Source organism: Aegilops tauschii, chromosome 1 (genome assembly GCF_002575655.3).
Source record: "Aegilops tauschii subsp. strangulata cultivar AL8/78 chromosome 1, Aet v6.0, whole genome shotgun sequence".
NCBI classification, from domain to species: Eukaryota; Viridiplantae; Streptophyta; class Magnoliopsida; order Poales; family Poaceae; genus Aegilops; species Aegilops tauschii.
In genome coordinates this window covers 404,626,633-404,698,721 of record NC_053035.3, presented here as the reverse complement: position 1 = coordinate 404,698,721, position 72,089 = coordinate 404,626,633, and the positions used below count along the sequence as shown (strand labels likewise).

Sequence of the window (72,089 nt, the reverse complement as noted above, 5' to 3'; positions counted from 1 at the left end):
TCTCTGTCATGTGCTCGTCGTAGGCATAACGAGATAGCTGGGTAAACTGACCGTTGTATTCTGTCACTGACATGCCTCTTTGCTTGAGGTCGTCAAATTCCCTCTTCTTGATTTTTATGATGCTCCTAGGGATGTGTGCCCCACGAAAGCCTTCCTTGAATTCTTCCCAGGTGATGTTGTGTTCACTGGGATGCATGTGTAGGAAGTTTTCCCACCATGCTGCAGCTGCTCCAGTAAGGTAGTGTGGTGCATAAAGCACCTTCTCATGGTCTGAGCACTGAGCAATAATCAGCTTTCTCTCGATGTCACGAAGCCAATCATCGGCTTCCAGCGGCCTATCGGTGTGAGCAAACGTTGAAGGGCGAGTCTTCTGTAATTCAGACAACTTGGAATGTGGTTGATAGGGTTCACGGTGGTTTCCCATATTGATGACGTGATTCATCATCTCTTGGTGCTGTTGCTGGCTTTGTTCGAAGAGACGGCATACTTGAGACAAGGCTGCTTCGCTGTCCTGCTGACTGGACTGTCCCTGAGTGAAGTTGTTGCTAGTCTGTGTCCCATAAACTTCTTCTGGCTGATTGGGCATGGAACGAGTCCACGGACGAGACATTTTTCCAGTCTGGGGTATTATTTTGCAAACTCATATGAGAAGGACTGTGTGGCACAAGGAAAATCTTGCAAAGGCAAAAATTTAAAAGACCTCAAGATTTTTTTCAAGAAAGCATGAACGATTTTGCACGGAGAAGAGCTGCTTAACACCAATCTTACACGCGAAAAGCAACCACACGATACAGCACTCAGGATGTGCGTACACAATCCTGACATGTTATTTAGACTAGCATACTCCTCCGGAAAGCAGCGAACACACTAATACAAACTAGCGTACAGATAAAACACATCATACAAGCAGACATAACGCGCGGCTACTCGGCGCTCTCTGTCGGAGATGGTGACGATGTCCTTTCCCTTGCCGAGGGCAAGACTCAGCGGTGCAGGAGATTCAACCTCCACCTCCTCTCTAGCTGGCTCCTGGCGCGTAACACTGCGCTGCGGTGATGGCGCGGGAGCGACAGGCGGTAGTGCGGGTGTGGCAGGCGGTGCAGCTCTGACTGGAGTAGGAGCGATGACTCGGTCGAACTCCTCAGTGGTAGGCAGACGGTGAGCAGTGGCCAAAATGGCCGGTGCATAAGAGGCTGAAGACGAGACGAATGTCAGAGGCGGTGCCGTGTGGAGAAGCTCCTTCCTGCAGGCAGGACCGCCCCGGACTAAGTCCATGCGGGCAGCCACAAGATCATCCACGAGGTTGTCGAAGGATTCCTCCAGAGCCTTGAGGTACTCCACGACCATCTCGATGGCTTCATCTCGCTCTCCCCGACGGCAGGCGAATGCATAGTGACAAGTGTATGGCACATGGCAGGGGAGGTAGCGGTAGCGACGAGTCTTCATCATCGGAAGGATGTCCCGAAGACGAGCTATCGCCTCACGGGCAGCCATCTGCATGGCATGCCTCTCCGTAGGCATGGCCCTTCCCACAAAATGGAAGTGGCGGGATGCAGAACGTCCTCCCTTGAATTGCACCACGGCTTGGTGCATAGACACGTCGTCGCTGAGCTTGTGCTGGTAAAGCGTGAACTCCGGACGAGTCGCTGGCCCGATCGCGAGCTTGGTGATGGAGACGAGGAGTTTGACAAACCCCTCGGGCACGTTCGTGAACACTCGAGTCTCGCAGTTGCTGCCAGCCATCTACAAAAGTAGGCAAAAATTCTGAGTAGTCAAGTCATAAATTTATGATGACCAACAGAAAATAGCTACAATTGCAAAATGCTGAAAAAGCACAAAAGACGCTAATAACCGATTAGCGATCGCACCTAGTGGCTTCCTACAGTCAGCCTGGCTCTGATACCAAGCTTGTCACGACCGGTTTTTCAATAAAATATTTATTGAGAGACCAATCCCTTTTACGGACCAGTAAAGAAGAATTCCTTCTTGCTGGTAGACAATATCTTGGTCACAGAAGAAAAATACCAGGAGCACTGAGTATAATACAAGGTTGAGCGGAGACTGCTCAACAATTTATTACATGTACGCCGATAAAACATAACGACGGATAGGGTGGCATAACTACTAACTCACGATAACAACGGTGGGGGAAATATCACCGCGAAGTGGGTGATATGACTCCTGAAAACTACAGCTCTTCAAGCGTCGGAGTGAGGCTCGAGGAGACTTATTGCGGGTGGCGGAAGCGTATATAATACAAGTGACCAATATCCAGGATCGCACGGGACTGACTGGGACTCCTCTAGGCGTCGGACGCACTATCAAACTCTTCATCCAAGAGATCGCCTTCGTCAACATCTGGCCAAATCAACAAGCCAGGTGAGTACTATGAAAGTACTCGCAAGACAGTTCGGACATAAGATATAACAAATGTAAGCATGGAGCATAGGAACAGGTTAACAAGCGCATTTAGGCATCGAGACAATAATGCGTGGGAAATAAAAGAGAAGTCGGGCGGTAGTCCTCCCGAAATCCCAAAATAAATGCTGGGTGCCAAACGAGGGTCTGAATGACTCCTCGAGAGGAAAATGCAAGAATAACAATGCCGTAGTCGGGCGTCAGGGCGACACCACATAAAGGGCTTATAATTGAAAATAAAAGATAGTGCGTGCCACAGTCGGACGTCTGAGCGACATCGCAGAAAGGGCTTATATCAAAAGTAAATAACATAAGTGCCACAGTCGGACGTCTGAGCGACATCACATAAAGGGCTTATATCGAAAGTAAATAACCAACATGCCACAGTCGGACGTCTGAGCGACATCACATAAAGGGCTTATACAAAAGTAAATAACAAACATGCCACAGTCGGACGTCTGAGCGACATCACATAAAGGGCTTCATAACTTAACATCTTCGTAGCTCAAGAATTTAAATCATATCCAGAGAATAATCAGGCATGAGATAAACAACAGGGTTAGTCCATCCACAGGAGTAACGTTCAGCCCAGTTTACTACTCATGCTCGCTTACCAGAAAGAAGAATAAACCACGAGGGCTTGACATAGATATGGATACACTGATCACGATACTTGACCATGGATACGATGACTCGGAAGGATTTGACTATGCAGAGTTTGTACTTTAACCACAGCCAACGGATTTCAGTAGTCACGGGGACTAGTTCCGTTTACGGTGTTTTGGAAGAAACACGTCTAACCAGTACACACCCATTCAACATTCCGAAGCCAGGAATCACCCTCGGCAACGTTCAAGAAAACCTTGAGACGGGGAGGCTACAACCTCGCGTAGCATGGGATCAAAATTTCTATACGCGCGCTCTAAGGGGTGCCCCCCTCTCGGTCCCAACTGGAAACACCCATGCCCCCTGACCGGATGACTGGCTTTAATCCAGGGCCATGGAACCATCATCCCGGCCCCTCTGTTTGGTGTGTACACGGAAAGAGGTTACCAACTTACTAAACCGCATTCTGGCAGAAAACAAGTGGTAGCACGGAAGGGGAAGAACGATAACGTGACTCCGTCCACGTTAACGTCGGAATTTATCGGATGACGTAAGGCTGGCATGCTCCAAAAGTACCACCTTACTGGCCTTCATGTCACCACATGACTAGGCCATCTCTCATCAGAAATCACAGTAACTTTGGAACACACGGGTAGTTGCCTCACATGCAACTAGATACTCACCGATACTCATATGCCATGCACAACCTTTCATGCAATCATGCAAAACACCTATCATATCAAAGGTTCAAACATGCTTGCCTGGTTCGGAGAAGTCGGAGTCTAGCTCGGCGAAGTTCGCGGTTCCGTCACCTCTCCCGGAACCTACGGTATAGCGAAAAATGCATACTAACGTGAAAACCAACGCGTGCATAAAATTTGTTCCAAATTTTTTTCAAATAAATCCCATAAAAAACTAGACAAAATTATAAGACTGTCAGAAAAAGAATCACTCAAAAATCACTTTTTATTAAAAAGTTATAAGGGTTTCTGTCTAGGGACTCATCTGTAATGAAACACAAAAGTTCCAGGGGTTTAACTGAGAAAACAGAAAACGGTTCGAATAGAAATGCGCTAGCCCACAGAGAAAACGTACTCTGCCCGAAGGCGCCAACAAAAAATGCTTCGGGGGTGAAAGAAGAGAGGCTGACGTGGGGGGTCCACATGTCAGGTTTGAATAACCTCGCCGGCGCCCGAAGGCTGCGGTGGTCGCCGGCGTCGAACCACGACGAGTCAGGGAGATCGGAGCGTACCAAGAGTATCAGCGTGTCCTTCCGCGTCGGTGGGTGGTGGACTCGGGCGTCGGGGAGCACCACGTCGACGATGACACTTTCTCCGGCGGACGGCGGCTCGGGCAGTGGTGGGGAACTCCGGTGGTGTGCTGCAAACTTCGAATTGAAGCACGGGTCAGAAGGAGGGATGCACTAGAGAGCTACTGGCAAGAGATGGGAGGCAGAGGTGCACGCACGGGAGCGAATCGAGCTGGATCCCGTGGCGGGTCGCAGCGGCCGGAGTTGAGGAAGGAGACTTCCTCGGGGCTCTTCCAGTGGCTAGTCGGGGTCTTGGTGGAGTGCAGAGGTGGTGTGGGTACTAGCTGGAGCTCGGGGCCTCTATTTATAGGCGGCTCGAGGGGGTGGCCGTGAACGGAGAATCTCCGGCGAGCAATTACGGCGAGGCAGTGGATTGGCAGGGGGTTTAGGTGGCCAGGCAGCATCAGTGGGAGTTACTGGTCCCGTTCCACTGCTAAACTCGGTCGGGCATGGCGTAATGGCTCCGGTCTTCGTCGGGGTCGCCGTACTGGCACGGCGGCGGCAGAGAGCGCGCTCCGCGCCCAGCGGTTCGCGACGAGGGTGGCAGCGCGCACTGGGGAGTGGAAGACCACGCGGCGACCTCCGGTGGATTGGGCGGCGCCGGACGGCGCCGTCTGCGCTGCGCCACTCTTCTGACGGCCGCAAAGCCGCCGCTGGCGTCGGTCACGGGGCGGCGCACCTCCTGCCGCTCGTCGCCGACGTCCGCAAGCTTCCAGGCGCTCGTGTGGTGTAGAGGACAACGGGGAGGGGACAGGGAACACGGCGACGCCGGGGCACTGGTGGGATTGGCAACGGACACTGAAGAAACGACAATGGTTCAGACACTGTTAACTGAATTTGACTGAACATGATATTGACAGTGCTCTGAAGGTGTTCGATGAAATGATAAGGTGTGAAGAAAATTTTTCCTGGAGCTGGGACTTGGTGAGGTGACCTCTCAATGTACCCAGAGGCTGCCTGATTTTTCTCAGAATTTTTGGAGAAGGATTTGAATGAATTTCATCAAATTTGGCAAATCTGGTCCAAACTTGCAGCAAGTCTAGTTTGAAAAATTTGAACTGAAGACCAGTGGATCATCATGGATCTTGGTTGAGGGTTCAAAGGACTAGGAAGGGAAATTGGTTTGGGGGCAAAAATCAAAGCAGAAGGAATAGTTCCTTTGTAAACCTCCAAGGATCAAGATATAAGGCAGAAATTGTTTTTGATAAGAAATAAATGAAAAATAAATATATGGAGAGGTTCAACTTGCTGTAGTTGAGGTACATCATGATCCAAAGGTGGGGAAAGGTTTATGGAAGAGGATTTGTACATAGGTCATGGCAAGGGAGATTTGTTGAAAGTGGGAAAAGATCATTCCAAAACTATAGGGCTTTTCAAGAAATTGTCAAAAGACATTTTTCCAAGAGAGAAGTATTTTGGTTTGAGTCCAAATAAAAAGAAAGAATCTCCAAGACCAAAATCAAGTCTTCGGTGAAACCAAATAAAACTCTTGCCATAAAAATATTTTGAAAGGGAGGGTTCTTTTGAAGGAAAAATTTAAATCACCTCCCTCAAGACAAATAATTTTTTTGAAAAATCCAAATGAAATTTTGGGTGTCACAAAGTCTGCGTTGCCAGGTTCTTTCTTACCTGCCCAGAGGAGTGCATTGAGGATGTGTATGGCTATGCCCTTGAGAAAACAGAGAATTTTGCTGTTCTCGAGGGCGTTAAATTGTTAAAGGCTGGGAGGGCTCATCTCCGGATGGTTAAGCACAAGTCGGAGCGTTACGTCTTCGGCCGTGACCTTGTCATACCGCTTTGATATTTTGTAGTACTTCATCTATGCCAAGTGAGCTCTCTTAGATCAACCGGTGTAGTCTAGTCCGGCGCGGCTGGCTTTATGGCATCGATGGAATCAATGCATGGAAAACGAAACAACGAAACGAGGCAGTCTGCACGTACACCTCATACGTACGTACGTGCGTGCTTACCCTCTTTTATTCTTCCTGTTTTTCTTTTTTATAACGCATCGTAGCTACTTCAAACCTTCAACCGCATCACGTCAAAAAAAAACCTTCAACCGCATCACGTAAAAAAAAAACCTTCAACCGCATGCACATGCATGCATGCATGCCGGACTAGGCACGTACACGCACACACAACTTTTACACGTGCACATTTGCAAAAATAAAAGACAGGACTTTTACACGTACACGTATGTACGTGCTTTTTTCTTTTGCAATTCACCTAGCTAGACGCGACTGCGCGCACAACACTTTTGCACATCGTTCCTGTTAAAAAAAACTTTTGCACGTCCTTCCTGTTAAAAAAAAGAACTTTTGCACGTCGTTCGTGCTCCTATCCATCTATCTCCCTCGTACTACCTCCGGTCCTTTTTAGTATGCATACAAGTTTTGTCCGAAGTTGAAGTATCTCTGCTTTGACAAAACTTATAGAAAAAAAATTCAACATTCACAATGCCAAATCAATATTGGAAATGTACCTTTATATTATATATATATATTTTTTTTTTTCGTATTGTAGATGCTGATATTTTTTAACATAAATTTGGTAAAACTTTGCAATGTTTCACTCAACACAAATCTAATACGCGTAGCAAAAAGGACCGGAGGGAGTACCAGTGACACACGCACATGCGTCACTAGCTAGCTACGCACATGCGAATCAACTTATTGTATCCCAAGCTCACATAATTCAACTCCTAGACTTAACATTCACTAGTACAAAACAGGGCTTTCGTCACAAGGCAATATTCACATTAGTCCCGGTTCAGTCACGAACCGGGACTAATGTGAGCATTGGTCCCGGCTCGTGCGGCTAAGGCATTAGTCCCGGTTCACCTGGGCCCTTTAGACCCGGTTGGTGCCACGAACCGGGACTAAAGGGTGCGATGCCCATTAGTACCGGTTGGTGGCACCAACCGGGACTAAAGGTTAGTCCTTTAGTCCCGGTTGGTGCCACAAACCGGTACTAATGGGCTTTGAGGCATTAGTACCGGTTCATGGCACGAACCGGTACTAAAAGGCCCATCAAACTCTACCCCCCCACAGTGGACCGCCTTTTCCGTTTTAGAGAAAACAAAAGAAAATGATGGAGATGTCAAAAAAATAAAATAAAATAAGTTTCCCATGTGATATGTGGTCTAGATGTTGGGAAAATTAACAAATATGAATTTCGACTTTATTTGCAAAATCTCTCTGGAATTTCTTAAAATGGGCATAACTTTTGCGTACGAACTCGGATGAAAAAGTTTTTATATGAAAAATCATCTACTCGAAAAGTTACATACGAATTTAACCCACGGTAGAAGGCGTTAGGGTAGGAATCGCACCGGATCTCCTCCCTCTTCAGTCTTCCTTGCGCCGCCACCAGTATAAAATAGCGCTCCTCCCCAAGCATCCCCAATTCTTCGACAACAAAATATCGATCTTGTTCTTGGCTGCGTGGTTGAGAGCTGATAGTCTCCATTCCAGAAATTGTCGGGTTCAATTGGATCCCAACCCCACTCCTTAGGTACTCGGCGAATCTCTGATGATAATCTCCGTGTCTGTACTGTACATGGTTCTTTGATATTACCAAGAGAAGAAACGAGAATCATCATCACAAACATTCAACGAGTTCCTTGTTCTTTCTTCTGATTATCAGGAGGTTCGCCCGCCATCGCCATGGGCAGCCGGTTTGTGAATAAGTTGGCCATGAGCTGCAACGGTGGCCCCAGACACTTCAGCCTTCACTGCTTGAACCCGGCAAACTTATTTCGCCCAGCCCGGTCACGGCCAGCTGTTCGAGCAGTTCATCGACGGCCAGCGGACGCCCCGCTGCCTCCGCCGTCCCTGTCATTCGACTGGCCCTGCAGGAAGGGCGAACAGGCGTGGATGAATTTCATGGCTTTCGGCCCCGGCCGGGAAAACCTCCTCGCCGTCGACCAAATGGGCAGGAGCTTCTTGTACAACCACGACTCGCGCTTGCTCCGCACTGGGATGCCCAATATGCGCAAGCCCATTATCGACCCCATCTCCGTTGCCGTGGGCGACAGCCTATACGTCATGAGCGGCAACCCTGGCCGGCTGCCCGATCGGGACTACTTCCAGGCTCTTCTCCACACCCGCCTGCCTGCTAGCTACGCCCAAGACTGGTGCTGGTATTCCCTCCAGCCACCGCCTTTCTTTGCCGACGACGACGGGGTGGATCGATCCAGCTGCCGCGATGCCCCAATGCCCTTTGAAATCAGTGCCTACGCCGTGGTTGACGATTCACAGATCTGGATATCCACATCTGGCGCCGGCACATAATCGTATGACATCGCGAGTGGTGCGTGGAGCAAACTAGGCAACTGGGCACTGCCGTTCAGTGGTCGCGCCGAGTACATCCCTGAGCACAACCTCTGGTTTGGCTTCACACCCGACGATTTGCAGCTCTGCACATCGGACCTCACTGCCTCGTGTGAGTTGAGGCTGCCCGTGCTACAGGATGTGTGGACAGACGTGAACAGGCCAGAAGATTGGACCCTGACTGACGCCAGCATTGTGCCGCTCGGCTCCGGTCAAGTCTGTGTTGCCAGGTTCTTTCTTACCTGCCCAGAGGAGAGCATTGAGGATGTGTATGGCTATGCCCTTGAGAAAACAGAGAATTTTGCTGTTCTCGAGGGCGTCAAATTGTTAAAGGCTGGGTGGCCTCAGCTCCGGATGGTTAAGCACAAGTCAGAGCGTTACGTCTTCGGCCGTGACCTTGTCATACCGCTTTGATATTTTGTATTACTTCATCTATGCCAAGTGAGCTCTCTTAGATCAACCGGTGTAGTATAGTCCCGCGCGGCTGACTTTATGGCGTCGATGGAATCAATGCATGGAAAACGGAACAACGAAACGAGGGCAGTCTGCACGTACTACCAGCGCCTCAAATCCAATCCAGCCAAAACAATCAAAAGAAGCGATCGAAAGAAACCCTCTCCAACTACAGGCGCGTCCAAGCCAAGCGAATCAAAACAAGTCCGGCCGGGTCTTCCCTCTTCCGCCCAGCCGCACGTGCACCTTTTTCTTTTTCTTCGATTGATTTGATTTGAGGGAGTGCACGTACACCTCATACGTACGTACGTGCATGCTTACCCTCTTTTATTCTTCCTGTTTTTCTTTTTTATAACGCATGGTAGCTGCTTCATACCTTCAACCACATCACGTCAAAAAAAAAACGTTCAACGGCATCACGTCAAAAAAAAACCTTCAACCGCATGCACATGCATGCATGCATGCCGGACTAGGCACGTACACGCACACACAACTTTTACACGTGCACATTCGCAAAAATAAAAGACAGGACTTTTACGCGTACACGTATGTACGTGCTTTTTTTCTTTTGCAATTCACCTAGCTGGACGCGACTGCGCGCACAACACTTTTGCACATCGTTCCTGTTAAAAAAAACTTTTGCACGTCCTTCCTGTTAAAAAAAAGAACTTTTGTACGTCGTTCGTGCTCCTATCCGTCTATCTCCCTCGTACTACCTCCGGTACTTTTTAGTATGCATACAAGTTTTGTCCGAAGTTGAAATATCTCTGCTTTGACCAAACTTATAGAAAAAAATTCAATATTCACAATGCCAAATCAATATTGGAAATGTACCTTTATATTATATATATTTGTTTTTTTCGTATTGTAGATGCTGATATTTTTTAACATAAATTTGGTCAAACTTGGCAATGTTTGACTCAACACAAATCTAATACGCGAAGCAAAATGGACCGGAGGGAGTACCAGTGACACACGCACATGCGTCACTAGCTAGCTACGCACATGCGAATCAACTTATTGTATCCCCGGCTCACATAGTTCAACTCCTAGATTTAACATTCACTAGTACAAAACAGGGCTTTCGTCACAGGGCAATATTCACATTAGTCCCGGTTCAGTCAAGAACCGGGACTAATGTGAGCATTGGTCCCGGTTCGTGCGGCTAAGGCATTAGTCCCGGTTCACCTGGGCCCTTCAGTCCCGGTTGGTGCCACGAACCGGGACTAAAGGGTGCGATGCCCATTAGTACCGGTTGGTGGCACCAACCGGGACTAAAGGTTAGTCCTTTAGTTCCGGTTGGTGCCACCAACTGGTACTAATGGCTTTGAGGCATTAGTACCGGTTCATGGCACGAACCGGTACTAAAGGGCCCATCAAACTCTACCGCCCCTCCCCCCGTGGACCGCCTTTTCAGTTTTAGAAAAAACAAAAGAAAATGATGGAAATGTCAAAAAAATAAAATAAAATAAGTTTCCCATGTGATATGTGGTCTAGTTGTTGGGAAAATTAACAAGTATGAATTTCGACTTTATTTTTAAAATCTCTCTGGAATTTCTTAAAATGGGCATAACTTTTGCATACGAACTCGGATGAAAAAGTTTTTTATATGAAAAATATTCTGCTCGAAAAGTTACATATGAATTTAACCCACGGTAGAAGGCGTTAGGGTAGGAATCGCACCGGATCTCCTCCCTCTTCAGTCTTCCTTGCGCCGCCACCAGTATAAAACAGCGCTCCTCCCCAAGCATCCCCAATTCTTCGCCAACAAAATATCGATCTTGTTCTTGGCTGCGTGGTTGAGAGCTGATAGTCTCCATTCCAGAAATTGTCGGGTTCAATTGGATCCCAACCCCAATCCTCAGGTACTCGGTGAATCTCTGATGATAATCTCCGTGTCTGTACTTTACCTGGTTCTTTGATATTACCAAGAGAAGAAACGAGAATCATCATCACAAACATTCAATGAGTTCCTTGTTCTTTCTTCTGATTATCAGGAGGTCCACCCGCCATCGCCATGGGCAGCCGGTTTGTGAATCTGTTGGCCATGAGCTGCAACAGAGGCCCCAGACACTTCAGCCTTCACTGCTTGAACCCGGCAAACTTATTTCGCCCAGCCCGGCCACGGCCAGCGGTTCGAGCAGTTCATCGACGGCCAGCGGATGCCCCGCTGCCTCCGCCGTCCCTGTCATTCGACTAGCCCTGCAGGAAGGGCGAACAGGCGTCGATGAATTTCATGGCTTTCGGCCCCGGCCGGGAAAACCTCCTCGCCGTGGACCAAATCGGCACGAGCTTCTTGTACAACCACGACTCGCGCTTGCTCCGCACTGGGATGCCCAAGATGCACAAGCCCATTATCGACCCCATCTCCGTTGCCGTGGGCGACAGCCTATACGTCATGAGCGGCAACCCTGGCCGGCTGCCCGATCGGGACTGCTTCCAGGCTCTCCTCCACACCCGCCTGCCTGCTAGCTACGCCCAAGACTGGTGCTGGTATTCCCTCCAGCCACCGCCTTTCTTTGCCGACGACGACGACGGGGTGGATCGATCCAGCTGCCACGATGCCCCAATGCCCTTTGAAATCAGTGCCTACGCCGTGGCTGACGATTCACAGACCTGGATATCCACATCTGGCACCGGCACATACTCGTATGACATCGCGAGTGGCGCGTGGAGCAAACTAGGCAACTGGGCACTGCCGTTCAGAGGTCGCGCCGAGTACATCCCTGAGCACAACCTCTGGTTTGGCTTCACACCCGACGATTTGCAGCTCTGCACATCGGACCTCACTGCCTCGTGTGAGTTGAGGCCGCCCGTGCTGCAGGATGTGTGGACAGACGTGAACAGGCCAGAAGATTGGACCCTGACAGACGCCAGCATTGTGCCGCTCGCCTCCGGTCAAGTCTGCGTTGCCAGGTTCTTTCTTACCTGCCCAGAGGAGAGCATTGAGGATGTGTATGGCTATGCCCTTGAGAAAACAGAGAATTTTGCTGTTCTCGAGGGCGTCAAATTGTTAAAGGCTGGGTGGGCTCAGCTCCGGATGGTTAAGCACAAGTCGGAGCGTTACGTCTTCGGCCGTGACCTTGTCATACCGCTTTGATATTTTGTAGTACTTCATCTATGCCAAGTGAGCTCTCTTAGATCAACCGGTGTAGTCTAGTCCCGCGCGGCTGGCTTTATGGCGTCGATGGAATCAATGCATGGAAAACGAAACAACGAAACGAGGGCAGTCTGCACGTACTACCAGCGCCTCAAATCCAATCCAACTGAAACAATCAAAAGAAGCGATCGAAAGAAACCCTCTCAACTACAGGCGCGTCCAAGCCAAGCGAATCAAAACAAGTCCGGCCGGGTCTTCCCTCTTCCGCCCAGCCGCACGTGCACCTTTTTCTTTTTCTTCGATTGATTTGATTTGAGGGAGTGCACGTACACCTCATACGTACGTACGTGCGTGCTTACCCTCTTTTATTCTTCCTGTTTTTCTTTTTTATAACGCATCGTAGCTGCTTCAAACCTTCAACCGCATCACGTCAAAAAAAACATTCAACCACATCACGTCAAAAAAAAAACTTCAACCGCATGCACATGCATGCATGCATGCCGGACTAGGCACGTACACGCACACACAACTTTTACACGTGCACATTCGCAAAAATAAAAGACAGGACTTTTACACGTACACGTATGTACGTGCTTTTTTTCTTTTGCAATTCACCTAGCTAGACGCGACTGCGCGCACAACACTTTTGCACATCGGTCCTGTTCAAAAAAAAACTTTTGCACGTCCTTCCTGTTAAAAAAAAAGAACTTTTGCACGTCGTTCGTGCTCCTATCCGTCTATCTCCCTCGTACTACCTCCGGTCCTTTTTAGTATGCATACAAGTTTTGTCCCAAGTTGAAGTATCTCTGCTTTGACCAAACTTATAGAAAAAAATACAATATTCACAATGCCAAATCAATATTGGAAATGTACCTTTATATTATATATATATATATATATATATATATTTTCGTATTGTAGATGCTGATATTTTTTAACATAAATTTGGTAAAACTTTGCAATGTTTGACTCAACACAAATCTAATACGCGTAGCAAAAAGGACCAGAGGGAGTACCAGTGACACACGCACATGCGTCACTAGCTAGCTACGCACATGCGAATCAACTTCCCAGCTCACATAGTTCAACTCCTAGACTTAACATTCACTAGTACAAAACAGGGCTTTCGTCACAGGGCAATATTCACATTAGTCCCGGTTCAGTCACGAACCGGGACTAATGTGAGCATTGGTCCCGGTTCGTGCGGCTAAGGCATTAGGCCCGGTTCACCTGGGCCCTTTAGTCCCGGTTGGTGCCACGAACCGGGACTAAAGGGTGCGATGCCCATTAGTACTGGTTGGTGGAACCAACCGGGACTAAAGGTTAGTCCTTTAGTCCCGGTTGGTGCCACCAACCGGTACTAATGGGCTTTGAGGCATTAGTACCGGTTCATGGCACGAACCGGTACTAAAGGGCCCATCAAACTCTAGCCCCCCCCCCTCTGTGGACCGCCTTTTCAGGTTTTAGAAAAAACAAAAGAAAATGATGGAAATGTCAAAAAAATAAAATAAAATAAGTTTCCCATGTGATATGTGGTCTATTTGTTGGGAAAATTAACAAATATGAATTTCGACTTTATTTGCAAAATCTCTCTGGAATTTCTTAAAATGGGCATAACTTTTGCATACGAACTCGGATGAAAAAGTTTTTTATATGAAAAATCATCTACTCGAAAAGTTACATACGAATTTAACCCACGGTAGAAGGCGTTAGGGTAGGAATCGCACCGGATCTCCTCCCTCTCCAGTCTTCCTTGCGTCGCCACCAGTATAAAACAGCGCTCCTCCCCAAGCATCCCCAATTCTTCGCCAACAAAATATCGATCTTGTTCATGGCTGCGTGGTTGAGAGCTGATAGTCTCCATTCCAGAAATTGTCGGGTTCAATTGGATCCCAACCCCACTCCTCAGGTACTCGGTGAATCTCTGATGATAATCTCCGTGTCTGTACTGTACATGGTTCTTCGATATTACCAAGAGAAGAAATGAGAATCATCATCACAAACATTCAACGAGTTCCTTGTTCTTTCTTCTGATTATCAGGAGGTCCGCCCGCCATCGCCATGGGCAGCCGGTTTGTGAATCTGTTGGCCATGAGCTGCAACGGCGGCCCCAGACACTTCAGCCTTCACTGCTTGAACCCGGCAAACTTATTTCCCCCAACCCGTTCACGGCCAGCGGTTCGAGCAGTTCATCGACGGCCAGCGGACGCCCCGCTGCCTCCGCCGTGTCTGTCATTCGACTGGCCCTGCAGGAAGGGCAAACAGGCGTGGATTAATTTCATGGCTTTCGGCCCCAGCCGGGAAAACCTCCTCGTCGTGGACCAAATCGGCAGGAGCTTCTTGTACAACCACGACTCGCGCTTGCTCCGCACTGGATGCCCAAGATGCGCAAGCCCATGACCCCATCTCCGTTGCCGTGGGCGACAGCCTATACGTCATGAGCGGCAACCCTGGCCGGCTGCCCGATCGGGACTGCTTCCAGGCTCTCCTCCACACCCGCCTGCCTGCTAGCTACGCCCAAGACTGGTGCTGGTATTCCCTCCAGCCACCGCCTTTCTTTGCCGACGACGACGACGGGGTGGATCGATCCAGCTGCCGCGATGCCCCAATGCCCTTTGAAATCAGTGCCTACACCATGGTTGACGATTCACAGATCTGGATATCCACATCTGGCACCGGCACATACTCGTATGACATCGCGAGTGGCGCGTGGAGCAAACTAGGCAACTGGGCACTGCCGTTCACAGGTCGCGCCGAGTACATCCCTGAGCACAACCTCTGGTTTGGCTTCACACCCGAAGATTTGCAGCTCTGCACATCGGACCTCACTGCCTCGTGTGAGTTGAGGCCGCCCGTGCTGCAGGATGTGTGGACAGACGTGAACAGGCCAGAAGATTGGACCCTGACAGACGCCAGCATTGTGCCGCTCGCCTCCGGTCAAGTCTGCGTTGCCAGGTTCTTTCTTACCTGTCCAGAGGAGAGCATTGAGGATGTGTATGGCTATGCCCTTGAGAAAACAGAGAATTTTGCTGTTCTCGAGGGCGTCAAATTGTTAAAGGCTAGGTGGGCTCAGCTCCGGATGGTTAAGCACAAGTCGGAGCGTTACGTCTTCGGCCGTGACCTTGTCATACCGCTTTGATATTTTGTAGTACTTCATCTATGCCAAGTGAGCTCTCTTAGATCAACCGGTGTAGTCTAGTCCCGCGCGGCTGGCTTTATGGCGTCGATGGAATCAATGCATGGAAAACGAAACAACGAAACGAGGGCAGTCTGCACGTACTACCAGCGCCTCAAATCCAATCCAACTGAAACAATCAAAAGAAGCGATCGAAAGAAACCCTCTCAACTACAGGCGCGTCCAAGCCAAGCGAATCAAAACAAGTCCGGCCGGGTCTTCCCTCTTCCGCCCAGCCGCACGTGCACCTTTTTCTTTTTCTTCGATTGATTTGATTTGAGGGAGTGCACGTACACCTCATACGTACGTACGTGCGTGCTTACCCTCTTTTATTCTTCCTGTTTTTCTTTTTTATAACGCATCGTAGCTGCTTCAAACCTTCAACCGCATCACGTCAAAAAAAACATTCAACCACATCACGTCAAAAAAAAAACTTCAACCGCATGCACATGCATGCATGCATGCCGGACTAGGCACGTACACGCACACACAACTTTTACACGTGCACATTCGCAAAAATAAAAGACAGGACTTTTACACGTACACGTATGTACGTGCTTTTTTTCTTTTGCAATTCACCTAGCTAGACGCGACTGCGCGCACAACACTTTTGCACATCGGTCCTGTTCAAAAAAAAACTTTTGCACGTCCTTCCTGTTAAAAAAAAAGAACTTTTGCACGTCGTTCGTGCTCCTATCCGTCTATCTCCCTCGTACTACCTCCGGTCCTTTTTAGTATGCATACAAGTTTTGTCCCAAGTTGAAGTATCTCTGCTTTGACCAAACTTATAGAAAAAAATACAATATTCACAATGCCAAATCAATATTGGAAATGTACCTTTATATTATATATATATATATATATATATATATTTTCGTATTGTAGATGCTGATATTTTTTAACATAAATTTGGTAAAACTTTGCAATGTTTGACTCAACACAAATCTAATACGCGTAGCAAAAAGGACCAGAGGGAGTACCAGTGACACACGCACATGCGTCACTAGCTAGCTACGCACATGCGAATCAACTTCCCAGCTCACATAGTTCAACTCCTAGACTTAACATTCACTAGTACAAAACAGGGCTTTCGTCACAGGGCAATATTCACATTAGTCCCGGTTCAGTCACGAACCGGGACTAATGTGAGCATTGGTCCCGGTTCGTGCGGCTAAGGCATTAGGCCCGGTTCACCTGGGCCCTTTAGTCCCGGTTGGTGCCACGAACCGGGACTAAAGGGTGCGATGCCCATTAGTACTGGTTGGTGGAACCAACCGGGACTAAAGGTTAGTCCTTTAGTCCCGGTTGGTGCCACCAACCGGTACTAATGGGCTTTGAGGCATTAGTACCGGTTCATGGCACGAACCGGTACTAAAGGGCCCATCAAACTCTAGCCCCCCCCCCTCTGTGGACCGCCTTTTCAGGTTTTAGAAAAAACAAAAGAAAATGATGGAAATGTCAAAAAAATAAAATAAAATAAGTTTCCCATGTGATATGTGGTCTATTTGTTGGGAAAATTAACAAATATGAATTTCGACTTTATTTGCAAAATCTCTCTGGAATTTCTTAAAATGGGCATAACTTTTGCATACGAACTCGGATGAAAAAGTTTTTTATATGAAAAATCATCTACTCGAAAAGTTACATACGAATTTAACCCACGGTAGAAGGCGTTAGGGTAGGAATCGCACCGGATCTCCTCCCTCTCCAGTCTTCCTTGCGTCGCCACCAGTATAAAACAGCGCTCCTCCCCAAGCATCCCCAATTCTTCGCCAACAAAATATCGATCTTGTTCATGGCTGCGTGGTTGAGAGCTGATAGTCTCCATTCCAGAAATTGTCGGGTTCAATTGGATCCCAACCCCACTCCTCAGGTACTCGGTGAATCTCTGATGATAATCTCCGTGTCTGTACTGTACATGGTTCTTCGATATTACCAAGAGAAGAAATGAGAATCATCATCACAAACATTCAACGAGTTCCTTGTTCTTTCTTCTGATTATCAGGAGGTCCGCCCGCCATCGCCATGGGCAGCCGGTTTGTGAATCTGTTGGCCATGAGCTGCAACGGCGGCCCCAGACACTTCAGCCTTCACTGCTTGAACCCGGCAAACTTATTTCCCCCAACCCGTTCACGGCCAGCGGTTCGAGCAGTTCATCGACGGCCAGCGGACGCCCCGCTGCCTCCGCCGTGTCTGTCATTCGACTGGCCCTGCAGGAAGGGCAAACAGGCGTGGATTAATTTCATGGCTTTCGGCCCCAGCCGGGAAAACCTCCTCGTCGTGGACCAAATCGGCAGGAGCTTCTTGTACAACCACGACTCGCGCTTGCTCCGCACTGGATGCCCAAGATGCGCAAGCCCATGACCCCATCTCCGTTGCCGTGGGCGACAGCCTATACGTCATGAGCGGCAACCCTGGCCGGCTGCCCGATCGGGACTGCTTCCAGGCTCTCCTCCACACCCGCCTGCCTGCTAGCTACGCCCAAGACTGGTGCTGGTATTCCCTCCAGCCACCGCCTTTCTTTGCCGACGACGACGACGGGGTGGATCGATCCAGCTGCCGCGATGCCCCAATGCCCTTTGAAATCAGTGCCTACACCATGGTTGACGATTCACAGATCTGGATATCCACATCTGGCACCGGCACATACTCGTATGACATCGCGAGTGGCGCGTGGAGCAAACTAGGCAACTGGGCACTGCCGTTCACAGGTCGCGCCGAGTACATCCCTGAGCACAACCTCTGGTTTGGCTTCACACCCGAAGATTTGCAGCTCTGCACATCGGACCTCACTGCCTCGTGTGAGTTGAGGCCGCCCGTGCTGCAGGATGTGTGGACAGACGTGAACAGGCCAGAAGATTGGACCCTGACAGACGCCAGCATTGTGCCGCTCGCCTCCGGTCAAGTCTGCGTTGCCAGGTTCTTTCTTACCTGTCCAGAGGAGAGCATTGAGGATGTGTATGGCTATGCCCTTGAGAAAACAGAGAATTTTGCTGTTCTCGAGGGCGTCAAATTGTTAAAGGCTAGGTGGGCTCAGCTCCGGATGGTTAAGCACAAGTCGGAGCGTTACGTCTTCGGCCGTGACCTTGTCATACCGCTTTGATATTTTGTAGTACTTCATCTATGCCAAGTGAGCTCTCTTAGATCAACCGGTGTAGTCTAGTCCCGCGCGGCTGGCTTTATGGCGTCGATGGAATCAATGCATGGAAAACGAAACAACGAAACGAGGGCAGTCTGCACGTACTACCAGCGCCTCAAATCCAATCCAACCAAAACAATCAAAAGAAGCGATCGAAAGAAACCCTCTCAACTACAGGCGCGTCCAAGCCAAGCGAATCAAAACAAGTCCGGCCGGGTCTTCCCTCTTCCGCCCAGCCGCACGTGCACCTTTTTCTTTTTCTTCGATTGATTTGATTTGAGGAAGTGCATGTACACCTCATACGTACGTACGTGCGTGCTTACCCTCTTTTATTCTTCCTGTTTTTCTTTTTTATAACGCATCGTAGCTGCTTCAAACCTTCAACCGCATCACGTCAAAAAAAATATTCAACCACATCACGTCAAAAAAAAAACCTTCAACCGCATGCACATGCATGCATGCATGCCGGACTAGGCACGTACACGCACACACAACTTTTACACGTGCACATTCGCAAAAATAAAAGACAGGACTTTTACACGTACACGTATGTACGTGCTTTTTTTCTTTTGCAATTCACCTAGCTAGACGCGACTGCGCGCACAACACTTTTGCACATCGTTCCTGTTCAAAAAAAACTTTTGCACGTCCTTCCTGTTAAAAAAAAGAACTTTTGCACGTCGTTCGTGCTCCTATCCGTCTATCTCCCTCGTACTACCTCCGGTCCTTTTTATTATGCATACAAGTTTTGTCCGAAGTTGAAGTATCTCTGCTTCGACCAAACTTATAGAAAAATATTCAATATTCACAATGCCAAATCAATATTGGAAATGTACCTTTATATTATATATATATATATTTTTTTCGTATTGTAGATGCTGATATTTTTTAACATAAATTTGGTCAAACTTTGCAATGTTTGACTCAACATAAATCTAATACGCGTAGCAAAAAGGACCGGAGGGAGTACCAGTGACACACGCACATGCGTCACTAGCTAGCTACGCACATGCGAATCAACTTATTGTATCCCCAGCTCACATAGTTCAACTCCTAGACTTAACATTCACTAGTACAAAACAGGGCTTTCGTCACAGGGCAATATTCACATTAGTCCCGGTTCAGTCACGAACCGGGACTAATGTGAGCATTGGTCCCGGTTCGTGCGGCTAAGGCATTAGTCCCGGTTCACCTGGGCCCTTTAGTCCCGGTTGGTGCCACGAACCGGGACTAAAGGGTGCGATGCCCATTAGTACCGGTTGGTGGAACCAACCGGGACTAAAGGTTAGTCCTTTAGTCCCGGTTGGTGCCACCAACCGGTACTAATGGGCTTTGAGGCATTAGTACCGGTTCATGGCACGAACCGGTACTAAAGGGCCCATCAAACTCTAGCCCCCCCCCTGTGGACCGCCTTTTCAGTTTTAGAAAAAACAAAAGAAAATGATGGAAATGTCAAAAAAATAAAATAAAATAAGTTTCCCATGTGATATGTGGTCTATTTGTTGGGAAAATTAACAAATATGAATTTCGACTTTATTTGCAAAATCTCTCTGGAATTTCTTAAAATGGGCATAACTTTTGCATACGAACTCGGATGAAAAAGTTTTTTATATGAAAAATCATCTACTCGAAAAGTTACATACGAATTTAACCCACGGTAGAAGGCGTTAGGGTAGGAATCGCACCGGATCTCCTCCCTCTTAATTCTTCCTTGCGTCGCCACCAGTATAAAACAACGCTCCTCCCCAAGCATCCCCAATTCTTCGCCAACAAAATATCGATCTTGTTCTTGGCTGCGTGGTTGAGAGCTGATAGTCTCCATTCCAGAAATTGTCGGGTTCAATTGGATCCCAACCCCACTCCTCAGGTACTCGGTGAATCTCTGACGATAATCTCCGTGTCTGTACTATACATGGTTCTTTGATATTACCAAGAGAAGAAACGAGAATCATCATCACAAACATTCAACGAGTTCCTTGTTCTTTCTTCTGATTATCAGGAGGTCCGCCCGCCATCGCCATGGGCAGCCGGTTTGTGAATCTGTTGGCCATGAGCTACAACGGCGGCCCCAGACACTTCAGCCTTCACTGCTTGAACCCGGCAAACTTATTTCGCCCAACCCGTTCACGGCCAGCGGTTCGAGCAGTTCATCGACGGCCAGCGGACGCCCCTCTGCCTCCGTCCTGTCTGTCATTCGACTGGCCCTGCAGGAAGGGTAAACAGGCGTGGATTAATTTCATGGCTTTCGGCCCCAGCCGCGAAAACCTCCTCGTCGTGGACCAAATCGGCAGGAGCTTCTTGTACAACCACGACTCGCGCTTGCTCCGCACTGGATGCCCAAGATGCGCAAGCCCATGACCCCATCTCCGTTGCCGTGGGCGACAGCCTATACGTCATGAGCGGCAACCCTGGCTGGTTGCCCGATCGGGACTGCTTCCAGGCTCTCCTCCACACCCGCCTGCCTGGTAGCTACGCCCAAGACTGGTGCTGGTATTCCCTCCAGCCACCGCCTTTCTTTGCCGACGACGACGATGGGGTGGATCGATCCAGCTGCCGCGATGCCCCAATGCCCTTTGAAATCAGTGCCTACGCCGTGGTTGACGATTCACAGATCTGGATATCCACATCTGGCACCGGCACATACTCGTATGACATCGCGAGTGGCGCGTGGAGCAAACTAGGCAACTGGGCACTGCCGTTCAGAGGTCGCGCCGAGTACATCCCTGAGCACAACCTCTGGTTTGGCTTCACACCCGACGATTTGCAGCTCTGCACATCGGACCTCACTTCCTCGTGTGAGTTGAGGCCGCCCGTGCTGCAGGATGTGTGGACAGACGTGAACAGGCCAGAAGATTGGACCCTGACAGACGCCAGCATTGTGCCGCTCGCCTCCGGTCAAGTCTGCGTTGCCAGGTTCTTTCTTACCTGTCCAGAGGAGAGCATTGAGGATGTGTATGGCTATGCCCTTGAGAAAACAGAGAATTTTGCTGTTCTCGAGGGCGTCAAATTGTTAAAGGCTAGGCGGGCTCAGCTCCGGATGGTTAAGCACAAGTCGGAGCGTTACGTCTTCGGCCGTGACCTTGTCATACCGCTTTGATATTTTGTAGTACTTCATCTATGCCAAGTGAGCTCTCTTAGATCAACCGGTGTAGTCTAGTCCCGCGCGGCTGGCTTTATGGCGTCGATGGAATCAATGCATGGAAAACGAAACAACGAAACGAGGGCAGTCTGCACGTACTACCAGCGCCTCAAATCCAATCCAATCGAAACAATCAAAAGTAGCGATCGAAAGAAACCCTCTCCAACTACAGGCGCGTCCAAGCCAAGCGAATCAAAACAAGTCCGGCCGGGTCTTCCCTCTTCCGCCCAGCCGCACGTGCACCTTTTTCTTTTTCTTCGATTGATTTGATTTGAGGGAGTGCACGTAAACCTCATACGTACGTACGTGCGTGCTTACCCTTTTTTATTCTTCCTGTTTTTCTTTTTTATAACGCGTCGTAGCTGCTTCAAACCTTCAACCGCATCACGTCAAAAAAAAACATTCAACCGCATCACGTCAAAAAAAAACCTTCAACCGCATGCACATGCATGCATGCATGCCGGATTAGGCACGTACACGCACACACAACTTTTACACGTGCACATTCGCAAAAATAAAAGACAAGACTTTTACACATACACGTATGTACGTGCTTTTTTCTTTTGCAATTCACCTAGCTAGACGCGACTGCGCGCACAACACTTTTGCACATCGTTCCTGTTAAAAAAACTTTTGCACGTCCTTCCTGTTAAAAAAAAGAACTTTTGCACGTCGTTCGTGCTCCTATCCGTCTATCTCCCTCGTACTACCTCCGGTCCTTTTTAGTATGCATACAAGTTTTGTCCGAAGTTGAAGTATCTCTGCTTTGACCAAACTTATAGAAAAAAATTCAATATTCACAATGCCAAATCAATATTGGAAATGTACCTTTATATTATATATATATATATTTTTCGTATTGTAGATGCTGATATTTTTTAACATAAATTTGGTCAAACTTTGCAATGTTTGACTCATCACAAATCTAATACGCGTAGCAAAAAGGACCGGAGGGAGTACCAGTGACACACGCACATGCGTCACTAGCTAGCTACGCACATGCGAATCAACTTATTGTATCTCCAGCTCACATAGTTCAACTCCTAGACTTAACATTCACTAGTACAAAACAGGGCTTTCGTCACAGGGCAATATTCACATTAGTCCCGGTTCAATCATGAACCGGGACTAATGTGAGCATTGGTCCCGGTTCGTGCGGCTAAGGCATTAGTCCCGGTTCACCTGGGCCCTTTAGTCCCGGTTGATGCCACAAACCGGGACTAAAGGGTGCGATGCCCATTAGTACCGATTGGTGGCACCAACCGGGACTAAAGGTTAGTCCTTTAGTCCCGGTTGGTGCCACCAACCGGTACTATTGGGCTTCGAGGCATTAGTACTGGTTCATGGCATGAAGCGGTACTAAAGGGTCCATCAAACTCTACCCCCCCCCCTGTGGACCGCCTTTTAAGTTTCAGAAAAAACAAAAGAAAATGATGGAAATGTCAAAAAAATAAAATAAAATAAGTTTCCCATGTGATATGTGGTCTAGTTGTTGGGAAAATTAACAAATATGAATTTCGACTTTATTTGCAAAATCTCTGTGGAATTTCTTAATATGGGCATAACTTTTGCATACGAACTCGGATGAAAAAGTTTTTTATATGAAAAATCATCTACTCGAAAAGTTACATACGAATTTAACCCACGGTAGAAGGCGTTAGGGTAGGAATCGCACCGGATCTCCTCCCTCTTCAGTCTTCCTTGCGCCGCCACCAGTATAAACCAACGCTCCTCCCCAAGCATCCCCAATTCTTCGCCAACAAAATATCGATCTTGTTCTTGGCTGCGTGGTTGAGAGCTCATAGTGTCCATTCCAGAAATTGTCGGGTTCAATTGGATCCCAACCCCACTCCTCAGGTACTCGGCGAATCTCTCATGATAATCTCCGTGTCTGTATTGTACATAGTTCTTTGATATTACCAAGAGAAGAAACGAGAATCATCATCACAAACAGTCAATGAGTTCCTTGTTCTTTCTTCTGATTATCAGGAGGTCCGCCCGCCATCGCCATGGGCAGCCGGTTTGTGAATCTGTTGGCCATGAGCTGCAACGGCGGCCCCAGACACTTCAGCCTTCACTGCTAGAACCCGGTAAACTTATTTCGCCCAGCCCGGTCACGGCCAGCGGTTCGAGCAGTTCATCGACGGCCAGCGGGCGCCCCGCTGCCTCCGCCGTCCTGTCATTCGACTGGCCCTGTAGGAAGGGCGAACTGGCGTGGATGAATTTCATGGCTTTCGGCCCCGGCCGGGAAAACCTCCTCGCCGTGGACCAAATCGGCAGGAGCTTCTTGTACAACCACGACTCGCGCTTGCTCCGCACTGGGATGCCCAAGATGCGCAGGCCCATTATCGACCCCATCTCCGTTGCCGTGGGCGACAGCCTATACGTCATGAGCTGCAACCCTGGCCGTCTGTCCGATCGGGACTGCTTCCAGGCTCTCCTCCACACCCGCCTGCCTGTTAGCTACGCCCAAGACTGGTGCGGGTATTCCCTCAAGTCACCGCCTTTCTTTGCCGCCGACGACGACGGGGTGGATCGATCCAGCTGGCGCGATGCCCCAATGCCCTTTGAAATCAGTGCCTACGTCGTGGTTGACGATTCACAGATCAGGATATCCACATCTGGCGCCGGCACATACTCGTATGACATCGCGAGTGGCGCGTGGAGCAAACTAGGCAACTGGGCACTGCCGTTCAGAGGTCGCGCCGAGTACATCCCTGAGCACAACCTCTGGTTTGGCTTCACACCCGACGATTTGCAGCTCTGCACATCGGACCTCACTGCCTCGTGTGAGTTGAGGCCGCCCGTGCTGCAGCATGTGTGGACAGACGTGAACAGGCCAGAAGATTGGACCCTGACAGACGCCAGCATTGTGCCGCTCGGCTCCGGTCAAGTCTGCGTTGCCAGGTTCTTTCTTACCTGCCCAGAGGAGAGCATTGAGGATGTCTATGGCTATGCCCTTAAGAAAACGGAGAATTTTGCTGTTCTCGAGGGCGTCAAATTGTTAAAGGCTGGGTGAGCTCAGCTCCGGATGGTTAAGCACAAGTCGGAGCGTTACGTCTTCGGCCGTGACCTTGTCATACCGCTTTGATATTTTGTAGTATTTCATCTATGCCAAGTGAGCTCTCTTAGATCAAACGGTGTAGTCTAGTCCCGCGCGGCTGGCTTTATGGCATCAATGGAATCAATGCATGGAAAACGAAACAACGAAACGAGGGCAGTCTGCACGTACTACCAGCGCCTCAAATCCAATCCAACCGAAACAATCAAAAGAAGCGATCGAAAGAAACCGTCTCCAACTACAGGCGCGTCCAAGCCAAGCGAATCAAAACAAGTCCGGCCGAGTCTTCCCTCTTCCGCCCAGCCGCACGTGCACCTTTTTCTGTTTCTTCGATTGATTTGATTTGAGGGAGTGCACGTACACCTCATACGTACGTACATGCGTGCTTACCCTCTTTTATTCTTCCTGTTTTTCTTTTTTATAACGCATCGTAGCTGCTTCAAACCTTCAACCGCATCACGTCAAATAAAAACCTTCAACCGCATCACGTCAAAAAAAAACCTTCAACCGCATGCACATGCATGCATGCATGCCGGACTAGGCACGTACACGCACACACAACTGCACATTCGCAAAAATAAAAGACAGGACTTTTACACGTACACGTATGTACGTGCTTTTTTCTTTTGCAATTCACCTAGATAGACGCGACTGCGCGCACAACACTTTTCCACATCGTTCCTGTTAAAAAAAACTTTTGCACGTCCTTCCTGTTAAAAAAAAGAACTTTTGCATGTCGTTAGTGCTCCTATCCGTCTATCTCCCTCGTACTACCTCCGGTCCTTTTTAGTATGCATACAAGTTTTCTCCGAAGTTGAAGTATCTCTGCTTTGACCAAACTTATAGAAAAAAATTCAATATTCACAATGCCAAATAAATATTGGAAATGTACCTTTATATTATATATATATATATATATATATATATATTTCGTATTGTAGATGCTGATATTTTTTAACATAAATTTGGTCAAACTTTGCAATGTTTGACTCAACACAAATCTAATACGCGTAGCAAAAAGGACTGGAGGGAGTTCCAGTGACACACGCACATGCGTCACTAGCTAGCTACGCACATGCGAATCAACTTCCCAGCTCATGTAGTTCAACTCCTAGACTTAACATTCACTAGTACAAAACAGGGCTTTCGTCACAGGGCAATATTCACATTAGTCCCGGTTCAGTCACGAAGCGGGACTAATGTGAGCATTGGTCCCGGTTCGGGCGGCTAAGGCATTAGTCCCGGTTCACCTGGGCCCTTTAGTCCCGGTTGGTGCCACGAACCGGGACTAAAGGGTGCGATGCCCATTAGTACCGGTTGGTGGCACCAACCGGGACTAAAGGTTAGTACCGGTTGGTGGCACCAACCGGGACTAAAGGTTAGTCATTTAGTCCCGGTTGGTGCCACCAACCGGTACTAATGGGCTTTGAGGCATTAGTACCGGTTCACGGCACGAACCGGTACTAAAGGGCCCGTCAAACTCTACCACACCCCCCTGTGGACCGCCTTTTCAGTTTTAGAAAAAACAAAAGAAAATGATGGAAATGTCAAATAAATAAAATAAAAGAAGTTTCCCATGTGATATGTGGTCTAGTTGTTGGGAAAATTAACAAATATGAATTTCGACTTTATTTGCAAAATCTCTCTGGAATTTCTTAAAATGGGCATAACTTTTGCATACGAACTCGGATGAAAAAGTTTTTATATGAAAAATCATCTACTCGAAAAGTTACATACGAATTTAACCCACGGTAGAAGGCGTTAGGGTAGGAATCGCACCGGATCTCCTCCCTCTTCAGTCTTCCTTGCGCCGCCACCAGTATAAAACAGCGCTCCTCCCCAAGCATCCCCAATTCTTCGCCAACAAAATATCGATCTTGTTCTTGGCTGCGTGGTTGAGAGCTGATAGTCTCCATCCCAGAAATTGTCGGGTTCAATTGGATCCCAACCCCACTCCTCAGGTACTCGGCGAATCTCTCATGATAATCTCTGTGTCTGTACTTTACATGGTTCTTTGATATTACCAAGAGAAGAAACGAGAATCATCATCACAAACATTCAACGAGTTCCTTGTTCTTTCTTCTGATTATCAGGAGGTCCGCCCGCCATCGCCATGGGCAGCCGGTTTGTGAATCCGTTGGCCATGAGCTGCAACGGCGGCCCCAGACACTTCAGCCTTCACTGCTTGAACCCGGCAAACTTATTTCGCCCAGTCCGGTCACGGCCAGCGGTTCGAGCGGTTCATCGACGGCCAGCGGACGCCCCGCTACCTCCGCCATCCCTGTCATTCGACTGGCCCTGCAGGAAGGGCGAACAGGCGTGGATGAATTTCATGGCTTTCGGCCCCGGCCGGGAAAACCTCCACGTCGTGGTACAAACAGGCAGGAGCTTCTTGTACAACCACGACTCGCGCTTGCTCCGCACTGGGATGCCCAAGATGCGCAAGCCCATTATCGACCCCATCTCCGTTGCCGTGGGCGACAGCCTATACGTCATGAGCGGCACCCCTGGCCGGCTGCCCGATCGGGACTGCTTCCAGGCTCTCCTCCACACCCGCCTGCCTGCTAGCTACGCCCAAGACTGGTGCTGGTATTCCCTCCAGCCACCGCCTTTCTTTGCCGCCGACGACGACGGGGTGGATCGATCCATCTGCCGCGATGCCCCAATGCCCTTTGAAATCAGTGCCTATGCCGTGGTTGACGATTCACAGATCTGGATATCCACATCTGGCGCCCGCACATACTCGTATGACATCGCGAGTGGCGCGTGGAGCAAACTAGGCAACTGGCCACTGCCGTTCAGAGGTCGCGCCGAGTACATCCCTGAGCACAACCTCTGGTTTGGCTTCACACCCGGCAATTTGCAGCTCTGCACATCGGACCTCACTGCCTCGTGTGAGTTGAGGCCGCCCGTGCTGCAGGATGTGTGGACAGACGTGAACAGGCCAGAAGATTGGACCCTGACAGACGCCAGCATTGTGCCGCTCGGCTCCGGTCAAGTCTGCGTTGCCAGGTTCTTTCTTACCTGCCTAGAGGAGAGCATTGAGGATGTGTATGGCTATGCCCTTGAGAAAACAGAGAATTTTGCTGTTCTCGAGGGCGTCAAATTGTTAAAGGCTGGGTGGGCTCAGCTCCGGATGGTTAAGCACAAGTCGGAGCGTTACGTCTTCGACCGTGACCTTGTCATACCGCTTTGATATTTTCTAGTACTTCATCTATGCCAAGTGAGCTCTCTTAGATCAACCGGTGTAGTCTAGTCCCGCGCGGCTGGCTTTATGGCGTCGATGGAATCAGTGCATGGAAAACGAAACAACGAAACGAGGGCAGTCTGCACGTACTACCAGCGCCTCAAATCCAATCCAACCGAAACAATCAAAAGAAGTGATCGAAAGAAACCCTCTCCAACTACAAGCGCGTCCAAGCCAAGCGAATCAAAACAAGTCCGGCCGGGTCTTCCCTCTTCCGCCCAGCCGCACGTGCACCTTTTTCTTTTTCTTCGATTGATTTGATTTGAGGGAGTGCACGTACACCTCATACGTACGTACGTGCGTGCTTACCCTCTTTTATTCTTTTTTATAACGCATCGTAGCTGCTTCAAACCTTCAACCGCATCACGTCAAAAAAACCTTCAACCGCATCACGTAAAAAAACCATCAACCGCATGCACATGCATGCATGCATGCCGGACTAGGCACGTACACGCACACACAACTTTTACACGTGCACATTCGCAAAAATAAAAGACAGGACTTTTACACGTACACGTATGTACGTGCTTTTTTCTTTTGCAATTCACGTAGCTAGACGCGACTGCGCGCACAACACTTTTGCACATCATTCCGGTTAAAAAAAACTTTTGCACGTCCTTCCTGTTAAAAAAAAGAACTTTTGCACGTCGTTCGTGATCCTATCCGTCTATCTCCCTCGTACTACCTCCGGTCCTTTTTAGTATATATACAAGTTTTGTCCGAAGTTGAAGTATCTTTTCTTTGACCAAACTTATAGAAAACAATTCAATATTCACAATGCCAAATCAATATTGGAAATGTACCTTTATATTATATATATATATATATTTCGTATTGTAGATGCTGATATTTTTTAACATAAATTTGGTCAAACTTTGCAATGTTTGACTCAACACAAATCTAATACGCGTAGCAAAAAGGACCGGAGGGAGTAGCAGTGACACACGCACATGCGTCACTAGCTAGGTACGCACATGCGAATCAACTTCCCAGCTCACATAGTTCAACTCCTAGACTTAACATTCACTAGTACAAAACAGGGCTTTCATCACAGGGCAATATTCACATTAGTCCCGGTTCAGTCACGAACCGGGACTAATGTGAGCATTGGTCCCGGTTCGTGCGGCTAAGGCATTAGTCCCGGTTCACCTGGGCCCTTTAGTCCCGGTTGGTGCCACGAACCGGGACTAAAGGGTGCGATGCCAATTAGTACCGGTTGGTGGCACCAACCGGGACTAAAGGTTAGTCCTTTAGTCCCGGTTGACGCCACCAACCGGTACTATTGGGCTTTGAGGCATTAGTACCGGTTCACAGCACGAACCGGTACTAAAGGGCCCATCAAACTCTACCCCCCCCCCTGTGGACCGCCTTTTTAGTTTTAGAAAAAACAACAGAAAATGATGGAAATGTCAAAAAAATAAAATAAAATAAGTTTCCCATGTGATATGTGGTCTAGTTGTTGGGAAATTAACAAATATGAATTTTGACTTTATTTGCAAAATCTCTCTGGAATTTCTTTAAATGGGTATAACTTTTGCATACGAACTCGGATGAAAAAGTTTTTTATATGAAAAATCATCTACTCGAAAAGTTACATACGAATTTAACCCACGGTAGAAGGCGCTAGGGTAGGAATCGCACCGGATCTCCTCCCTCTTCAGTCTTCCTTGCGCCGCCACCAGTATAAAACAGCGCTCCTCCCCAAGCATCCCCAATTCTTCGCCAGCAAAATATCGATCTTGTTCTTGGCTGCGTGGTTGAGAGCTGATAGTCTCCATTCCAGAAATTGTCGGGTTCAATTGGATCCCAACCCCACTCCTCAGGTACTCGGCGAATCTCTGATGATAATCTCCGTGTCTGTACTGTACATCGTTCTTTGATATTACCAAGAGAAGAAACGAGAATCATCATCACAAACATTCAACGAGTTCCTTGTTCTTTCTTCTGATTATCAGGAGGTCCGCCCGCCATCGCCATGGGCAGCCGGTTTGTGAATCTGTTGGCCATGAGCTGCAAACGGCGGCCCCAGACACTTCAGCCTTCACTGCTTCAACCCGGCAAACTTATTTCGCCCAGCCCGGTCACGGCCAGCGGTTCGAGCAGTTCATCGACGGCCAGCGAACGCCCCGCTGCCTCCGCCGTCCCTGTCATTCGACTGGCCCTGCAGGAAGGGCGAACAGGCGTGGATGAATTTCATGGCTTTCGGCCCCGGCCGGGAAAACCTCCTCGCCGTGGACCAAATCGGCAGGAGCTTCTTGTACAACCACGACTCGCGCTTGCTCCGCACTGGGATGCCCAAGATACGCAAGCCCATTATCGACCCCATCTCCGTTGCCGTGGGCGACAGCCTATACGTCATGAGCGGCAACCCTGGCCGGCTGCCCGATCGGGACTGCTTCCAGGCTCTCCTCCACACCCGCCTGCCTGGTAGCTACGCCCAAGACTGGTGCTGGTATTCCCTCCAGCCACCGCCTTTCTTTGCCGACGACGACGACGGGGTGGATCGATCCAGCTGCCGCGATGCCCCAATGCCCTTTGAAATCAGTGCCTACGCCGTGGTTGACGATTCACAGATCTGGATATCCACATCTGGCGCGGACACATACTCGTATGACATCGCGAGTGGCGCGTGGTGCAAACTAGGCAACTGGGCACTGCCGTTCAGAGGTCGCGCCGAGTACATCCCTGAGCACAACCTCTGGCTTGGCTTCACACCCGACGATTTGCAGCTCTGCACATCTGACCTCACTGCCTCGTGTGAGTTGAGGCCGCCCGTGCTGCAGGATGTGTGGACAGACGTGAACAGGCCAGAAGATTGGACCCTGACAGACGCCAGCATTGTGCCGCTCGGCTCCGGTCAAGTCTGCGTTGCCAGGTTCTTTATTACCTGCCCAGAGGAGAGCATTGAGGATGTGTATGGCTATGCCCTTGAGAAAACAGAGAATTTTGCTGTTCTCGAGAGCGTCAAAATGTTAAAGGCTGGGTGGGCTCAGCTCCGGATGGTTAAGCACATGTCGGAGCATTACGTCTTCAGCCGTGACCTTGTCATACTGCTTTGATATTTTGTAGTACTTCATCTATGCCAAGTGAGCTCTCTTAGATCAACCGGTGTAGTCTAGTCCCGCGCGGCTGGCTTCATGGCGTCGATGGAATCAATGCATGGAAAACGAAACAACGAAACGAGTGCAGTCTGCACATACTACCAGCGCCTCAAATCCAATCCAACCGAAACAATCAAAAGAAGCGATCGAAAGAAACCCTATCCAACTACAGGCGCGTCCAAGCTAAGCGAATCAAAACAAGTCCGGCCGGGTCTTCCCTCTTCCGCCCAGCCGCACGTGCACCTTTTTCTTTTTCTTCGATTGACTTGATTTGAGGGAGTGCACGTACACCTCATACGTACGTACGTGCGTGCTTACCCTCTTTTATTCTTCCTGTTTTTCTTTTTTATAACGCATCATAGCTGCTTCAAACCTTCAACCGCATCACGTCAAAAAAAACCTTCAACCGCATGCACATGCATGCATGCATGCCGGAATGGCACGTACACGCACACACAACTTTTACAAGTGCACATTCGCAAAAATAAAAGACAGGACTTTTACACGTACACGTATGTACGTGCTTTTTTCTTTTGCAATTCACCTAGCTAGACGCGACTGCGCGCACAACACTTTTGCACATCGTTCCTGTTAAAAAAACTTTTGCACGTCCTTCCTGTTCAAAAAAAGAACTTTTGCACGTCCTTCCTGTTCAAAAAAAAAACTTTTGCACGTCCTTCCTGTTAAAAAAAAGAACTTTTGCACGTCGTTCGTGCACCTATCCGTCTATTTCCCTCGTACTACCTCCGGTCCTTTTTAGTATGCATACAAGTTTTGTCCGAAGTTGAAGTATCTCTGCTTTGACCAAACTTATAGAAAAAAATTCAATATTCACAATGCCAAATCAATATTGGAAATGTACCTTTATATTATTTATATATCTATATATATATTTCGTATTGTAGATGCTGATATTTTTTAACATAAATTTGGTCAAACTTTGCAATGTTTGACTCAACACAAATCTAATACGCGTAGCAAAAAGGACCGGAGGGAGTACCAGTGACACACGCACATGCGTCACTAGCTAGCTACGCACATGCGAATCAACTTCCCAGCTCACATAGTTCAACTCCTAGACTTAACATTCACTAGTACAAAACAGGGCTTTCGTCACAGGGCAATATTCACATTAGTCCCGGTTCAGTCACGAACCGGGACTAATGTGAGCATTGGTCCCGGTTCGTGGAGCTAAGGCATTAGTCCCGGTACACCTGGGCCCTTTAGTCCCGGTTGGTGCCACGAACCGGGACTAAAGGGTGCGATGCCCATTAGTACCGGTTGGTGGCACCAACCGGGACTAGAGGTTAGTCCTTTAGTCCCGGTTGGTGCCACCAACCGGTACTAATGGGCTTTGAGGCATTAGTACCGGTTCATGGCACGAACCGGTACTAAAGGGCCCATCAAACTCTACCCCCCCCCCCCCCATGGACGGCCTTTTCAGTTTTAGAAAAAACAAAAGAAAATGATGGAAATGTCAAAAAAAATAAAAAAAAATAAGTTTCCCATGTGATATGTGGTCTATTGTTGGGAAAATTAACAAAGATGTATTTTGACTTTATTTGCAAAATCTCTGTGGAATTTCTTAATATGGGCATAACTTTTGCATACGAAATCGGATGAAAAAGTTTCTTATATGAAAAATCATCTACTCGAAAAGTTACATACGAATTTAACCCACGGTAGAAGGCGTTAGGGTAGGAATCGCACCGGATCTCCTCCCTCTTCAGTCTTCCTTGCGCCGCCACCAGTATAAAACAGCGCTCCTCCCCAAGCATCCCCAATTCTTCGCCAGCAAAATATCGATCTTGTTCTTGGCTGCGTGGTTGAGAGCTGATAGTCTCCATTCCAGAAATTGTCGGGTTCAATTGGATCCCAACCCCACTCCTCAGGTACTCGGCGAATCTCTGATGATAATCTCCGTGTCTGTACTGTACATCGTTCTTTGATATTACCAAGAGAAGAAACGAGAATCATCATCACAAACATTCAACGAGTTCCTTGTTCTTTCTTCTGATTATCAGGAGGTCCGCCCGCCATCGCCATGGGCAGCCGGTTTGTGAATCTGTTGGCCATGAGCTGCAAACGGCGGCCCCAGACACTTCAGCCTTCACTGCTTCAACCCGGCAAACTTATTTCGCCCAGCCCGGTCACGGCCAGCGGTTCGAGCAGTTCATCGACGGCCAGCGAACGCCCCGCTGCCTCCGCCGTCCCTGTCATTCGACTGGCCCTGCAGGAAGGGCGAACAGGCGTGGATGAATTTCATGGCTTTCGGCCCCGGCCGGGAAAACCTCCTCGCCGTGGACCAAATCGGCAGGAGCTTCTTGTACAACCACGACTCGCGCTTGCTCCGCACTGGGATGCCCAAGATACGCAAGCCCATTATCGACCCCATCTCCGTTGCCGTGGGCGACAGCCTATACGTCATGAGCGGCAACCCTGGCCGGCTGCCCGATCGGGACTGCTTCCAGGCTCTCCTCCACACCCGCCTGCCTGGTAGCTAGGCCCAAGACTGGTGCTGGTATTCCCTCCAGCCACCGCCTTTCTTTGCCGACGACGACGACGGGGTGGATCGATCCAGCTGCCGCGATGCCCCAATGCCCTTTGAAATCAGTGCCTACGCCGTGGTTGACGATTCACAGATCTGGATATCCACATCTGGCGCGGACACATACTCGTATGACATCGCGAGTGGCGCGTGGTGCAAACTAGGCAACTGGGCACTGCCGTTCAGAGGTCGCGCCGAGTACATCCCTGAGCACAACCTCTGGCTTGGCTTCACACCCGACGATTTGCAGCTCTGCACATCTGACCTCACTGCCTCGTGTGAGTTGAGGCCGCCCGTGCTGCAGGATGTGTGGACAGACGTGAACAGGCCAGAAGATTGGACCCTGACAGACGCCAGCATTGTGCCGCTCGGCTCCGGTCAAGTCTGCGTTGCCAGGTTCTTTATTACCTGCCCAGAGGAGAGCATTGAGGATGTGTATGGCTATGCCCTTGAGAAAACAGAGAATTTTGCTGTTCTCGAGAGCGTCAAAATGTTAAAGGCTGGGTGGGCTCAGCTCCGGATGGTTAAGCACATGTCGGAGCATTACGTCTTCGGCCGTGACCTTGTCATACTGCTTTGATATTTTGTAGTACTTCATCTATGCCAAGTGAGCTCTCTTAGATCAACCGGTGTAGTCTAGTCCCGCGCGGCTGGCTTCATGGCGTCGATGGAATCAATGCATGGAAAACGAAACAACGAAACGAGTGTAGTCTGCACATACTACCAGCGCCTCAAATCCAATCCAACCGAAACAATCAAAAGAAGCGATCGAAAGAAACCCTATCCAACTACAGGCGCGTCCAAGCTAAGCGAATCAAAACAAGTCCGGCCGGGTCTTCCCTCTTCCGCCCAGCCGCACGTGCACCTTTTTCTTTTTCTTCGATTGACTTGATTTGAGGGAGTGCACGTACACCTCATACGTACGTACGTGCGTGCTTACCCTCTTTTATTCTTCCTGTTTTTCTTTTTTATAACGCATCATAGCTGCTTCAAACCTTCAACCGCATCACGTCAAAAAAAACCTTCAACCGCATGCACATGCATGCATGCATGCCGGAATGGCACGTACACGCACACACAACTTTTACAAGTGCACATTCGCAAAAATAAAAGACAGGACTTTTACACGTACACGTATGTACGTGCTTTTTTCTTTTGCAATTCACCTAGCTAGACGCGACTGCGCGCACAACACTTTTGCACATCGTTCCTGTTAAAAAAACTTTTGCACGTCCTTCCTGTTCAAAAAAAGAACTTTTGCACGTCCTTCCTGTTCAAAAAAAAAACTTTTGCACGTCCTTCCTGTTAAAAAAAAGAACTTTTGCACGTCGTTCGTGCACCTATCCGTCTATTTCCCTCGTACTACCTCCGGTCCTTTTTAGTATGCATACAAGTTTTGTCCGAAGTTGAAGTATCTCTGCTTTGACCAAACTTATAGAAAAAAATTCAATATTCACAATGCCAAATCAATATTGGAAATGTACCTTTATATTATTTATATATCTATATATATATTTCGTATTGTAGATGCTGATATTTTTTAACATAAATTTGGTCAAACTTTGCAATGTTTGACTCAACACAAATCTAATACGCGTAGCAAAAAGGACCGGAGGGAGTACCAGTGACACACGCACATGCGTCACTAGCTAGCTACGCACATGCGAATCAACTTCCCAGCTCACATAGTTCAACTCCTAGACTTAACATTCACTAGTACAAAACAGGGCTTTCGTCACAGGGCAATATTCACATTAGTCCCGGTTCAGTCACGAACCGGGACTAATGTGAGCATTGGTCCCGGTTCGTGGAGCTAAGGCATTAGTCCCGGTACACCTGGGCCCTTTAGTCCCGGTTGGTGCCACGAACCGGGACTAAAGGGTGCGATGCCCATTAGTACCGGTTGGTGGCACCAACCGGGACTAGAGGTTAGTCCTTTAGTCCCGGTTGGTGCCACCAACCGGTACTAATGGGCTTTGAGGCATTAGTACCGGTTCATGGCACGAACCGGTACTAAAGGGCCCATCAAACTCTACCCCCCCCCCCATGGACGGCCTTTTCAGTTTTAGAAAAAACAAAAGAAAATGATGGAAATGTCAAAAAAAATAAAAAAAATAAGTTTCCCATGTGATATGTGGTCTATTGTTGGGAAAATTAACAAAGATGTATTTTGACTTTATTTGCAAAATCTCTGTGGAATTTCTTAATATGGGCATAACTTTTGCATACGAAATCGGATGAAAAAGTTTCTTATATGAAAAATCATCTACTCGAAAAGTTACATACGAATTTAACCCACGGTAGAAGGCGTTAGGGTAGGAATCGCACCGGATCTCCTCCCTCTTCAGTCTTCCTTGCGCCGCCACCAGTATAAAACAGCGCTCCCCCCCAAGCATCCCCAATTCTTCGCCAACAAAATATCGATCTTGTTCTTGGCTGCGTGGTTGAGAGCTGATAGTCTCCATTCCAGAAATTGTCGGGTTCAATTGGATCCCAACCCCACAACTCAGGTACTCGGTGAATCTCTGATGATAATCTCCTTGTCTGTACTGTACATTGTTCTTTGATATTACCAAGAGAAGAAACGAGAATCATCATCACAAACATTCAACGAGTTCCTTGTTCTTTCTTCTGATTATCAGGAGGTCCGCCCGCCATCGCCATGGGCAGCCGGTTTGTGAATCTGTTGGCCATGAGCCGCTAAGGCGGCCCCAGACACTTCAGCCTTCACTGCTTCAACCCGGCAAACTTATTTCGCCCAGCCCGGTCACGGCCAGCGGTTCGAGCAGTTCATCGACGGCCAGCAGACGCCCCGCTGCCTCCGCCGTCCCTGTCATTCGACTGGCCCTGCAGGAAGGGCGAACAGGCGTGGATGAATTTCATGGCTTTCGGCCCCGGCCGGGAAAACCTCCTCGCCGTGGACCAAATCGGCAGGAGCTTCTTGTACAACCACGACTCGCGCTTGCTCCGCACTGGGATGCGCAAGCCCATTATCGACCCCATCTCCGTTGCCGTGGGCGACAGCCTATACGTCATGAGCGGCAACCCTGGCCGGCTGCCCGATCGGGACTGCTTCCAGGCTCTCCTCCACACCCGCCTGCCTGGTAGCTACGCCCAAGACTGGTGCTGGTATTCCCTCCAGCCACCGCCTTTCTTTGCCGCCGACGACGACGGGGTGGATCGATCCAGCTGCCGCGATGCCCCAATGCCCTTTGAAATCAGTGCCTACGCCGTGGATGACGATTCACAGATCTGGATATCCACATCTGGCGCTGACACATACTCGTATGACATCGCGAGTGGCGCGTGAAGCAAACTAGGCAACTGGGCACTGCCGTTCAGAGGTCGCGCCGAGTACATCCCTGAGCACAACCTCTGGTTTGGCTTCACACCCGACGATTTGCAGCTCTGCACATCGGACCTCACTTCCTCGTGTGAGTTGAGGCCGCCCGTGCTGCAGGATGTGTTGACAGATGTGAACAGGCCAGAAGATTGGACCCTGACAGACGCCAGCATTGTGCCGCTCGGCTCCGGTCAAGTCTGCGTTTGCAGGTTCTTTCTTACCAGCCCAGAGGAGAGCATTGAGGATGTGTATGGCTATGCCCTTGAGAAAACAGAGAATTTTGCTGTTCTCGAGGGCGTCAAATTGTTAAAGGCTGGGTGGGCTCAGCTCCGGATGGTTAAGCACAAGTCGGAGCATTACGTCTTCGGCCGTGACCTTGTCATACCCCTTTGATATTTTGTAGTACTTCATCTATGCCAAGTGAGCTCTCTTAGATCAACCGGTGTAGTCTAGTCCCACGCGGCTGGCTTTATGGCATCGATGGAATCAATGCATGGAAAACGAAACAACGAAACGAGGGCAGTCTGCACGTACTACCAGCGCCTCAAATCCAATCCAACCGAAACAATCAAAAGAAGCGATCGAAAGAAACCCTCTCCAACTACAGGCGCGTCCAAGCCAAGCGAATCAAAACAAGTCCGGCCGGGTCTTACCTCTTCCGCCCAGTCGCACGTGCACCTTTTTCTTTTTCTTCGATTGATTTGATTTGAGGGAGTGCACGTACACCTCATACGTACATACGTGCGTGCTTACCCTCTTTTATTCTTCCTGTTTTTCTTTTTTATAACGCACCGTAGCTGCTTCAAACCTTCAACCGCATCACGTCAAAAAAAAAACCTTCAACCACATCACGTCAAAAAAAAAACCTTCAACCGCATGCACATGCATGCATGCATGCCGGACTAGGCACGTACACGCAACACAACTTTTACACGTGCACATTCGCAAAAATAAAAGACAGGACTTTTACACGTACACGTATGTACGTGCTTTTTTCTTTTGCAATTCACCTAGCTAGACGCGACTGCGCGCACAACACTTTTGCACATCGTTCCTGTTAAACAAAAACTTTTGTACGTCCTTCCTGTTAAAAAAAAAGAACTTTTGCACGTCGTTCGTGCTCCTATCCGTCTATCTCCCTCGTACTACCTCCGGTCCTTTTTAGTATGCATACAAGTTTTGTCCGAAGTTGAAGTATCTCTGCTTTGACAAAACTTATAGAAAAAAATTCAATATTCACAATGCCAAATCAATATTGGAAATGTACCTTTATATTATATATATATTTTTCGTATTGTAGATGTTGATATTTTTTAACATAAATTTGGTCAAACTTTGCAATGTTTGACTCAACACAAATCTAATACGCGTAGCAAAAAGGACCGGAGGGAGTACCAGTGACACACGCACATGCGTCACTAGCTAGCTACGCACATGCGAATCAACTTATTGTATCCCCAGCTCACATAGTTCAACTCCTAGACTTAACATTCACTAGTACAAAACAGGGCTTTCGTCACAGGGCAATATTCGCATTAGTCCCGGTTCAGTCACGAACCGGGACTAATGTGAGCATTGGTCCCGGTTCGTGCGGCTAAGGCATTAGTCCCGGTTCACCTGGGCCCTTTAGTCCCGGTTGGTGCCACGAACCGGGACTAAAGGGTGCGATGCCCATTAGTACCGGTTGGTGGCACCAACCGGTACTAATGGGCTTGGAGGCATTAGTACCGGTTCATGGCACGAACCGGTACTAAAGGGCCCATCAAACTCTACCCCCCCCCCCCCCCCCCGTGGACCGCCTTTTCAGTTTTAGAAAAAACAAAAGAAAATGATGGAAATGTCAAAAAAATAAAATAAAATAAGTTTCCCATGTGATATGTGGTCTAGTTGTTGGGAAAATTAACAAATATGAATTTCGACTTTATTTGCAAAATCTCTGTGGAATTTCTTAATATGGGCATAACTTTGGCATACGAACTCGGATGAAAATGTTTTTTATATGAAAAATCATCTACTCGAAAAGTTACATACGAATTTAACCCACGGTAGAAGGCGTTAGGGTAGGAATCGCACCGGATCTCCTCCCTCTTCAGTCTTCCTTGCGCCGCCACCAGTATAAAACAGCGCTCCTCCCCAAGCATCCCCAATTCTTCGCCAACAAAATATCGATCGTGTTCTTGGCTGCGTGGTTGAGAGCTGATAATCCATTCCAGAAATTGTCGGGTTCAATTGGATCCCAACCCCACTCCTCAGGTACTCGGTGAATCTCTGATGATAATCTCCTTGTCTGTACTGTACATGGTTCTTTGATATTACCAAGAGAAGAAACGAGAATCATCATCGCAAACATTCAACGAGTTCCTTGTTCTTTCTTCTGGTTCTCAGGAGGTCCGCCCGCCATCGCCATGGGCAGCCGGTTTGTGAATCTGTTGGCCATGAGATGCAACGGCGGCCCCAGACACTTCAGCCTTCACTGCTTGAACCCGGCAAACTTATTTCGCCCAGCCCGGTCACGGCCAGCGGTTCGAGCAGTTCATCGACGGCCAGCGGACGCCCCGCTGCCTCCGCCGTCCCTGTCATTCGACTGGCCCTGCAGGAAGGGCGAACAGGCGTGGATGAATTTCATCGCTTTCGGCCCCGGCCGGGAAAACCTCCTCGCCGTGGACCAAATCGGCAGGAGCATCTTGTACAACCACGACTCGCGCTTGCTCCGCACTGGGATGCCCAAGATGCGCAAGCCCATTATCGACCCCATCTCCGTTGCCGTGGGCGACAGCCTATACGTCATGAGCGGCAACCCTGGCCGGCTGCCCGATCGGGACTGCTTCCAGGCTCTCCTCCACACCCGCCTGCCTGGTAGCTAGGCCCAAGACTGGTGCTGGTATTCCCTCCAGCCACCGCCTTTCTTTGCCGACGACGACGACGGGGTGGATCGATCCAGCTGCCGCGATGCCCCAATGCCCTTTGAAATCAGTGCCTACGCCGTGGTTGACGATTCACAGATCTGGATATCCACATCTGGCGCGGACACATACTCGTATGACATCGCGAGTGGCGCGTGGTGCAAACTAGGCAACTGGGCACTGCCGTTCAGAGGTCGCGCCGAGTACATCCCTGAGCACAACCTCTGGTTTGGCTTCACACCCGACGATTTGCAGCTCTGCACATCGGACCTCACTGCCTCGTGTGAGTTGAGGCCGCCCATGCTGCAGGATGTGTTGACAGATGTGAACAGGCCAGAAGATTGGACCCTGACAGACGCCAGCATTGTGCCGCTCGGCTCCGGTCAAGTCTGCGTTTCCAGGTTCTTTCTTACCTGCCCAGAGGAGAGCATTGAGGATGTGTATGGCTATGCCCTTGAGAAAACAGAGAATTTTTCTGTTCTCGAGGGCGTCAAATTGTTAAAGGCTGGGTGGGCTCAGCTCCGGATGGTTAAGCACAAGTCGGAGCATTACGTCTTCGGCCGTGACCTTGTCATACCGCTTTGATATTTTGTAGTACTTCAAGTATGCCAAGTGAGCCCTCTTAGATCAACCGGTGTAGTCTAGTCCCGCGCGGCTGGCTTTATGGCGTCGATGGAATCAATGCATGGAAAACGAAACAACGAAACGAGGGCAGTCTGCACGTACTACCAGCGCCTCAAATCCAATCCAACCGAAACAATCAAAAGAAGCGATCGAAAGAAACCCTCTCCAACTACAGGCGCGTCCAAGCCAAGCGAATCAAAACAAGTCCGGCCGGGTCTTCCCTCTTCCGCCCAGCCGCACGTGCACCTTTTTCTTTTTCTTCGATTGATTTGATTTGAGGGAGTGCACGTACACCTCATACGTACGTACGTGCGTGCTTACCCTCTTTTATTCTTCCTGTTTTTCTTTTTTATAACGCATCGTAGCTGCTTCAAACCTTCAACCGCATCACGTCAAAAAAAAACCTTCAACCGCATCACGTGAAAAAAAAACCTTCAACCCCATGCACATGCATGCATGCATGCCGGACTAGGCACGTACACGCACACACAACTTTTTCACGTGCACATTCGCAAAAATAAAAGACAGGACTTTTACACGTACACGTATGTACGTGCTTTTTTCTTTTGCAATTCACCTAGCTAGACGCGACTGCGCGCACAACACTTTTGCACATCGTCCTGTTAAAAAAAACTTTTGCACGTCCTTCCTTTTAAAAAAAAGAACTTTTGCACGTCGGTCGTGCTCCTATCCGTCTATCTCCCTCGTACTACCTCCTGTCTTTTTTAGTATGCATACAAGTTTTGTCCGAAGTTGAAGTATCTCTGCTTCTACCAAACTTATAGAAAAAATTCAATATTCACAATGCCAAATCATTATGGGAAATGTAACTTTATATTATATATATATTTTTCGTATTGTAGATGGTGATATTTTTTAACATAAATTTGGTCAAACTTTGCAATGTTTGACTCAACACAAATCTAATACGCGTAGCAAAAAGGACCGGAGGGAGTACCAGTGACACACGCACATGCGTCACTAGCTAGCTACGCACATGCGAATCAACTTATTGTATCCCCAGCTCACATAGTTCAACTCCTAGACTTAACATTCACTAGTACAAAACAGGGCTTTCGTCACAGGGCAATATTCACATTAGTCTCGGTTCAGTCACGAACCGGGACTAATGTGAGCATTGGTCCCGGTTCGTGCGGCTAAGGCATTAGTCCCGGTTCACCTGGGCCCTTTAGTCCCGGTTGGTGCCACGAACCGGGACTAAAGGGTGCAATGCCCATTAGTACCGGTTGGTGGCACCAACCGGTACTAATGGGCTTGGAGGCATTAGTACCGGTTCATGGCACGAACCAGTACTAAAGGGCCCATCAAACTCTACCCCCCCCCCCCGTGGACCGCCTTTTCAGTTTTAGAAAAAACAAAAGAAAATGATGGAAATGTCAAAAAAATAAAATAAAATAAGTTTCCCATGTGATATGTGGTCTAGTTGTTGGGAAAATTAACAAATATGAATTTCGACTTTATTTGCAAAATCTCTGTGGAATTTCTTAATATGGGCATAACTTTTGCATACGAACTCGGATGAAAAAGTTTTTTATATGAAAAATCATCTACTCGAAAAGTTACATACGAATTTAACCCACGGTAGAAGGCGTTAGGGTAGGAATCGCACCGGATCTCCTCCCTCTTCAGTCTTCCTTGCGCCGCCACCAGTATAAAACAGCGCTCCTCCCCAAGCATCCCCAATTCTTCACCAACAAAATATCGATCTTGTTCTTGGCTGCGTGGTTGAGAGCTGATAGTCTCCATTCCAGAAATTGTCGGGTTCAATTGGATCCCAACCCCACTCCTCAGGTACTCGGCGAATCTGTGATGATAATCTCCGTGTCTGTACTGTACATGGTTCTTTGATATTACCAAGAGAAGAAACGAGAATCATCATCACATACATTCAACGAGTTCCTTGTTCTTTCTTCTGATTATCAGGAGGTCCCCCCGCCATCGCCATGGGCAGCCGGTTTGTGAATTTGTTGGCCATGAGCTGCAAACGGCGGCCCCAGACACTTCAGCCTTCACTGCTTGAACCAGGCAAACTTATTTCGCCCAGCCCGGTCACAGCCAGCGGTTCAAGCAGTTCATCGACGGCCAGCGGACGCCCCGCTGCCTCCGCCGTCCCTGTCATTCGACTGGCCCTGCAGGAAGGGCGAACAGGCGTGGATGAATTTCATGGCTTTCGGCCCCGGCCGGGAAAACCTCCTCGCCGTCGACCAAATCGGCAGGAGCTTCTTGTACAACCACGACTCGCGCTTCGTCCGCACTGGGATGCCCAAGATGCGCAAGCCCATTATCGACCCTATCCCCGTTGCCGTGGGCGACAGCCTATACGTCATGAGCGGCAACCCTGGCCGGCTGCCCGATCGGGACTGCTTCCAGGCTCTCCTCCACACCCGCCTGCGTGCTAGCTACGCCCAAGACTGGTGCTGGTATTCCCTCCAACCACCGCCTTTCTTTGCCGACTACGACGACGGGGTGGATCGATCCAGCTGCCGCGATGCCCCAATGCCCTTTGAAATCAGTGCCTACGCCGTGGTTGACGATTCAGAGATCTGGATATCCACATCTGGCGCCAGCACATACTCGTATGACATCGCGAGTGGCGCGTGGAGCAAACTAGGCAACTGGGCACTGCCGTTCAGAGGTCGCGCCGAGTACATCCCTGAGCACAACCTCTGGTTTGGCTTCACACCCGACGATTTGCAGCTCTGCACATCGGACCTCACTGCCTCGTGTGGGTTGAGGCCGCCCATGCTGCAGGATGTGTGGACAGGCGTGAACAGGCCAGAAGATTGGACCCTGACAGACGCCAGCATTGTGTCGCTCGGCTCCGGTCAAGTCTGCGTTGCCAAGTTCTTTCTTACCTTCCCAGAGGAGAGCATTGAGGATGTGTATGGCTATGCCCTTGAGAAAACAGAGAATTTTGCTGTTCTCGAGGGCGTCAAATTGTTAAAGGCTGGGTGGGCTCAGCTCCGGATGGTTAAGCACAAGTCGGAGCGTTACGTCTTCGGCCGTGACCTTGTCATACCGCTTTGATATTTTGTAGTACTTCATCTATGCCAAGTGAGCTCTCTTTGATCAACCGGTGTAGTCTAGTCCCGCGCGGCTGGCTTTATGGCGTCGATGGAATCAATGCATGGAAAACGAAACAACGAAACGAGGGCAGTCTGCACGTACTACCAGCGCCTCAAATCCAATCCAACTGAAAAAATCAAAAGAAGCGATCGAAAGAAACCCTCTCCAACTACAGGCGCGTCCAAGCCAAGCGAACCAACACAAGTCCGGCCAGGACTTCCCTCTTCCGCCCAGCCGTACGTGCACCTTTTTCTTTTTCTTCGATTGATTTGATTTGAGGGAGTGCACATACACCTCATACGTACGTACGTGCGTGCTTACCCTCTTTTATTCTTCCTGTTTTTCTTTTTTATAACGCATCGTAGCTGCTTCAAACCTTCAACCGCATCACGTAAAAAAAAAACCTTCAACCGCATCACGTCAAAAAAAAAAATCTTCAACCGCATGCACATGCATGCATGCATGCCGGACTAGGCACGTACACGCACACACAACTTTTACACGTGCACATTCGCAAAAATAAAAGACAGGACTTTTACACGTACACGTATGTACGTGCTTTTTTCTTTTGCAATTCACCTAGCTAGACGCGACTGCGCGCACAACACTTTTGCACATCGTTCCTGTTAAAAAAAACTTTTGCACGTCCTTCCAGTTAAAAAAAAAGAACTTTTGCACGTCGTTCGTGCTCCTATCCGTCTATCTCCCTAGTACTACCTCCGGTCCTTTTTAGTAAGCATACAAGTTTTGTCCGAAGTTGAAGTATCTCTGCTTTGACCAAACTTATAGAAAAAATTTCAATATTCACAATGCCAAATTAATATTGGAAATGTACTTTTATATTATATATATATATATATTTTTTGTATTGTAGATGCTGATATTTTTTAACATAAATTTGGTCAAACTTTGCAATGTTTGACTCAACACAAATCTTATACGCGTAGCAAAAAGGACAGGAGGGAGTACCTGTGACACACGCACATGCGTCACTAGCTAGCTACGCACATGCGAATCAACTTATTGTATCCCCAGCTCACATAGTTCAACTCCTAGACTTAACATTCACTAGTACAAAACAGGGCTTTCGTCACAGGGCAATATTCACATTAGTCCCGGTTCAGTCACGAACCGGGACTAATGTGAGCATTGGTCCCGGTTCGTGCGGCTAAGGCATTAGTCCCGGTTCACCTGGGCCCTTTAGTCCCGGTTGGTGCCACGAACTAGGACTAAAGGGTGCGATGCCCATTAGTACCGGTTGGTGGCACCAACCGAGACTAAAGGTTAGTCCTTTAGTCCCGGTTGGTGCCACCAACCGGTACTAACGGGCTTTGAGGCATTAGTACCGGTTCATGGCACGAACCGGTACTAAATGGCCCATCAAACTCTACCCCCCCCCCCCCCCCCACGTGGACCGCCTTTTTAAGTTTTAGAAAAAACAAAAGAAAATGATGGAAATGTCAAAAAAATAAAATAAAATAAGTTTCCCATGTGATATGTGGTCTAGTTGTTCGGAAAATTAACAAATATGAATTTCGACTTTATTTGCAAAATCCCTCTGGAATTTCTTAAAATGGGCATAACTTTTGCATACGAACACGGATGAAAAAGTTTTTTATATGAAAAATCATCTACTCGAAAAGTTACATACGAATTTAACCCACGGTAGAAGGCGTTAGGGTAGGAATCGCACCGGATCTCCTCCCTCTTCAATCTTCCTTGCGCCGCCACCAGTATAAAACAGCGCTCCTCCCCAAGAATCCCCAATTCTTCGCCAACAAAATATCGATCTTGTTCTTGGCTGCGTGGTTGAGAGCTGATAGTCTCCATTCCAGAAATTGTCGGGTTTAATTGGATCCCAACCCCACTCCTCAGGTACTCGGTGAATCTCTGATGATAATCTCCGTGTCTGTACTGTACATGGTTCTTTGATATTACCAAGAGAAGAAACGAGAATCATCATCACAAACATTCAACGAGTTCCTTGTTCTTTCTTCTGATTATCAGGAGGTCCGCCCGCCATCGCCATGGGCAGCCGGTTTGTGAATCTGTTGGCCATGAGCTGCAACGGCGGCCCCAGACACTTCAGCCTTCACTGCTTGAACCCGGCAACCTTATTTCGCCCAGCCCGGTCACGGCCAGCGGTTCGAGCAGTTCATCGACGGCCAGCGGACGCCCCGCTGCCTCCGCCGTCCCTGTCATTCGACTGGCCCTGCAGGAAGGGCGAACAGGCGTGGATGAATTTCATGGCTTTCGGCCCCGGCCGGGAAAACCTCCTAGCCGTGGACCAAATCGGCAGGAGCTTCTTGTACAACCACGACTCGCGCTTGCTCCGCACTGGGATGCCCAAGATGCGCAAGCCCATTATCGACCCCATCTCCGTTGCCGTGGGCAACAGCCTATACGTCATGAGCGGCAACCCTGGCCGGCTGCCCGATCGGGACTGCTTCCAGGCTCTCCTCCACACCCGCCTGCCTGCTAGCTACGCCCAAGACTGGTGCTGGTATTCCCTCCAGCCACCGCCTTTCTTTGCCGACGACGACGACGGGGTGGATTGATCCAGCTGCCGCGATGCCCCAATGCCCTTTGAAATCAGTGCCTACGCCGTGGTTGACGATTCACAGATCTGGATATCCACAACTGGCGCCGGCACATACTCGTATGACATAGCGAGTGGCGCGTGGAGCAAACTAGGCAACTGGGCACTGCCGTTCAGAGGTCGCGCCGAGTACATCCCTGAGCACAACCTCTGGTTTGGCTTCACACCCGACGATTTGCAGCTCTGCACATCGGACCTCACTGCCTCGTGTGAGTTGAGGCCGCCCGTGCTGCAGGATGTGTGGACAGACGTGAACAGGCCAGAAGATTGGACCCTGACAGACGCCAGCATTGTGCCGCTCGGCTCCGTTCGAGTCCGTATTGCCAGGGTCTTTCTTACCTGCCCAGAGGAGAGCATTGAGGATGTGTATGGCTATGCCCTTGAGAAAACAGAGAATTTTGCTGTTCTCGAGGGCGTCAAATTGTTAAAGGCTGGGTGGGCTCAGCTCCGGATGGTTAAGCACAAGTCGGAGCGTTACGTCTTCGGCCGTGACCTTGTCATACCGCTTTGATATTTTGTAGTACTTCATCTATGCCAAGTGAGCTCTCTTAGATCAACCGGTGTAGTCTAGTCCCGCGCGGCTGGCTTTATGGCTTTGATGGAATCAATGCATGGAAAACGAAACAACGAAACGAGGGCAGTCTGCACGTACTACCAGCGCCTCAAATCCAATCCAACCGAAACAATCAAAAGAAGCGATCGAAAAAAAACCCTCTCCAACTACAGGCGCATCCAAGCCAAGCGAATCAAAACAAGTCCGGCCGGGTCTTCCCTCCTCCGCCCAGCCGCACGTGCACCTTTTTCTTGTTCTTCGATTGATTTGATTTGAGGGAGTGCACGTACACCTCATACGTACGTACGTGCGTGCTTACCCTCTTTTATTCTTCCTGTTTTTCTTTTTTATAACGCATCGTAGCTGCTTCAAACCTTCAACCGCATAACGTCAAAAGAAAAACCTTCAACCGCATCACGTCAAAAAAAAACCTTCAACCGCATGCACATGCATGCATGCATGCCGGACTAGGCACGTACACGCACACACAACTTTTACACGTGCACATTCGCAAAACTAAAAGACAGGACTTTTACACGTACACGTATGTACGTGCTTTTTTCTTTTGCAATTCACCTAGCTAGACGCGACTGCGCGCACAACACTTTTGCACATCGTTCCTGTTAAAAAAAACTTTTGCACGTCCTTCCTGTTCAAAAAAAGAACTTTTGCACGTCGTTCATGCTCCTATCCGTCTATCTCCCTCGTACTACCTCCGGTCCGTTTTAGTATGCATACAAGTTTTGTCCGAAGTTGAAGTATCTCTGCTTTGACCAAACTTATAGAAAAAAAATTCAATATTCACAATGCCAAATCAATATTGGAAATGTACCTTTATACTATATATATATATTTTTTTTCGTATTGTAGATGCTGATATTTTTTAACATAAATTTGGTCAAACTTTGCAATGTTTGACTCAACACAAATCTAATACGCGTAGCAAAAAGGACCGGAGGAAGTACCAGTGACACACGCACATGCGTCACTAGCTAGCTACGCACATGCGAATCAACTTATTGTATCCCCAGCTCACATAGTTCAACTCCTAGACTTAACATTCACTAGTACAAAACAGGGCTTTCGTCACAGGGCAATATTCACATTAGTCCCAGTTCAGTCACGAACCGGCACTAATGTGAGCATTGGTCCCGGTTCGTGCGGCTAAGGCATTAGTCCCGGTTCACCTGGGCCCTTTAGTCCCGGTTGGTGCCACGAACCGGGACTAAAGGGTGCGATGCCCATTAGTACCGGTTGGTGGCACCAACCGGGACTAAAGGTTAGTCCTTTAGTCCCGGTTGGTGCCACCAACCGGTATTAATGGGCTTTGAGGCATTAGTACCGGTTCATGGCACGAACCGGTACTAAAGGGCCCATCAAACTCTACCCCCCCCCCCGGTGGACCGCCTTTTCAGTTTTAGAAAAAACAAAAGAAAATGATGGAAATGTCAAAAAAATAAAATAAAACAAGTTTCCCATGTGATATGTGATCTAGTTGTTGGGAAAATTAACAAATATGAATTTCGACTTTATTTGCAAAATCTCTCTGTTCTTAAAATGGGCATAACTTTTGCATACGAACTCGGATGAAAAAGTTTTTTATATGAAAAATCATCAACTCGAAAAGTTACATACGAATTTAACCCACGATAGAAGGCGTTAGGGTAGGAATCGCACCGGATCTCCTCCCTCTTCAGTCTTCCTTGCGCCGCCACCAGTATAAAACAGCGCTCCTCCCCAAGCATCCCCAATTCTTTGCCAACAAAATATCGATCTTGTTCTTGGCTGCGTGGTTGAGAGCTGATAGTCTACATTCCAGAAATTGTCGGGTTCAATTGGATCCCAACCCCACTCCTCAGGTACTCGGCGAATCTCTGATGATAATCTCCGTGTCTGTACTGTACATGGTTCTTTGATATTACCAAGAGAAGAAATGAGAATCATCATCACAAACATTCAACGAGTTCCTTGTTCTTTCTTCTGATTATCAGGAGGTCCGCCCGCCATCGCCATGGGCAGCCGGTTTGTGAATCTGTTGGCCATGAGCTGCAACGGCGGCCCCAGACACTTCAGGCTTCACTGCTTGAACCCGGCAAGCTTATTTCGCCCAGCCCGGTCACGGCCAGCGGTTCGAGCAGTTCATCGACGGCCAGCGGACGCCCCGCTGCCTCCGCCGTCCCTGTCATTCGACTGGCCCTGCAGGAAGGGCGAATAGGCGTGGATGAATTTCATGGCTTTCGGCCCCGGCCGGGAAAACCTCCTCGCCGTGGACCAAATCGGCAGGAGCATCTTGTACAAACACGACTCGCGCTTGCTCCGCACTGGGATGCCCAAGATGCGCAAGCCCATTATCGACCCCATCTCCGTTGTCGAGGGCGACAGCCTATACGTCATGAGCGGCAACCCTGGCCGGCTGCCCGATCGGGACTGCTTCCAGGCTCTCCTCCACACGCGCCTGCCTGCTAGCTACGCCAAAGACTGGAGCTGGTATTCCCTCCAGCCACCGCCTTTCTTTGTCGACGACGACGACGTGGTGGATCGATCCAGCTGCCGCGATGCCCCAATGCCTTTTGAAATCAGTGCCTACGCCGTGGTTGACGATTCTCAGATCTGGATATCCACATCTGGCGCCGGCACATACTCGTATGACATCGCTAGTGGCGCGTGGAGCAAACTAGGCAACTGGGCACTGCCGTTCAGAGGTCGCGCCGAGTACATCCCTGAGCACAACCTCTGGTTTGGCTTCACACCCGACGATTTGCAGATCTGCACATCGGACCTCACTGCCTCGTGTGAGTTGAGGCCGCCCGTGCTGCAGGATGTGTGGACAGACGTGAACAGGCCAGAAGATTGGACCCTGACAGACGCCAGCATTGTGCCGCTCGGCTCCGGTCAAGTCTGCGTTGCCAGGTTCTTTCTTACCTGCCCAGAGGAGAGCATTGAGGATGTGTATGGCTATGCCCTTGAGAAAACAGAGAATTTTTCTGTTCTCGAGGGCGTCAAATTGTTAAAGGCTGGGTGGGCTCAGCTCCGGATGGTTAAGCACAAGTCGGAGCGTTACGTCTTCGGTCGTGACCTTGTCATACCGCCTTGATATTTTGTAGTACTTCATCTATGCCAAGTGAGCTCTCTTAGATCAACCGGTGTAGTCTAGTCCCGCGCGGCTGCCTTTATGGCGTCGATGGAATCAATGCATGAAAAACGAAACAACGAAACGAGGGCAGTCTGCGCGTACTACCAGCGCCTCAAATCCAATCCAATCAAAAAACAATCAAAAGAAGCGATCGAAGGAAACCCTCTCCAACTACAGGCGCGTCCAAGCCAAGCGAATCAAAACAAGTCCGGCCGGGTCTTCCCTCTTCCGCCTAGCCGCACGTGCACCTTTTTCTTTTTCTTCGATTGATTTGATTTGAGGGAGTGCACGTACACCTCATACGTACGTACATGCGTGCTTACCCTCTTTTATTCTTCATGTTTTTCTTTTTTATAACGCATCGTAGCTGCTTCAAACCTTCAACCGCATCACGTCAAAAAAAAAAACCTTCAACCGCATCACGTCAAAAAAAACCTTCAGCCGCATGCATGCCGGACTAGGCACGTACACGCACACACAACTTTTACACGTGCACATTCGCAAAAATAAAAGACAGGACTTTTACACGTACACGTATGTACGTGCTTTTTTCTTTTGCAATTAACCTAGCTAGACGCGACTGCGCGCACAACACTTTTGCACATCGTTCCTGTTAAAAAAAACTTTTTAACGTCGTTCCTGTTAAAAAAAAGAACTTTTGCACGTCGTTCGTGCTCCTATCCGTCTATCTCCCTCATACTACCTCCGGTCCTTTTTAGTATCTCTACTCCTAAGGGAGCAGTTGGTAGTCTCGCTTCCAGGTGTTTTTTAGTCCCACCTCTCACGGTTTATTTTGGTACCTCCTCCCACCTCTGACTAAGACATCACAAACCGAAAAAACCTCCTCCTGAGGCCCGAACCCGCACCTATCAACATGCGACCCTCAAAAGACGTACGAAAGTTAACCTGCGACAAAAAAAACCTACGACGGTTAACCAGCGACGAGTCCTGTTCTCGAGCGAGGCCACCCTTCATGGCCGCCCTACATCCCTGCGCCGCCGCGCTTCAGTCGCTGCCCTCCATCCTCGCCGCCCTCCATCCTGGTCGAGGTCGCCGCCCCGCTTCACTCGCCGTCCTCCATCCGCGTCGATCCTGGACAAGGTCGCCGCGGCCCTCCATCACTTTGCCGCCGCTCTGAACACCTCGACGATCCGGCGCGGGTCCTGGATCAGGTCGCCGCTGCCCTCCATCACTTTGCCGCCGCGCTGAACTCCTCGCCCTTGATCCAGGATCCGGCGCCGATCCTGGACGAGGATAAGCGGACACGTCCAGGATCCGGCCAGAACACGTCCTGGATCCGAAAAATAGGTATACAAACCATCTCATACGTCAATCGCATCTCATACATCTCAAATGCCATACAATCGCATCTCATACATCTCACAGCCCATACATCCATCGCATGTCATACAGCCATGGCAAGTGCTTTCACAGGGATGGATCCGCCTGCGAGATTGATTTCTGTTCTACATAGTTTAGGTTTTTTTCCATGTTAAAACTAGACTCGTGTACACATGTTTACAGATGGCAATTGGCAAAAAAAAATACCAAGGGGTATCCTGCATCCTGCACTTGTATAAATATGGCAAAAAAGAAAACACGAACCATACAGGACCCTAGAGTATGTTTCCACTTGTGCTGAACTGAAGATAGAACAAAAACACTTGCATTCTAAGAAAGTACAGAGATGTAGAAGATGTAGATGAAAGTGCCATTGCAGTATTTATGTAGAATAAAATACAATTGCAGTATATGCTAGCAACAGGTTGCAGTATATATGTAGAACAATAACCCTTCCAGAATGTCATCAAATAACTACCATTTCTGTCTTCATGATTTTTGGCATTCAATAGTTGCATATGGGGAATTCAAAAAGCACGGTCGGCGAACATCAACCTGAAGATGACGTAACTACAGGTATGATGCACTCTACCATGTTTTCGTTTAGTTGCGAGACCTGAATATATGACAGTATGCATAATGTCTTCCAGGTCTTACAAGCGGGAGAAGTGATGCAGAACACAATGCGAGCATCATACCCGTAGCTGAAATTGTTGATAACGTCTACTCGACGGAATCAGGTATAATACTGTCCGGAGATTGGTTATAAATGTTGCTTCACATCGATTTCTGAAAGTGGCAGAATGCATTATGTGTTGCAGTACTTACGGGCGGGACAAATGTTGGAGACTACAATGCAAACTTCATACCCTTACATGCAGGTATAAGACTGTGTCAAGATTGCTGCTAATGTTTCGTGCATACCGTATATTTTGTTGATTGCTAAGATGTAGGGCGGGAACCTTCAAACGACGGGATTCCGTCGTATTCTGAGAATAATAAGGATGGTACGACTAAGCTACGAGATGATACTCAAGGTATTCACAGGCATGCTTATACAGCTTCCAAATCGACATCTCCCAGATGAGCTTAATGGGCTTTGTGGTTTTTACGCTTAACGTAATGCAGATGACAAAACTTCCGAGCAGCATGCAACAGTAGCTGTATTTAATGAAGAAAAAAAACGTTGGCGAAACAAGGGAGCAGTTCAACGCACAGAGGCGTGAATCTTATCGGAAGAAAAAAGAGGAGGATATGGTCAGGTTACAAGAGTATAATCAGCCATCCCTTTCAAAGACTGGTAAGTATTTAAGCGTGATTTTGCTGACTACTCTTGGTTTTTTCTGAATACCTATAGTATGCAAATTAATCGTTATAGTAACCTGACTTCATAGATGTTCCCCGTGTTGGTTTCATAGATGTTGTATCAACATCGATACTTTTTTTGTTCTCTAACTCTCATACCTATTGTAAAAATGGTAGACCATAGGGATCTTATCAACGCGTGGAGGCGGGCATCTTATCGCACTAAGAAGTCAGATGGTTTTATAAACCATCTAGACGATGGGCCGATTGTTCACCGACGTACTCTATGTGATATCACAAATGTTCAACAACCTTCATATGTGATCCCTGGTACTTATTTGGTAGATTTACAATGTCGTTAATTATATGTGCGTATTTGACAATCATACTATTTGTGATTATGTTTAACTTCTCTTTGCTTTCTGAACGCCCGTGGTGGATAACTATAGGAACTAATGTTGGGGCAGATCATATGTTGGGGCAGCTAATCAAACCCACGCGAGATGATAAGCACAGGAAAGTTGATCTTCGTCCCCTTTGTAATTCAAGTAAGATTATTTTATGTTACATCCTAGCATTCATGGTTCAGCCATTTTAATAAATACTAACCAAGCATGTTATATCAGATGACCCAGCTAGCTCGGTTGATACATCAATCTCGCATAATGAATCAACATATCCTCCTAAAGCTATGGGAGCGTCTGATGTAATTGCAGATAAAAATATAAAAGGTAAAATGATTGTGCTTTTTCCATACTCGTTTGCTGTCATGTTGTTTTTACCTTTCGCTTTTGAGAGAAACCCAAGGAAGACATCAGTAGATAACTTGAATGATAGCACAGAAAATACGCAAGTAACAGAAGAAGAACGCAAACGAGACCGTAAAAAAGCTTTGAGGAGAGCTGCATATCGGTAGAGAAAAGATCGGAATCTCCAAGATGAACATGCACAGGCCCTTATTTTATCTGGTAACCTCTAAAGGTTTTGACCATTATATTCAGTACCCGACTTCATGTCTTAATGATTAAGTTTTCCACATGTTTTCATCAATTTGTTTAACCTTCCAACCCAACTAGCTCCAACTATACATCATTCTCGGTTGATGCGATGACATTTCATGCTACAACTACTGTCACATCTGGTCTCATTAATGACATGGAGGTACAAGGTAATCGATTTGTGCATATTCCATCATCAATTGCTGTCATTGTTATGTTTTATTCTCTAATGTCCTGATCGACATCAGATGTGGTCTTGAATAACACCCAAGAAACAAAGCAAAAAACCGACGAAGAACTCAAGAGAGATCGTAGAAACGCCCTGCAGAGAGCTGCTTATAGGAGGAAAAAGGATAAGCTTATCCATGATGAAAACATACGTCCACTTTCGTTATCAGGTAAAACATGATCTATATTTTCACCATGACTTACATATCTTGTTTTGCTGCTCATAGCTAAATATTCTTATAGCCACCATCATGCTCGATGCGTACAGTTTAATGCTGCATATTAATGCACCATCATGGTTTTTTTTCCTATAGACGTCTTAAATAATATTGGTTCTAACTATGTTTTAAAATCATTACGAAACCAGCCAACCCTAATAGCTCCAACTATATAGAATTCGAGGGTGACGCAGCAACATTTCCCCATTCAACATTAGACGCGTCTGTTGTCACTCATGACAATGATCTAGCTAGGAGGCAATGTGATAATGAGCGGAAAAGACATTTAACAAACGCGCAAAGGGAGCAAATAAACGCACAGAGGCGTGCAGATTATCAGCGGAATAAGGACAAGGTATCTGTTGATGTCAGAGAAATAGTGAATGAAAAAGTACGAGAGAAGCGAATGCAACGTCGCAAAAGCATGTCAGTGATTGAGAAGGGGGAGTCAAGTGCTTAGAGGAAGGCCAATTATGCCAGAAGAAAAAACACCCCATGCAACGAATCCATCACGCTCCCACGTCCAGACCTAGCAAACTCAACCTCTGAATGTCCCACAATAATCTGCCGCGCATCATCCATCTCTCGGGTCGCCGAAGATGATTCATCTGATGGCGACCCTCCGACGAACAAGACGAATTACATTGTTGGTATCGAAGGTATGAAATTGCTAATGTCACTTTCTTCTGCTCATTATCAGCAACCATCTTCTAACATGATGTTATCTACTGTGACATTCGCAACGACGAATGTCCAGAGGACATCGAATTTTTACAAAGCGGCATCATGGGCGATGAGCCGACAGCAGCCGAATTGATGGATGAGGAGTACTACATGTTTCGCAACGAAGGTATGGTCAGATATGAAGTAGGACGGCGTGCATCTATATTGTAGTTAAATATTTTTTTTTTGTAATTTTTGTTTTGAACGTTATGTTTCAACAAATGCTCGTAGGGTCCGATCATGACAACATGGATGATGACGAGGAAGGGAGCATGTCGTCTGCTATACCTAGCGAGGTTGATCCATTAGAATTTGTTTACACAAACATCCCCGACACCACTCACATCCTGAAGCTCGACGCAAACTGCAAACACTGCAAGGCCAAAAAGTTTGTCTCTGAGACCGACGGGTTCTGCTGTCGCAATGGCCAGATCGAACTTAAACAACCGGAGCCAATCCCAGAGCTGATGAGGCTATGGTCAAGCATGGATGCAGATTCTAGACATTTTCGGGAGAACATACGGTTCTTTAACGGGCATTTCGCCTTCACAACCCTTGGCGTCAGCCTTGATGAGAACTACACAAACATGAAGTCTGGGGTGTACACATTCCGTGCGCACGGCTCCATCTACCACAATGTGCATTCGTTCGGGCCTAGCTCCCGTCCAGAACATCTGCAGTTGTACTTCTATGATGACGACCCAACCATAACTCATCGTAAGGTGGCCACCAAGCAATTAGACCAGGATGTCGTGAAGAAGTTAGTAGACATACTCAAAGAAAACCCGTACTCCCAGCAATTTAGGAGTTTGGGTGCACACAAGGACAACCTCGATGATTATAGGATAGACCTAAACACCGATAAGAGGCTTGACCAAAGAAGATATAATAGACCGTTGTCATCTGAGGTCGCTGCAATTTGGGTTGAGGGCAACGACCTAGCAAAAAGGTTTGACCGGAGGATAACACTTTGTGGTAACAACAACGAAAGGCATAGTATACGTGTGACCTCCGGAGCATATGACCCGTTGTCTTATCCCCTATTCTATCCAAGGGGGGAGCTAGGTTGGCATCCAAAGCTACTTAAACGTAATGTAACGGAGGAGGTTGTACTACATTCTTAACTGGTCCATGATGATGATGAGGATGCAGGTATGCCGTCTGCGTCCCATTTTGCTACAAATAATATCTTATTTCTCGAATATATCCTCATTTTGATGGTACTCAATCATGTGCAGAGGGCAATAGCAGGTTGTGCGTCTTTGTCAGAGACTACTACTGTTACATGCTGCAGACACGGCCTGGAATCTTCAATCCCATACTCTGTGGAGCACGCCTCTTGCAGCAATGGGCGGTCGACATGTACGTCAAGATTGAAAGTTGTCGGTTGAGGTGGTACAGGAAAAACCAGACGCAGATTCGTGCCGACTTGTATAAAGCAGTTGTTGATGCAATCACATCGGGGGAGACGCGAGCAAGCGCTGTTGGGGTAAGAATAGTGCTCCCTGGAACATACCCTGGTGGCGACCGCGACATGAAGAAGAGGCATATGGATGCCATGGCAATTGTCCATACATACGGGAAGCCTGACATCTTCTTGACCATGACTTGCAATCCTAAATGGGAAGAGATAACGAATGAGTTGCTGCCTGGTCAGACGGCGCAAGACCGACCTGATATTGTGGCTCGCGTGTTCTATGGCAAGCTAGAGGCTATGAAGGACATGTTGTTCAAGAAGCATATCCTGGGTGTTGTTGTCGCATATGTATACGTAGTCGAGTTCCAAAAAAGGGGCCTATCCCACGCACATTTTTTGTTGATCATGGACTCTAAATATAAGCTTATCGTCCCGGAGCAGTATGACCGACTCATTTCCGCAGAGCTCCCAGACAAGCATAAGTATCCGGAATTGTATGCTATGGTGGTAAAACATATGATGCACGGACCATGCAGTGCTCTCAGCCCGAAGAATGTTTGCATGCAAGAAAACAGATGCAAGTGCAGATACCCACGGCCGTTCAATGAAAACACATCACAGGGGAAGGACTCATACCCAATTTATCAGCGTAGAGACGATGGAAGGCGTGCTAAGGTCCGAGGGAAGATGTTGGACAACAGATGGGTTGTGCCTTATAACCCATACCTGCTGCGGATGTTCAATTGCCACATCAACGTTGAGGTCTGCTCCAGCATAAAGGCCGTCAAATATCTTTACAAGTACATTTACAAGGGCCATGATAAGGCTTCTTTCAGCATCGACCATCCCGACGCCGATGGTAACATTGATGAGATCAAGAGATACGTTGATGCAAGGTGGATCACCCCTCCGGAGGCTATGTGGAGGATATTTGGCTTTCCACTTTGCGCCAATTACCCACCTGTCTTGTAGTTGCCTCTTCATCTCCCGAATATGCACAGGGTCGCATTCAATGCGCAGGCTGACTTGAAGAATGTTGTCGCCTCCGAAAATAATTCAAAGTCCATGTTAACGGAGTATTTCAAGGCTAACCAGGAACACCCTCGGGCTAGGCATATATTGTACAAGGATTTTCCCGGAAGCTTCACGTGGCAGAAGAAAAAGAAGTTTTGGAAGCCGCGGGTCGAGCGTTTTCAAATAGGTCGCATCGTGTCTGCCAATCCTGCCGAGGGTGACCGATACTACCCGCGTGTGTTGCTAAACCATGTTACGGGCAAAACATCCTTCGACGACTTGCTCACTGTGGACGGCGTTCTATGTGGGAGCTTTAGAGAAGCTGCTGAAAGGTTGGGACTCATCGAGGCAGACAACACGCTCGACAACTGTCTTACTAAGGCTGAGCAGTGGGCGATGCCATGTTCTCTTAGGAGGCTCTTCGCAACCATCTTGGTGCACTGCGAGCCAAGCGACGTGCGTGGTTTATGGGATAGGCACCTCGATCCTATGTCAGATGACTATCGTCGATCACGCACGTCCCCTATCGAGGTGGAGCAGATGGTGTTGCTTGACATTAGGGGTATGTTGCAGTCCATGGGTAAAGACATTGTTGATTTCGCTCTTCCAAGCATAGATGATGCGTTTGACCCAACCGAGGGTGAGGCAAGAGAGGTCATCGAGGAATCAACTGTTGAGTTTGACGTGGATGATACTAAATTGGCATCTTCCCTGGACTTGGAGCAGAGGGCCGCATACGACGAGATACTAGCGGCTGTTGAACGCGGTGATGGGGGTGTATTCTTTGTTGATGGCCCTGGAGGTACAGGGAAGACCTTTCTATACAGGGCGATGCTTGCCAAGGTGAGGAGCGATGGCAATATTGGTATCGCTACCGCGACGTCGGGCGTCGCCGCTTCTATCATGCCTGGCGGCAGGACTGCCCACTCGAGGTTCAAGATCCCATTGAGTTGCGATGATGGAGCCTCGTGCAGCTTCACGAAGCAGAGTGGGACCGCGAAGCTGCTTAGGATGGCCTCATTGATAATTTGGGACGAGGCCAGCATGACGAAACGACAAGCGGTCGAGGCATTGGACAATAGCATGCGCGACATCATGGGAATACGCGATCGACCCTTTGGAGGAAAGACTGTTGTTTTTGGCGGGGACTTTAGGCAGGTGCTTCCGGTCGTCAGAAGGGGGTCGCGGGGCCAGATAATTGATGCAACCCTACGAAGTTCTCATCTATGGAAGGGTATGCGGCAGCTTCGGCTCATCACCAACATGAGGGCTCATAATGACACGTGGTTTGCAAATTACTTGCTAAGGGTCGGCAATGGCACTGAGGAAGTCGACGATCAAGGCAACATACTACTCCCTGAAGACATTTGTCTGTCGTCTACAGGTGAGGTTGACGACCTAGAGAAGCTTATTCACCACGTGTTTCCGAGTCTAGATGACAACATGTCTGATTCAAATTACATGACATCTCGAGCAATCCTTTCCACGACAAACGACAATGTCGACAAGATAAACATCCGCATGATAGAGCGTTTTCAGGGAGATGAAGTAATATACCATAGCTTTGACAGTGCGGAGGACGACCCATATGGCTACTACGCTCAGGAGTTTCTGAATGGATTGACTCCTAACGGTCTTCCTCCGCATGCACTCAAGCTAAAGCTGAACTGCCCTGTCATACTTCTAAGGAACATTGATCCAGCAAATGGATTGTGTAACGGCACTAGGCTTGTTGTTAGAGGTTTTGAGAGGAACACCATTGATGCAGAAATCGTGATTGGACAACACGCTGGCAGGAGGGTCTTCCTTCCTTGAATACCTCTCTGCCCATCTGAAAACGACATGTTTCCGTTCAAGTTTAAGAGGAAGCAATTTCCTATAAGGCTTAGCTTTGCTATGACCATTAACAAGGCTCAAGGGCAGACAATCCCGATTGTTGGTGTCTACCTACCCAATCCCGTGTTCTCTCATGGTTAACTCTATGTTGCTTTGTCTCGAGCCACCGCAAAGAGAAACATAAAGATACTCATTCAGAAGGAGAAGCTGAAGGAGAAGTCCAACAAGCAAAAGGACAATCCAAAGAAGCGAAAAAGACTGACCGTGTCATTACTAACCTCGATGAAGAACATCGTCTACAAGGAAGTCCTTACAGGCTGAAGTCCGGTCTTAATAGACCGGCAGGTTATGTAATGACACAACATTTACTCTTGTGATGGTCAAGATTTATTGTAATTCGTTTTTTTACATATATCTTTTTTATTTGGTATTTTGATAGTTGGAGGTATACTCCATTTAGTTGAGCTACTAACTGCATTTCAATAATCAGCCATCATGTTGGCACCATCATCGCTGTTATATCTTTTCTACTATCGCAATGTTTCTGGCAGTGTACATGTCACCCACCGTAGTATTTCATGTGTAATATGTGATTCAGATATAATGATTGGCCTGGAAAATACCTGGAACATGCAATGAAACTTTTTTGTTACGGCAAGTGATCATATCCATTGTTATTATTTCGATATTTTGATAATATGGTTGAATGTAAATTTATTGGCGTCCTTATTATCCCTGTATTATTCTGATAGGTCAGAAGTATAGGATTATGATTGGTCTGAATTATAAGACCAACACACGCAGAAGGGAAGTTTGTGTAGCTTTTCAAGATATATTTTGCATATGTACATCTAATAAATAATAAAATGGTAGCCTGCGTACTTGCAAATATGTTCAAATGCCCGTGCGACTCTGGAGAATGTGACAATGCACATGTCTGATCGCTGAAGTGTGCAATCTTTGGAAAAAAGATTGATTACTTGTACTTTCACGCGTCTGAACTAATTATTTATCAGTTCAGTTCAAGTTTCATTTTTATTTTTTGCATTGGTTCATGTACCTTCATGAGTTTACTGCGGATCTGAAAGAGTTCTAACCTAAAAAATTGTACAAGGCTGCATTAAACTAGGACCTGGCGAGGATTGGTTCAGAGAGCAAGCATCGTTCTGCAGTATCTTAAGGACGCTGGTTGGGCTGAGGGTGGTCGACTTATAGGTTGTACCCAGCCAAGACGATTGGCTGTGCAGGTATCAACTGTTTAAATGTTCATCAAAATGTGTATCCTTCTCTAGATGCCATGTAATACTAGGTTTCTCTTTTTACCTTCTGATCAGAGCATGCACCAGATTATTCTTTTGGGTACGTCCCTAGCAACTAGCATGGCGAGTAAGGATCTTAGCTAATTATCTAGAGCAAGCTTCTGTATTACTTATGGATATTCTGGTGCAACATGAATCAAACCCGGGCAACATGAATCTAAGAAATAAATTATTAGAGATAGATAACTCCTAAAAGATAAGCTTGGAGGACTTTTGCAGAGCTCCCAGCCACGAAGATTTATCCAGCTTCCCCTTTGTGACCTAGCCGTTTGTGACAGGGTTGCCATGTGATAGTGGCCATAGTGCCCAAAAGTGTGTCTGTAACAGGAGACTTCATCCTGCAAAATTATTCATGTGCTCCGGCAGTGATTTCTGACATCCTATACGGAGCAGTCAGCTGATAGAACCATATCTGTACTAATTAGAAGATGGTAGCTGAACATTTTCTTTACTGCATTGGTATTACTAATTTCCATATGTTTGAATTTTTTTACAAGGTAGGGGTTGCGTTCTATTTTACATTTGTTGTCAATGTATTTTTTATGTAATACTATGTCACTACTATATAACACTGATTTTTAGCGTAGATATCCATGAAGCCAGCCTCATGACACTTGACGAAACACGTGCGTACGTCAATGGTGTTGTTCAAGCTAGGCACAATGGAGGCTAGAAGTATCTGTGTACACAAGTGCACAATTTGTCTTAGATATAAAAATGTATGAACGCTTTGCATGCAACATTTTGTTGCCAATTGTCACATTATGAAGTGTTCGCTTATGTCTTGGAGGTTTAATAATATGTGATATTCAATAAAAAAATCTATTTAACAGTGTCGTCATATTTCGGAGCCATATACTGTGAAGTTCAGAACTATATATTTGACTAATATATATTTGATGACCAAACTGTCAATAATGGACTTCAAATGGTAACCTGTCTACTCTCATTTGAGCTACACGTATGAATCTCTTTCAGTGTAGGTTCAAATTTTTTAATATACAGTGCAGCGCAAAAAGGAAAATACGTTTACCTTGACAGATGCTATCGCATGCTATCATGCATTATGACATTCCAAAGATAATATAATTAATTTTGTACATGGAATCAAGGATTGCCGTATGCCCGTGCGTTGTGTTTCTTTCTACACACGGAAACAATAGTTCTACAAGTGGCGCGGGCTTTTTGATCGTGGTGAGGAGGACAAAAACAGAAGAAGAAAAAACGTTGTGTTTCTTGATATTTCTCGGACGCCCGTGTTTGACGTATATTTGGGAAATAAATTAATTGTTTCTTTCTATATATCTGGAGGCAAAGTTTGGAAAGGAGACATAAATTAGGAAATATATAATCCGGCGTTGATACATTTGCGGGTGGAGCATGCAACCAAAATAATTTTATTCCATGTTTTCCTATAGTTTTTGTTATGGAATATTGTAACTACGGAAGGATATGGGCCACCTTCCGAGTACATGCCCACGATTCCTCCCGGCCAGGATATGTCAATTAGAACTATAATTATCCTTAAAGTCATTTCCTTCCAAAACGTTATAGTGTCCAATCTCCCGGTCCGGCCTACCATACGTTCAATGGGTTTCCCAGTGTGGCCATTAATATTCCCTTAATCGGATTTGTTTATAAGGAAAGTTAAATTATGCTTGTTCCGATCGGGAAAGGGAGACCTATATAATAGATATATAATCCGGCGTATATTTATTTGCCCAGTGGAGTATGGAAGAAAAACATATGCTTGTCCTTTTATTAGCAAGGATTTGTAATGAAACATGCACAGATGGAATGATAAGGGGCACCTTCCAATCCATACAACATGCTAATGCGTCACCGACCTGGTGCCGGACGATTCCCCTCCGACACTCATATATATGGTCCGGCTGTGAGTCCACCGTTGTCCACTGCCCCCTCGCTCGCTCGTCCTGGTGCTAAGACGACTTTCTGCCCGTGCCAATGGCTGCAATGCCGATTTTTGATGGAGTGAACGACGCAGTCGAGTACATATACAACTACGTCATGCTTTCCTCAATCGAGGAGCAGTTAGAGTTTGTTCTGGCAGCCCTAAACTCTATCTATAATTTATTTGCAATTGTTAGCTGCAGATCAGTACCATTATATTATGCATTATCGGCTTCTTATTTTAAACCCGAGTAAAAATCTGTTCTTTCACCTAATCCACGTCGATGAGTTGGTCACGTTCATAAGTTGTTGCATGCATGCACTGGTTAGGATCATGCGATCCTTTCTAAGTCCATAAGGTTCTTAAGATCTAACGTAGTGGTTGCAAAAATCTGGTCATGCGCTAATATTATCCTTTTACATTACGCCATGTTAGTACCATCCACAGCACGTTATTTTAAACTACAAATTTTCTATGAACTGTAGTATATTGCAACGGGTCCTGGTGCATGATACATGTACCATCTATAGATTTTATCATAACTGTAATAGGAACAAGTTGCAACCGAACATATCATAATAGATTTGGTTATCTTATGAAATAGTACTTATGTCCTCAAATGACACTACAACTCCAATTTTTAGGTACATACATTTCAGACCTTTCTAAAGTTTTGAAAAAATATACTATTGTTTGCCCACACATTGAAGTACAATATTTTTATGATACCCTGATTTTATCATGCCGGTTTGTTTGCAGCACAATATGGATAAGGAGCCCTCGTCCATTCGTGATCGAGTTAAGTCTACGGACTATCCAAGACACCATGCGAGGTGATACATGGGTCAATCCGAGCTGCTTCGATTTTGCAGTGCGTAAGCTTAGTAGCGACGCGATACAAAGGAACGCAGTGCGTAAGCTTAGTAGCGACGCGATACAAAGGAACGCAGGAACAGACTTTGTTGGCTCCGCGCATATGTTTGATTTGCAATTCCATGGCCTAGCACGGGTGCTGAGTCAGACTGGCTTATGCCAAGCTGAACGCACCAACTTGTTGATTAACAATGTCATTGTACGGCCTTTGCCGAAATACAACGTGCTCATGACCCCGTCCATTGTAAGGATTTTCCTTCTTAAAAGTTGGTGTGTATACTATCTGTTCACCATTAACTTTGTATACCTATTGTAGTACCTATTGCCGTTGTATTTGGTGGATTCCTCCTACGGCCTCCTTGCAGTTAATATTGAAAATAGGAGGACTCTCCTGATTGATCATTCTAACGAGTCATTCCTAGGCTCAGAGGACTTTCATGACAAGGAACTTAAGAAGGAAGCCCTGATAGTTCTGAAAGAATTTGGCAGTGTATTGCAACAGGAGAGGCCTGGTTTGAATCCCCAACTCATGGATTGGCCACAAGATCATACCTATATTACAGCCCCGCGGTAATAGTTTTAATTGGTCATGCACAAGACAGCCTCACTGGTATAGGTTCTAACATATGGAGTTTTTTTTGTCAGAGCCTGGACTCTGGATTCAAACTCCTACAGGAGATGGCTCACCAAGATGATACTCTCGGGCATAACATTTCCAGGACTTCGGTAGGTGCATATATAACAAGTTTCTCTCTTCCATATCATTGTTGAATATAAATTTATGTTCTTCCACTCACATAGGTTTGTTGTGCAATTCATTCTTCAACAATGTATTCCCTACATATATATATATATATATATATATATATATATATAACAATTCATTTTTTTATGTTTTCTAGGATTCAATACAGCTCAGAAAGAACTTGCTGGTCCAGATGCTGACGATCAAAGGCAATGAAGCAGCTGGAAACATCCCAGCTGAAATTACAGCGGCCTTGAGGTTTTTGGACGAATGACTATGGACTGATGCATATTGAAATGTCGCAGATATAATAAGCCAATAGAGCTTTGTTAGGGATCAAATATCAGATTTATCCTTTTGGCAATATGAATAATGTATTGGATTATATATATGTAGGGAATAAATGCTTTGATGGCACCCTCTAGCTTCGTATTCGCTTCAATGTTGTCTGCTTGTTTTGGTTCTATCTATATAATTTGGCTTGTATGTATATTTTGTACTATAATACCTGTGCGGTCAGGAGCAGGTTTGTTGCTCCCGGTGAACCGGAGGCATTTTGAAGGTAATAATCTTTTTGAATGCCCGTGCTGATCAGATGATCAGATGACATTTTCTGAAATATTTTTAAAGTTTAAAGAGTGGTTGATGGTGGCATCCACTAGCTATGTTGGTTGTATATCTATCTTTCCTTCTATCTAAATTTTATGTTTGTAGACCAGATAGTTTAGACCAGGTTTGCTCCAGGTGAACCTAAGTACTTTTGTGTTGGACCATGGCAGGTTCACAACGTACTCAATGTCCGGCAGGTGATGTTTTCAGACATTCCGTGCCTCGCATCATATACTACCTCGTATAGTATAACTCCATCCTATACGAGGTTTTCTTCATCGGAAATAATCAGCTAGAGAATAGTCAACAAACATATGACGGTCATACAGGCACCATATACTACCTCGTATAGTATAACTCCATCCATACATGCACTGTTATACTATACGAGGTTTTCTTCGTCCGAAATAATCACATTCCAGCTAGAGAATAGTCAACAAACATATGACGGTCATACGGCACGTACCTTGCATATATTCTTAAATTTTGAAGTTGTCCTTGATCTTGCTCTCTCGCCGTTGCCTTTAATTCCAGCTAGCGAATAAACGCTGATTATCTTTTACGTGCTCCTGAATAGAGTAACAAAAATGAGAAGGAATAGTTTTTCTTATTGATCAGTACCTACAGTAAAAAAGTAAAACCACGGTAACATTAGATATGTTAGTGTGCAGGCTGTGAATTTTAATGAGTTGCATACAAATCAATGATAACTTCATAATTTAAGGAGTTACATACACCGCGGGTGCCTTGGTGTAAAATACGTCCTCACACCCGTTGCAAGTTGTGAGCAAGTTAGCTAAATTCCTCAGCGTGCCACTGACTAAAGAGGAGGATAGAGCTCTGGTGTTGCTAAAGAGGTGGTGAGACTCTCCAGTTTTGAGACACTTACCAGCCTATAAGTTAACCAGGTTGGGGCCGTTAGCCACGGAAACAAAGTTTAATTTGGTAATTCCTGGTTTATAGGAAATCAGGAGTAGGGGACTGGGTGAACCACATGAGCCGCGAGATGGGCGAGAAGTTAGACTGCATCAGCCAACAGAAGCTTCAGTGGTTTGGGCTTGTGCTTCAAGTCAATTTTGTTATCTGTTCTGCTATCAATATCCATAAGCACATTACAGAATGTTCCCTACTTATATCTTACTCAGTCTACTGTATAATGTTGTCAAAAATCTGATCCCAGTGTTGTGCAACAAGATTACGAGTGTGTGCATTTTATCTGATACCTGTGTCAACTGTACACCATAAGCAAGCTGGCATTTGAAAACTACGGTCTTTTGTAAAGAAAACAAATTAAGTAACCATTTGATCTCAACACATTTTGCCCGTACACTTTTGCAGGATCTTCAGCAAGTAGGGGTGATGAAAATTAGATAAAAAATGTTTTGTTTAGGTTTGGCCCCCTCAGACTTGTCCATCAACATCCTAAAACCATCAACCTTGGGGGTCTTATCTGAGGTTAAGTGGTTTCAAAGATGACAGTGGCCTTGTATTTGACTCAGGTCGGGCTAAGTGGTTTCAAAGGGAACCTGGTGGGCTGGTTGCTGTTGTACTCACAATATCACAGACCCCCACACATATATAATCCCAGGCTTGCATATCCGGTGCAGTGATTGTTCGACATAAACTTGCGAGTACAGGAACCTACTACTACTAAGCTACTATACTAATCAAGTCACATTTTGTTCAATTTGCTACCATGTAGTTGTGTAGAGGATGTACCTGGCTGGGCAAAGTCGCTCGAGTCTGCTCTGTCTCACCATCAAAAATCACCACCGTGGCCATGTCTTGGCCGTCGGGGATACGTCTTCGCCCTGGCCCTTCCTGTGAGGCCGGGTCACGGCTCCTCGATACATCAGCGAGGAGGATATCAGGTCATGGAAGCAAAAAGGAAGAATTTTCTTCAAGTTGCTACCATGTAGAGGATGTACCTAGCTGGGCAAATTCGCAGGAGTCTGCTCTGTCACAGATGGGCTGCAGCAGTTCCACGCCCCCTTGTGACCTACGGCCGCTCGTACTCAGTCGATGTCGACCTTGCAAAAGATCGATGATGCATTAGGTGCATTTGTGTTTTGATTGTGCAAACAACAAAATCCGAAGGCTGTTAATTGCCATCTTTCAGAAACAAAACATTTAAGATTGTTTGTTTGTTAATTTAACTTGATTTATAGTACATGTTGAACTAATTAAATACACATAAAATATATAGAAAGTTCATGTTTACCTCTTCAAATTGAACAATATTAAAAAAAGAATAAATATTTAAATAGACAAATAAGATATTTCGTTTTTGTATGGGAAAATTTTAGAAGAACAAACAAGTAACTTAGTGGCATGCAATCAATGATAAGTTGTTTATTTAATTAATACAACAATTTAATTATTTAGTAAGTTCTGATTTCTGACATATTTTCTAATTTATTAAGAGGTGTGCGTTTCATGAAAAAAGGAAAGATATCTGCACCATACATAAGTACATATCTGAAAAAGGAAAGATATCTGCACCATACATAAGAATATATCTGAAAAAAGGAAAGATATCTGCTACCCAGCCTTCCCCTGCATGGCCTACCTATATATGTTAACCTCATGTGCCATCCCTCATCCCCCTCCTTACTCTCCCTTCCCCCATCACAGATATCAAAGGATCAAAATACCCAGACTTGGAGGACAAATTCCCGAGGAGTACCTTCTGTAAGCAAGGGGCATCAAGAAGGCGAGTTCCTCTAGGTATGCAAATTTCTAGATCTTCCTCTTCTGTAAAAGGGTAACAGTTATTATATTAGGATCATGTTTGGTCAGGCATACCATCAAATTCCGAAAAAAACACCAGTGGAGATAGTGCCATCTTATAAAAAGATCATAGCCAATACAATTGACTGTAGATCTAATCAAGCAGTCCTATTAGGTGGGCTGCAACTGAATACAAACAGCTCTTTCAGATATTATAGGCTAATAGTCTATTCTGGACATCGCACGTGTGTCATACACCTAACTTTGAAGTCATGACCATAGTTGACTGCCTAACTTTTTAATGAAATCTCATATATATATTTGAGCCAGAAAAACAAACAAATAACTTATTAAGTGTTTCAACATGCCAGAAAACAAACAAATATAATAGGACTGCTTGAAGATATATATCATCAGAGTCATAATATTAAGTCATTACATGTAATAGAAATTGCTTGAGGACAAAATGCTTCGATGGAATAGTCTAAAATTATTCACAATGGATATGTAATACTCTAATACCAACTATATCCCAACCGAATGAATCTACATTATCAAGATAGAGCAAGTAATACAATGAATATAACAAATTGAGGACAGTGTCAAAGCACAGCATCTGGACAAGCAAGCAATAAAAGCAAAGTTGGCAGGAAGATCTGTTGCTGTATGATGCAGTACGTAGAAGGTTGCATAGTTAAATTAAAATAAACTACCACTGGTTTTGAACAGAAAAACTGTACAGAAGTCAAGGGGAGTAATTGTATATGACATAAATAAAAGAATATATAAGGAATACAGATTCAGGCATAAGTTCCAGGTAAGCATGGTACAAAGTACAGAAAACAAGATAATATGCTGCTCATAAAATTATATACAATTTACCTGCTTTCCAATTCTTTGTGAACTGTTCTCTTTCTCTTGAAGTACTTTTTGAACTCTTTGTACAGCAGCTCTAGCATTTTCAATCTCCATGCGTGCATTAGTTCGTTCTTCGTCAACAATTCTCCTACCATCTTCAGAAGCCTGTGAACGATATAGAAAGAGTGATTTGTGAAAATGAAAAAATGGGAATATACCAAGATTAAGCATACTTGATATGGATAAATGATGTTTATAAAAATACTAAAACGACACGCCAATCCAAGAGGAATTGGAACATGCTTTACTCACAAATCATTGCCAGCATGTTATTTTCTTAACCATGGTAAGAAAATCAGGCAGAACTCCTAAAAATTTGCTGTTCAACAAACCATCGGCAGGCCCCTGAAAATTTGCTGTGCATTTGCAAGGAAAGAACACCATTTCAAATTTGTAGTACTGTTTGATAGTCTGTTTCAGAAGTCCCAACAAAGGCAAAACTTCAGCTTGGCTTGCTTAATCATGGCAGATAATTTACATTTAAAAACGACGGAACTAAGTTTTCCTCCAAAGCCAGTAGCAAGCAGCGAAAATACACATGACATTTGATAGTACATTGTAAACAGAGAACACAGAATGGATCATGGTACTAAAATGTGCTTACAAAGGTCCATAGAATAAATATACTTCCAAAGTACGAGGATCAACTCACCAGTTTCAGTGAAGTCGCTATTCTCGTGACCTCGGTTTTCTGCTGAAGCAACTCATTTTCTCTTTTGGACAGCTGAACTGCTAAAATATCCACCTATAGAAAGTGTCAAACTATTAAAGTGCTCACAAACAAAGGGATGATTTAGGCATATATATTTAGCTGGAGACTTCTTTTAAGAAACCATATTGGTTAGTTTAGAACACTTGCAGCGTCATTAAAGATACTCTAAAAACGCACTGAGGAACAATAATCCTTCACGTGGTTGTAAATATGGTTCAAAAGAAGAAAAACCAACCATAGATACTGATTCCTCAAATTCATCCTTATATTTGCCAGCTACTTGTCCTCTCAGTGACTCCAATACACTCTTTAGATTCTTCAGAAGGATGTCTCGCTCCAATAAAGCCACTTGTTTACATTTAACCTGAGAGTTAAAGCCAATGCAATAACTTAAGGTCTGTAATAACTGGACCAATTGCTAAATGAGTGTTCAGGAATCAGGAAGACCCATACCTCATTAGATAATAATGTGGCAGTACTGAGGCCCTTCTCAAATTTCATTGCGAGCTCGTGGACTGAAAGACGCTGACGCCGATCAAGCAGATCTGCTGTCTCTTTGGCAACAGACTCCTTAAGTCATGGCGTTTCTGGCTCATCAGCAAATTTGATGACTATCCCATTCGTACCATTCTTGTAGGTAGGGAATTTATTTCTGATGACATTTACTAGGCGCAACGGCCCAGACCAGTTGTTCTGACCCTGTGTCTTCCGCCGAAAATCAAGAGTTGATGCCCGAGTCATCGATAAGTAATTCTCACCCCTAATTCCAAAAAAACAAGCGTCAGTATCTCAAAAGATCACTAGTGGACACAATGAATAAATCATTGGTGAAAATTGTTCATACATCACCGTTTTCTGTTTTAATGACCCATCGACAAACATAAAAGATGGAAAAGGGGAACCCAAAAAATATCACCGAAATAAAAATTGTCAAACTGCAGCATGGAAGCTGATGAAAAGGCCGAAGCAAGTGGAAGAGTTCTCCCCTCCAAAAGAAAGAGAACAAAAGCCATACGAGTTCATCAAGCCTTGGGCATGTGCTACTACCAACCCTCAAGTGTTGCAGTTATAATCATCGCAAGATCGTACATAATCACCCACTAAACTCAGGACTATAGACCTGCATTAGAAGCAACTGGGATCGGGAGAACCAACTAACTTCAACTAACAATCACGATTTGCAAAAGTGGGAACTGAGAGAATTATGTCTCAATTAAGCTTTGCAAATCATCAACAAAATCCCAATTTGATGCTACTTTCATAGAGGAACTAAAGAGAAAGCATGCTTGGTTACTAGCAACAACATTCCATAGAAGATCCACAACAAAGCATACTCTTTGATTCAGATTTGTTGCTCCCATCCTCTTTCCGCACCTCCTTCTTCTCCTTCGGGAAGTCTGAACCATTAAGGGCCGAATCATCAATACAACCACCAACTAAGCAAATGATTTCTCATATTCCATTCTTGAAAGGAAAACACACTCTCTAAAGAATAAACGCGAAACCCATTTTTGTTCCATTTTATAATATGAATTGCCAGTTTTTATATTCAAATGTCATATCTGGATGTAGTATGGTTAAAAATTTGCATATGCTACCTGATTAGTTAGTGTAGGCATGAGAGTCATGCACTTCTTGTTCCAGTTTAGCTCTTGAGAAGCACATACCACTGAATCCCTCTTCAATAATAACTCCTCCAACTTCCTTTCTTTTATGAAGATAATGTATCATCTTTCAAAAAGATACTGCATCATGTGAACTCTTGGATCCACTCACAACCAGAAGGGGCCGCAATTTAGAGTCGAATAATACTCAGTTAAATCAGATTTTCTAACAAAGCCCTTTAACAGAACAAAATATGGACAGTCTTGAAAAGGAATATTCATGGTGATATCTCAGTGAGGTGATGCACCTGGCGACTAACCGAATTGACGGGGAGGAGCATACGGCAGGGTCAGGGAGAGAGAGATTACCTGGACCTGGACGATCGCGCGGGAGAGGGTGGAGAGGCTCATGTTGGCGATGGCGAGGGAACCAGGAGGATGGAGGGACCCAGCGTCGCCGGTGAGCATGCCGACCTCGAGCGCCTCCTCGAGCACTTCGGGGCCGGATTGGAAGGAACAGGGTAGAGTAGGGCGTGCAAGTCCCGAGCCTCCACGTCCGCATCCAACGGCGCCTAGCACTGGCGCGAGCATGCCGAGCTCGAGGACCTCCTCGGCCACTTCTGTGATCTGATTCGAAGGGGAGGGGCGGCCTGCTAGGGAGCGGCAACGCTGGTGACGAAGGGGAGGGCAGCCTGACCAGGGAGCGCCGGCGGTGGTGACGAAGGGGAGGGGGCGGCCTGACCAGGGAGCGCTGGTTGTGGTGGAGAGAATGGGGAATGGAGGAGATTGTGAGACAGTGGTGGGGAACTATCCAGAGAAGAATGTGAGGCGGCAGTGGAGAGGATGACTGACGTTTTTTTTTGAGAAATCTGACGTTTTTTTCTTAATACTACTACGTAGACTACTGTACTAGGCAGTGACGGGGAGAGATTGTGATTGATCATGGCGTTGTCCGATCCAAAAAAGAAATGGTCTTCTTTTTATCGGCCGTGTCTGATTCACCTCACATTGTTCTAATAAAATCCATTATTTTTATAGTCATAATCATTTGATGCTTTAAAAGGTTTCCTGTATAAATAATATCTATAAAAGTTGAAAAAAATACTGGTAAAAAACACATTTGATATATCTGAATTTTAGTTGAGGAAATGAGTATGAGTAAATAAATTCAAACACGAGCCAAAAGCTTTGATGTTTTCTTGATTATTAAGAAGATTGTCAGGCCCCGCGCTACTACTAACTAATTGGGAATTAAAATAAATAAATTTCATCCATGGTTGCTGCTGCTGGGCGTCATTACTATTTTTTCAGATATTATATATGATTATATTATGCAGTAGAAAACATCATTTATATTTCATTATATATATTTCAGCGTAGATACAAAGTGATGGGTTCCGACATATGCACTGATGTAACGATGACAGACCGCACTGAAACACCACGAGAAGAGGTGCATATAGCTAACCTTCCTCTGTATGTATATTATACATGAAAACACGAAAGGTCTATTTTTATATTTTTGTTTTTTCAGAATATAGGAGACATGGATATGGACTTTGGAGATGCACGGAAAGAATCCATTGAGGGTTCATATACGATGTTGCTGCAAGGGGACAAAAATTCACAACATAAAAATGTCGAAGAGGTTATATCTCATAACAAACCAAAAAAGGATGCTAATTTACATGTTATCTCACAAGGTATTTTTTAATATT

The 72,089-nt window shown here is 46.8% G+C and overlaps 2 protein-coding genes, 1 long non-coding RNA gene and 2 pseudogenes across 5 annotated transcripts; 4 read left to right on the top strand and 1 right to left on the bottom strand.

Annotated features, from left to right (window-relative positions):
• Positions 1-7,998: 7,998 nt before the first annotated feature.
• Positions 7,999-9,316, top strand: LOC120963457 (uncharacterized; annotated as a pseudogene).
• Positions 9,317-45,611: 36,295 nt separating this feature from the next.
• On the top strand, positions 45,612-46,694 carry LOC141022980 (uncharacterized; annotated as a pseudogene).
• A 4,795-nt stretch (positions 46,695-51,489) lies between these two features.
• LOC120963461 (uncharacterized) lies at positions 51,490-54,443 on the top strand. 2 transcript variants are annotated; one of them, XR_005755332.3, is made up of 4 exons: positions 51,490-52,510; positions 52,693-53,063; positions 53,142-53,683; positions 53,762-54,443. It is a non-coding gene; the product is annotated as an uncharacterized lncRNA (long non-coding RNA). The 2 variants fall into 2 exon arrangements; XR_006663189.2 differs by having other exon boundaries at positions 51,490-53,063.
• Positions 54,444-54,745: 302 nt separating this feature from the next.
• LOC109766722 (uncharacterized) lies at positions 54,746-64,072 on the top strand. The gene is made up of 8 exons (XM_073506333.1): positions 54,746-54,809; positions 54,914-55,657; positions 55,921-56,447; positions 56,721-56,995; positions 57,101-58,886; positions 63,370-63,543; positions 63,699-63,779; positions 63,956-64,072. The coding sequence occupies exons 1-8, from the start codon at positions 54,746-54,748 to the stop codon at positions 64,070-64,072; spliced, it is 3,768 nt and encodes a 1,255-aa protein (XP_073362434.1).
• Positions 64,073-66,136: 2,064 nt separating this feature from the next.
• LOC120966157 (stomatal closure-related actin-binding protein 1-like) lies at positions 66,137-70,892 on the bottom strand. 2 transcript variants are annotated; one of them, XM_073499286.1, is made up of 7 exons: positions 70,366-70,550; positions 70,102-70,164; positions 69,221-69,527; positions 69,003-69,131; positions 68,708-68,800; positions 68,020-68,160; positions 66,137-66,437 (listed from the first exon to the last, which is right to left on the bottom strand). In XM_073499286.1, exons 3-7 carry the CDS (start codon positions 69,266-69,268, stop codon positions 66,423-66,425), a joined length of 426 nt encoding a protein of 141 aa, XP_073355387.1. In that variant the 5' UTR covers positions 69,269-69,527; positions 70,102-70,164; positions 70,366-70,550; the 3' UTR covers positions 66,137-66,422. The 2 variants fall into 2 exon arrangements, with proteins under 2 accessions (XP_073355387.1, XP_073355391.1); XM_073499290.1 differs by lacking the exons at positions 70,102-70,164; positions 70,366-70,550 and adding an exon at positions 70,741-70,892.
• Between the last annotated feature and the right edge of the window lie 1,197 nt (positions 70,893-72,089).

Bases quoted from the DNA above. Each gene is read 5' to 3' on its own strand.
- LOC109766722 (XM_073506333.1), top strand. From the start codon at position 54,746: ATGGGCGATGAGCCGACAGCAGCCGAATTGATGGATGAGGAGTACTAC. The intron at 54,810-54,913 runs GTATGGTCAGAT...AAATGCTCGTAG, and splicing joins CTACATGTTTCGCAACGAAG to GGTCCGATCATGACAACATG. The intron at 55,658-55,920 runs GTAACAACAACG...AATCATGTGCAG, and splicing joins CCGGAGGATAACACTTTGTG to AGGGCAATAGCAGGTTGTGC.
- LOC120966157 (XM_073499290.1), bottom strand. From the start codon at position 69,268: ATGAAATTTGAGAAGGGCCTCAGTACTGCCACATTATTATCTAATGAG. The intron at 69,132-69,220 runs GTATGGGTCTTC...TTTAACTCTCAG, and splicing joins CCACATTATTATCTAATGAG to GTTAAATGTAAACAAGTGGC. The intron at 68,801-69,002 runs GTTGGTTTTTCT...CACTTTCTATAG, and splicing joins TTGAGGAATCAGTATCTATG to GTGGATATTTTAGCAGTTCA.